The following is a 72089-nucleotide window of genomic DNA, read 5'->3' on the forward strand; positions in this document are numbered from 1 at the left end:
GTTCAAATACTCTACTGTACACACTCAGAACATATATTTAGTACCTATCATGTAGCAGGCATTGTGCTAGGTGTTGGTGATACAATAACAAATAAAACCTTTCCCTCCTCAAGGTGTTCCCAGTCTAGTGGGGAAACATACATGTACATAAGCACTTCACAATAACACACATTGGTCAGTTTGTTTTTTCTTTCTTTCTTTCTCTCCCTTTTTCTTTCTTTCTCTCCCTTTTTCTTTCTTTCTTTCTTTCTTTCTTTCTTTCTTTCTTTCTTTCTTTCTTTCTTCTTTCTTTCTTTTTCTCTCTTTCCTTTCCTTCCCTTCCTTCCTTTCCTTCCTTCCTTCCTTCCTTCCTTCTTTCCTTCCTTCTTTCCTCTTTCTCTCTTTCTTTTTTCTTTCTTTCTTTTCTTTCTTTCTGTCTGTGTCTCTCTGTCACCCAGGCTGGAGTGCAGTGGTGCAATGATGGCTTACTACAGCCTCCAAGTCCTGGGCTTCCTAACTCAGCCTCCCAAGTACCTGGGATTACAGCCATGCATGATCATGGCCAGCTGTTTTTTGTAATTTTTTTTTGTTGCCCAGGCTTCAAGCAATGCTCCCACCTCAACCTCCCAAAGCACTGGGATTACAGGCGTGAGCCACCATGCCTGGCCAATACTTTCAAATTGGTTTACAATATGCTGTAGAAGTACATGAAGGATCATTGAATTATTTCCACAGGGCTGGAGGCGGGTCAAGGAAGAGTGATGTTATGGAAGACCTAGTGGAGCCATGCTTATTTTTTCATTTATGCAATAAATGAAAAAGAAGAGTGAAAGGTAGTTTAATCTGAACATCTATTGAGTGCTGGGCAGTGCATATAAAGAGATGCACAGTTCTTGGTCTTGAGAAGTGTGTTACCCTTTTTGGGTCTGAAATCTATTTGGTTTCCTATAAACACTATTCATTAGGGAAATACATACTTCTCATGTGTTGATAAGTATCCAGATGTTTAACTTAGGGACTTCAAGAGAAAATAATTTGCCCCGTCTGGGAAGGGAGGATGTGACCCCAAATACTCAAGGAGTAATTGATGGAGTAGGGACCCAGGTTTGTTCTGAGTAGCTCAGGAAGGCAGAGATAGGGCTGATGGGTGGAATTCACAAGAAAGCCGGTGGAAGCTCATTTTAATGAAGGCATTTTTTGATATCTAGGATTCCCAAACCTATAACTAACTGTCTTGTGCTTTGTTTCCTTCAAGTAAAGCAATGATGAAAGGATATTCAGGTGTTATGAAGGGTTGGACCAGATTCATTCAACAACAACTCTCTACCATGTGCTCAGCATCTGCTGGGTGCTGGGCATTTATTAACGAGTAAGTCATAGATCCTGCCCTCAAGGCAACAGGCAGGTACACAGGCAAGCACATACGGTATGACATGTGGCAGGAGAATTAATGGGCTAGGGTGGAGTATGGAAGGCTTCACAGAGGAGGTTACTTCTAAGCTGAGAGCCAAAGGAAAAGAATACAGCCTGGCCAAAGTGGTGGCAGGGGAAAAGTGGGAGTGCCCAGAGACCGCGTCTAAGTCTAATAGTCCATGCAAAGTAATGGCAAAACGGAGATTACTTTTGCACCAATCTAATACTAACAAAAATCTATATTTCACTTTTTATTCAGAGCAGAAGACAAATAAGATCATATTTGTTAGGCATCCTGTAAAAATTGCCATTAGCTTAATCATGTGGCCTAGTAGCTAGAATACCCTTGGAAGATACAGGTGCAGCCACCTCAAGGAAAGAGGTGGCCCACCTGGATGGCACTGCTGGCCCTGACTGCCCTCAGGCATCAGAGGGAGACTTAGAAAATTTTGATGAAGGCAGCTGGGCATGGTGGCTCATGCCTGTAATCCCAGCACTTTGGGAGGCTGAGGCGGGAGGATCACCTGAGGTCAGGAGTTCGAGACCGCTGGCCAACATGGCAAAACCCCATCTCTACTAAAAGTACAAAAATTAGCCGGGTGTGGTGGCGGGCATCTATAATCCCAGCTACTCAGGAGGCTGAGACAGGAGAATTGCTTGAACCCAGGAGGCAGAGGTTGCAGTGAGCCGAGATCGCGCCACTGCACTCCAGCCTGGGTGACAAGAGCGAGACTCCATCTAAAAAAAAAAAAAAGAAAATTTTGATGAAGGCACTCCAAGGTACAGGGCCCTCTATTAGGCACAGGTCTAAGGACAGTGCTGCCCACAACAACCTCCTTGGTTTTATCCATATAGGGGTACGCAATTGACACAGCAAGCCATTGGCACTGTCTGAGATCTTGGCAAATCCTCACATACGGGATCCCACTAATGGTCAGAAGGCTGCCTGAGGGTGGGCTGGGACCACAGTGCAGGGATTCTGGAAGTGAACTCTGAGGCAGAGATTTGCATGCAGGAGATATACTGGGGAGTGGTCTCGATATCGGCAAGTGTGGTGGCTGAGGGCGGTGGTAAGTGAAGCAAGTTTGGGCAGAGAGAGAAGCTGAACCAAGGTGCAGTGTAACAAAGGCCACAGCTGATTCCAAGGGGAGCTCTGGAGCTGGAGGACCTTTCAGATTTATCCCAAATTGAGGCAAAGTGGGTAAACCGTAACCCACCCCTTTACCACACATCATTCCAGACTTGCGTGGGATTGCCTCAGGGAGGGTGTATGACCTTGGCTGAGACCATTCTCTTCAGCCAAGGACAGTTTCTGGTGAGAGACTCAGCTGAGAGCTGTCAACAGCCAACATTCCCAGGCACTATGGGAAGGAGTGCTTCCTCCTGGGGTGGGGGATGGAGGAGGTGGTTTAATCATCACAGGCAAACTGTGAAATAGGGATTCTTTGTCATGAATGATGAGCCATGACTATTAGGATAGTTCACAGTCAAACCCGTGGATGATACATCTAAGAAACCCCAAGTTTGTCTTGTTGAATTAAATAGTAAGAATTTGATGCCTTGGAGGAGTGCGTGTGGGTGCTTGTGTGTGTGTGTGTATGTGTGTGTGTGTATGTGTGTGTGTGTATTAGTCAGGGTTCTCCAGGGAAACAGAACCAATGGAATGTGTGTGGGTGCCTGTGTGTGTGTGTAAAGAGAGAGAGGAGAGAGATTAAGGCATTGTCTCAAGCAACGGTGAAGATTGGCAGGTTGAGAATCTGCAGAGTGGGTGGGCAGGCTGGAGACCTAGGGAAGAGTCACAGTCCAGAGGCCATGTGCTGGCAGAATTCCTGCTTGTTCTTGGGGAGGTCAGACTTTGTTCTGTTAATGCCTCCAATGATTGGATGAGGCCCACCCACACCCACACTAGGAAGCATAATCTGCTTGATATGGTTTGGCTCTGTGGCCCCACTCAAATCTTATCTCAAATTGTAATCCCCACATGTTGAGGGAGGGAGATGATTGGATCATGGAGGCAGTTTCCCCCATGCAGTTCTCATGATAGTGGCTGAGTTCTCATGTGATCTGATAATTTTATAAGGGCTTTTCCCCCTTTGCTCACTCTCTCTCCTGTCACCTTGTAAATAAGGTGCTTGCTTGCCCTTCGCCTTCTGCCATTATCGTAAGTTTCCTGAGGCCACCCCAGCCATGTGGAACTGTGAGTCAATTAAACCTCTTTCCTTTAATATAATGTGAATTCCTGGGTAATTTATATTATCCAGTCTCTGGTAGTATCTTTATATTAGGTTGGTGCAAAAGTAATCGCGTTTTTTGCCATTAAAATTAATAATTAAAGGTAATTATTTTTTATGCTAACCTAATAGCAGTGTGAAAATAGACTGATACACTGCTTTACTCAAAGTCTGTTGATTCAAATGTTAATATCATCTGAAAAGTACCTTCACAGATACATCTAGAATAATGTTTGACCAAATATCTGGGTACCATGGCCTAGCCAAGTTGATACATAAAATTAACCATCAATAATTATATTAGAGAGGGGTGGGGGGAGTTGGGTTGGGGGAGAATAGGAGGAAGCAGTTTCATTGTCACTCTTCTTTCTCCTATTTTGTGACCAAACATGTTACTGTCACATGTACCATGCCCCTGCTGGGACTGGGCAACTGGTTCCAGGGGCATGGAGTTCTCAGTAAGAGTAGAGTATGGCTCCATCAGGCCTCTGCACAGTGCCAAGCAACTTAGGCAATTGAGTGGACACTTATTTGCCTGTCTTTTTCAGGTCCCATTGTCACTGTTCCTGGAGGTCTCCTCAGTTTATCCAGGGTTACACCTGGCTGGGGCAACTCAGTGATGAAGAGAAGCCCAAAGAGTGATTTAAGCATCTCAGATATAATCTTCCACCTCCCTTCCCCTTCCTCAACTAATGACCTATACACAAACCCCTTTCAAAATCCATACGCATAGCATGTTCGTATTTTCCTTTTCTATCCTGTGGAAGCTTCAAATCTCCTGGTTGAACACTTATTTGGGACAAAAGCAAGACCTAGTAGTACATTCATTTTTCAACAAAAAGGTAACTTTTCTTAGTAGAATAATCCAGTTTACTTTTATGTTTCACCTATCTTCCAGTTTAATCACACTCTCCATATCCTATGAACACACAGAAGCTTCCAGGTAAACATGTGCATTTCTTATCCACAGAAAAATGCTTAGAGACCTTTTCAGCTAGAGCAATTGTGTATGTGGTTTAATTATTATTTTACAATATCTCAGAGCCATTTCTTGTTTGAATACTTTCTATTTATCAAGTCCAGCCTGGACTGGAGAAGAGAAAATAGTTCAGTGAAAAATTAGTAGCATTTCCCCTCTTGCATTGGGAAAAAGTGTACTGTTTGTGTGAGAATCAGTGTTGGGGGATTGTCTGCCACTGTCACTTATCTTTGTGTTATTAAATTCCTTTGTTCCCTCTTAATGCATTGCAAAGCTTTTTTAATCTAAAGAAATTGATTTCTGCCTCTCCTATTCTATTTCTCTGATTACATAAAGCATTTGAATTTAAAGGAATTCCAGGGAGGGTATTTTTAATGTTTCTGTAGATTATATTGTTATAGATTGAATGTGTCTCCCCAAATTCGTACATTGAAATCCTAACTGCCAAGGTGATGGTATGAGGAAGCGAGGTCTTTGGGCATTGATTAGATCACAAGGGCAGAAGAATCCTCTTGGGTGGGATTAGCACCCTCATAAAAGACCCAGACAGAGACCACTCACTCCTTCCACCACGTGAGAACACAGAAACAGGGCCTCACTAAGCACCAAATCTGCTGATGCCTTGATCTTGGACTTCCCAGTCTCCAGAACTGTGAGAAATAAATGTCTGTTGCCTATAAGCCACCCATTTAATGATACTTTGTTACAGCAACCCCAATGGACTAAGACATACATAATAACAAAGTAAGCTCTTCAAACTCTGCTTCCCATTTCTGTTTTGAAACTAAGGTAGATTTTTTTTGAAAAGTCTAGTCTAGGCTGGGCGCGGTGGTTCATGCCTGTAATCCCAGCACTTAGGGAGGCCGAGGCGGGTGGATAACGAGGTCAAGAGATAGAGACCATCCTGGCCAACATGGTGAAAACCTGTCTTTACTAAAAATACAAAAATTAGCTGGGTGTAGTGGTACATGCCTGTAGTCCCAGCTACTTGGGAGGTTGAGGCAGGAGAATCTCTTGAACTTGGGAGGCGGAGGTTGCAGTGAGCCGAGATCGTGCCTCTGCACTCCAGCCTGGTGACAGAGTGAGACTCTGTCTCAAAAACAAAAAAAAAAAAAAAAAAAAAGAAAAATCTAGTCTTTCTTCTGCCTCTGACCTGGTCCCATCCAACCTCTCTCCACATGACAGCAGAGTTTCCTAATACATCCTATTATTCTTATTGAATTAAATGGTAATTGTGTGATGTGTGTGTGTTTGTGTGTGTGTGTGTGTGTAGGGGGTGCCTGTTGCAAAAGTATCACCACCAGGGAATAACTATCGCTACCTTCTCCCTTCCTTTCCTCTCCTCTGCCTCCCATTATGCTACTGGCCACATCTCAAGTGTGCTGCTTGCAGCCTTTCCATACTTTTCCATGGTTGTGCATTGCATAATTGGATGTTTCCTACCTTGACATTCTGAAGGCAGGATTATGTCCCAACTGCTTTGATGAGCCTCGCTGTGGCAGACCCTGCTGGTTGTCTTCCCCCTAATTTTTCCAATCCCCCTTTCCCTCGTCTGTTTTCCACTATGGAAGCTGAAAAGGCCAGATACTCACTTTCCCAGCACCCTCCCTGTTTCATCTACCCTCTGCTAGGATGGCTGTGTGATTTGCTCCTGGTTGATTTGATATAAGGGGAAGTTGGCTGGTGGGAACTTCAGATAAATGTTTTTCTCTCTGATAAAAGTTGAGAGCACACAAGAGGAAACTTTGGTGTTCTTCTTCTTCCTGCCTTTGGATGTGGCATGAGAAGCTTGAGAGGGTGTGATGCGTGGAGCTATTACAGCCATCTTGTGACCATGAGGCATTCAGATAAAAAGCCAACATTCTGAGGTTGGTGAAGGAGAAAGATAGCAAGAGGCTAGCTGGAAACAGCAACATATTCCAGGGACTGCTCCCCTCTGATTTTCTCATTAAATAGACAACTTGTCCTTAGCATTTGAACCACTTTTTTGGGAGTGCAGCTGTTTTCAGTCAAAAGCAATCTTAACAGATGCACAAGCCAGGTGCCTGGCACAATGGGGTTAAATATATATATTTATTGGATAAATGAATAAGAGAATGAATAAATGAAACTCCTACCTTTACTACATCTGCCTACACTCCAGCCATCCCTGAGTGTTAACAGGACCTCATCTGGAAGACTTAAAGGCTGGGCTGGAATCATTTGAGAGGACATTCACTCACTTGGCTGATGCTGGGAAGGGCCAAACCTCCGGAGTATGGAACAGCTGGGGCTCCTTGGGCATCTCTCTCTGTATTTCTGTTGTTTTCCCACATGGTCTTTTTAGCATTACAACTTCAAAGTAGCTAGACTTTTTACAGGGTGGCTGAGGGCTACAAAGGTGTGCACTTCACGTGGCAGAGAGAGAGAGAGAGACAGCAAGCCGGGAGGAATGTGTGTCTTTTATATGACCTAGCCTCAGAAGTCACATAGCATCACTTCCGTTCTACTGTATAGGTCTGAGCAGTCATGAGGCTTTCTAGGTGGAAAAGGAGAAGAAATGGATTCCCATTCTTGATGGAGAGGGAAGCATCTGGAAAGGCATGTGAAACTGGAAATATTGCCATGGCCATTTTTTTTTGTTTGAAAATCCAGTTTGCTACAGTGCCTCATATGCATCTCTATTCTCATATTGACCATCTTGATGTCATTAGTCTCTTTCATGTCTACCCTACTGGCTGAAGGGTGCAAGTACCTGGAGGTTTTAATCTGTGTTTTATTCACTTTAGTATCTCTGGCACCTTTATGAAGATATGTTTAATAAATGCCTTATTCTAACCACTCTGAACCTCATTTGTGTGTGTGGAGGAGGAAGCCTCAAGGGTGATGAGAATTTTGACTTCAGTTGCACTGTCCTTGCAGACTCTAACATTAGGAGTTTGTAGCTCTTTAGGGGGTAAGAGAACCACAGGTAAAGCTGGAGTTGATACTGACCAAAACTTGCTTTCCTACCTGCCATGCTCCATGGCAGTGCTGTCGTAGAGGAGTTTCTGTAATGATGAAACAAATGTTCTGGCCCTGTGCTGTCCAATGTGTCACGTGTGGCTACTGAGCACTTGAAATGTGACTGGTGTGATTGAGAAACTGAATTTTACACTTTATTTCATTTCAAAGGATTATAAATCATGCTGCTATAAAGACACATGCACACATATGTTTACTGCGGCACTATTCACAATAGCAAAGACTTGGAACCCCAAATGTCCATAAATGATAGACTGGATTAAGAAAATGTGGCACATATACACCATGGAATGCTATGCAGCCATAAAAAAGGATGAGTTCATGTCCTTTGTAGGGACATGGATGAAGCTGGAAACCATCATTCTGAGCAAACTTTTGCAAGGACAGAAAACCAAACACTGCATGTTCTCATTCACAGGTGGGATTTGAACAATGAGAACACTTGGACACAGGGTGGGGGACATCACACATGGGGGCCTGTCATGGGGTTGGAGGAGGAGGGGGTGATAGCATTAGGAGATATACATAATGTAAATGACGAGTTAATGGGTGCAGCACACCAACATGGCACATGTATACATATGTAACAAACCTTCAAGTTGTGCACATGTACCCTACAACTTAAAGTATAAAAAAAATTATTTCCGTTTAATCTTCATTCACATATGTGGCTAGTGCTACCTTGTTAAACAGCTCAGCCCTTGAAATGCAGGTTTGACAATTCTTTCCCTCCTTCGCAAGACCAACCACTATTGGCCTTTCATCCCTCGGCAAAAGAAACAAAGCCACAAAGATTTTTTTGTGTCCCTTCCCGCTCCATGCCTCCCACCAAAACACTCCTTTAAATTCCTGAGACAGCTCTTAATTGCTGGTTTCAGCAACGTTCCCCTTCTATTCACATTCTGTTCTCATTTCACTGTTTTTGTACCCAGTTGGTCTTGACATATAAGGCTTTTTGTTCTCGTTTTGTCTTCTACCTGGAAAAATAGTTCCTGATGTCTATTCTGTATCTCATACACTAATGTCATTATCTGTGTTGAAAGGCAGTAGATATTACTGAAGTCAGTTACCATTTTCATGCACTTTAATGCAACCCTCCCTTAAACATTCCTGTTGTTGATTGTGCTCACTGAGAATCTTTAATCTGTCCTCTCCAGCCCCCTTGCTTAATCCCAGTTGTCATTCTCTGTATGCTTCCTGTTTGGCATGTCCTGTTTTTTATTAAACTGTCAGTGGAATGTTTTTGCTTTTATGTGGCTTTTGGAGAGTAATGAGTTTTGTCTTTTTCATAGTTTGGAAAGGGGGGTGGTGGTAATCTTAACTTTATTGACAAAAGTGTGTATAGCTTTGTAACCTTGTTAGACCAATATGAAAGTAAAAATAAATCTGTTTTCTTCCCTAAACCCAGAGGTACTGCAGTGCAGAGAGTTCAGGAAGTCTGACTGGGGCCCTGGAGCATTTACATTTGAAAGGCAAACTTTATTTTCATAAAAACAAATGGGAAATTAGAATATGCAGTGCACTAGGGATCTAGGTTTTGTAGCAAGGGCATTTAGGCTGCTCTGGAAAGAAGCCACGGATTGCCCGGGGCATTTGTAGGAAATGATATTTGCAGGTCGGAACAATGTGATAGCATCATAGCTGGACTTAACCCAGTGAATGGCAACTATATGCATGGAGGGAGAGAGAGAGAGAGAATAAATGAATGAATGAATTTGTAGAAGACAGAGCATTTGATATGTTTTATTCATTCTTATGCTGCCAGCACTCATCAGTTCATTCACCAACTATTCAATACCAACCAACCAACCAGAAAAGCTGCTCCCAAATTCTTTTCTCACAGAAATGATGAGATAATAAATGTGTACTGTTGAGCTGTATTGTATCTCCTCATAACACTTCTGACCTCAAAGGTATGGAGGTTTTCCACACCAATAACCTATTTTCTGATTCTCTGGACACCAGCTGGGCGTTCAATTCAATTCTTATTATGAGTCAGGCACTGTATCAATGAATAAAATAGATTGAGATTCCTGCCATTGTGGAGCAGAAATTCTGGCATGGAGTTGGGTGGGGGAAGAAAGACAACAAAAGGCAATAGAGAAGTAAATCATAGTATGTAGTAAAACATAACACATGTTATGAAACAAGAAAATGTAGAGCAGAATAAGGGCTTGGGAAGACTGCAATCAAAATTGCAATTTAAAATATGGCAGTCAGGCTACGCTTTCTTGAAATGATGATATTTGAGCAAAAACCCGAAGTGAGCATAGATTAACACCTAGAACAGTGCCTGGCACAAAGTAGGTGCTTGGAAAATATGTGTTAAATGAACAAACAAGCAAACTCTATCCATCCTTCCGCTCAATTCATGTACCCTTCAGGTGAGCCTGAGATGAGCTGTAGGAATCCGCTGCCCCTCAGCGAGATCTCACTCCTTGATGATCTCTCCACAACAAACGTCTCCAGTGTTCAGGATTTTCATACATCTCAACTTCTGTTTGTAAGCCATTTTCATCAGGTGTTCAACTGAGATTCAGTGACATGTTTTAAAGCTACAGGAAAAATTGGCCTTATCGAGTTTACTGAAACATGCATGTATACACAATTATTATCTCCAACTGGTACTTTTTCAAGGCATGTGGAAGCAAATCCTGCAAAATACGTGCCTCTGTACATTAAACTGAATATTGCATGTGTAGGGTCGGGGAGCAGGGGTGGGGGAAATTGGGGAGATTTGTGGAGATGGGTTAGAAAAAGCAAGCTACTTTGGCTTCATGATTTTGCGTGGGGCTAGTCCTGTGGGAAGGTTTCATTAATGAACATTCTCCATGGCACTAAAATTATTTAATTTCAAGGTGATCTTACAGCTCTTGTTTTAAGACTTGAGGCACAATGAAAGTAGATCACTTGTCAGAGGTCTTCCAGAGTGAAAATGCTAAAGCCAGTAAAAAGTTGCATGTCGTCAAAAGCCTAAACTCTCATGTTAGATCCAAATGGACTGAATACAGAGGACTTGGAGTTGATTAAATATTTTGTTTATTTATTTGAAAAGTGTATGTGAGCCCTGTGGGTTGGCAGCCTCCAAGATGGCCCTTGAAGAGCCTCACCTCCTGGTCTTCGTGTTCTTGTTAATTCCCTTCTGTAATCAGTTGGGCTGACTTGGGTAACCAATAGGACACTGTTAAAATGACAGGCTGTGACTTAGGAGGCCAGGAATAAAACACATTACAGCTTTTACTTTGCTCTCTTGGGCACTTGCTGGGAGGGAAGCCGGCTGTCATGGACTGAGCAGCGCCCTGGAGAGGCCCAACCGGTGAAATGAGGCCTCCTGCCTACACCTGTAACCACCAGACAGTCATATGAGTGAGTCACTTTGGACGTAAATCTTCCAGGCCCAGTCAAACCTTCAGATGACTGCAGCCCAGGACAACGTCTTGATTACAACCTCTTGGCAAGACTCCAATCCAGAACCAACCAGATAAGCTGCTCCCAAATTCCTTTCTCACAGAAATGATGAGATAATAAATGTTTATTGTTGAGCTGTATCTCCTCACAACACTTCTGACCCAAAAGGTATGGGGGTTTTCCACACCAACAACCTATTTTCTGATTCTCTGGACACCAGCTGAGCGTTCAATTCCAACCAATTCCGACTCTACCTGTGCAGGCCCTACAGGTGAAGGACTCAGTCCCTCCTATTTCAGATGCTGGTCTTCAGTCCCAGGCCTCCTGTGCTTTTGACCAACCAGCCACATATCCGCTACCTCCTCAGGTTTGATAATTTGCTAGAATGGCTCACAGAACTCAGGAACACACATTACCACTTTTACTGGTTTATTCTAATAGCCAAACGAAAGAGATGCATAGGGCAAGGTATAGGGACAGGGAGGGGTACACGGAGCTTCCATTCCTTTTTCTAGCATGCCACCCTCCCAGTACCTGGAAGCTTCCTGAACCCTGTTGTTGGGGGATGTTTATGAAGGCGTGATTAATTAAATCATTAGCTGTTGGTCCTGAAGGTGGAGGTGGGCTAAAAGTTCCAACCCTCTAATCATGCCTTGGTCTTTTGGGTGACCAGCCTCCATCCTGAAGGTATCCGGGGCCCTGCAGCCACCAGTCATCTCCATTAACATATCAGAAACACTCGTATCACTCCGGGGATTCCAAGGGTTTCAGAACTGTTGGTCACTAATTGGGGATAAAGACCAAATATATATTTCCCATTATACTGTATTTATTTTAAGGCATTAACTCTGAAGTAATATTTCACTCAGTAATTGATAACTAATCTAGAGGTAGGTACCTGGAGGAGTCAATGGAAGCCTGAAAGTGTGGATGTGGCTTTGGAATGGGGTGGTAGGCAGGACTTTGGAAAGAGTGTTAGTGAAAAACTAAAGAATACTGGTGAGACTGAAGTCAAGCTCCGTGGACCCTGGGCTGTAGCTACATTTTAAGAGAAAATTTTCCACTGAACCCCAGATGGCCACTCCTTTCTCAATGACTCCTGCAGGACAGTTCTCCAGGTGGCCTTGGACTGACCCAGTTCTCACTACTTTCTTACTTGTAATTCTTAAGAATAACTGTAGAATGTGCTGGGAGTGCAATGTCATGAGATAGTAGGGGACTGGCCAGAACAGCCTGGGCTCTGTTCCAGCCCACCCTAGAAATAGGATGTCCTTCAATGCTTTGGCCCAGAATCTCATTGCCCCTGGGCATAAAGCCCAGGGTAGACTGTATTTCCAGGTCCCTCAGATGCAGTGCAAGAGGGGCATATGCCTCGGAGACTCTATGTTCCCCAAGCAGCTTTGTGAGCCTTGGGAGACCAGCTCAGGATGAAGCCTTGTCTTCTGTTATCCATTGCTGCCTATCTGTAAGTGATAAACCTGCTTCATGTAACTTGCATGTGGGTGTTCTGTCTCACTGTACTCAGGTAAACTGGTAATCAGTGCACAGTGAACCTGCTCCACTCCCACTTGTTTATATGGAAAAAACTTTCTTTGGTAATTTCTAGAAGTGTTCTTAAGATGAATGACCCCTAAGCAATAGGAATGGGATGAAGCCAAAAGTCACCTTCATCCTCCTCTTGTGTATTCATTTATTCAACAAATACATACTAAGCATGTACCATATGCCAGCAACTAGACATATAGTAGTGAACAAAGATGAAGTCTCTGCTCTCATGGAACATACTTTCCAGTGGGAGGAGATAGAGAATAAACAAAAACTCACAGGCAAGATACTTCCACGGGGTGATATAAGTGTTCTGGAGAATTAAAGTCTAGGAGAAGAGTAAGCCTTATAAATAGCCCTTTTGACCCCTGATCTCCCATTTATCTCACATCGTTCCAATTTTGAAACTCCAATAATTCTGCCTATGCTCCTCTTTTCATCCTACAATGTTTTTGTCGACAGGCCATAAATGAGAACTTTGACATTGCAATCTGGGGATGGTACTCTTAAATTTGCTGTGTCTTACACAAGTGGTACACACCCAAATTCAGATTAAAAACTTGGTGCTAAGTCATGAAGTAGATGGATGGGCAGGCACCAGGCACAAGTCACCAAAATGATTTTGCCTTAGCTTATTGGGTTAAATCCCGTGGTTATTCCAAAGTTTTTCATTTAAAGAAATTAAAATGTATTGGTTTCCTCCCTTTTTCTACCTTAACTTGGAAAAAAAGTTAATATACTTTGTGGTTTAGTATATCTTAACTTTTCATTCACACCCCTTCCCCACACTTGAATACCTGTCAGGTATAAGGCACTCATGTTTAGTGTGATTGCAAGATAAAAGGATTCTATGGAGTGAAATAGATACTTTAAAATGTAGCTGTATCTTGAATGGTGTGTACTAAGAAACAGTGGCTATGGTGTCAGTCATGTAGATTAAAAACAACAAAAAAGTGAGAGGGCTCTATTGCATACCAGGCATGCCTTGCACAGCGAATTTAATTCATGCTGGGTGATGGCTACTTCCTGGGATTAGTCTGTGCATGCATGGATGGAGAATTGCTTTTATTCTGCTTGGAACTCTAAGCAGGTAATTTTAATAAATGTAAAAGTCCCGTCCCCTGCATGTTGACCCACTAAATGTTGACAGTCTCCATGATATATTGATAAGTAGACAAACACATATGCAGAACAGTATGTATAGCAAGTTACCATGTATATAAAATGGGAGAAAAAATTTACACATAGCTGTTCCTTCTTTATCAATATTGCTAGGTGCTCAGGATATAGAAGTAAACAAAAGATGAAATCACTACCCTCAGGGAGCTTTTACACTACGGGTATAAAAAAATGGATTTATTTTAGATACTGAGTAGGGTGTGTAATTAGTGAGAACTAAATTGAGGAAATTCATTAAATTGGGCAAATGGGGAAAAGATAGTTTAGATTCAACGAAATGAAAGGTAATGATATAACTTTTATGAGTGTACAGGACTCAAACTAAGTGAATAGAGAAAACAACTCAAGCTCTCTTAACCACCACTAACAGCTAGTAACAGGGAGTTGGGGGTGGGATTCAATGGATTTCTCCCAAAATTCCAGGAGGAATTGAACAGCTAATCCTGAGGAGGGTAGGTGTGGACCCTAGTTGTGACATTCATGAGACACAGCTCTCAACTCCTAGCTTTGTGTCTCTACATTTAAATTTTTCAGAGAGAGAAATCATCACACTATGAATCACACCAAGACTAGCCTGAATGCTCAGGAGCTGGGCTCCCCCATTTCCTCATGCGACAGTAAGACCCGCTTCCTTCCAGTAAGGAAGCAAGGATAAGGCAAGATCTGTTGAGTCGCTTCTTTTAACAGCCTGAATCCTTTCATTTCCTGCCCCCTTTTTATTTTACCCAAAGCAGCCCAGAATTGCCCTCCTATTTGCCCATCCTCTTCCTGGTTCCCTGGCAGAGCCCGAGGTGGTTAAGGGCAGTGCTAGAGGTGGGGGCTCAAAGACTTGCAGACCCCGTGGGTCCTTTTGCTTTTTCCTGATACTCACCCTGCTGCCCCACGCCAATGACCGACACCAGTCCCTTCCAACAGTTACTGTCATGCATAACCAACACCACCAAAGAATTGTGCAGTCCTTGGAAAGTGTGGAGTGGCGAATTAGCCTTTCCTAAATTCTGGGAAGATATTTTTATGTAAGAGAAGTCACATAGTTTAGTGATTACCAGCTCAGGTGCTGAAGCCAAATAGCAGTGGGTTCAAACTCCAGCTCTGCCAATGACTCACTGTGTAATACTGGTGGGTTTTGTGACCTGTATATTTTGGTTTCCTCAGGTGTAAATCTGAGACAGTAATAACAATACATATGGGGTTGCACAGCAGAGTCACTCAAACTAGACAGCCTGTGGGACTCCACCAACTGCCAACTTGGTAACTGCTATGGTTTGGCTGTGTCCTCACCCAAATCTCATCTTGAATCATAGTTCACACAATTCCCACATGTCTTGGGAGGGACCTGGTGGGAGGTAATTGAATCATGGAAGCAGGTCTTTCCTGTGCTGTTCTCATGATAGTGAATAAGTTTCAAAAGATCTGATGGTTTCATAAAGGAGAGTTTCCCTGCACAAGTTTTCTGTCTTGCTGCCGCCATGTAAGAAGTGCCTTTTGCCTTCTGCCATGATTGTGAGGCCTCCCTAGCCACATGGAACTGTGAGTTCGTTAAACCTCTTTTTCATTATAAATTACCCAGTCTCAGGTATGTCTTTATCAGCTGCATGAAAACCGACTAATACAGTGACCTTGGCCAGTCATTTACTTTCTCTGTGTCCCAGGTGCCCTCTTCTGCAAATGGGATAAATTATCCAGGAAGATGCCTTGAAGGGCTGTTGGAAAGATAAATGAGTTAATATGTGTGTTATGGGTTGAATTGTGTCCCCCTCAAAACAAACTGGAGTCCTAACCTCCAAGACCTCAGAAGGTGACCTTATTTGAAAACAGGGTCTTCACAGAAGTAATCAACTTAAAATAAAGTTATTAGTGTGTGCCCTAATCCAGCATGACCAGTGCCCTTTTGAAAAGGAGAGATTTGGATACAGACATACAAAGGGAAAATGCCATGTGAAGGCAAAGGCAGAGACTAGGGTGTTGCATCTACAAGCCAAGGAATACCAAAGATTGCCAGCAAACCCCCAGAAGCTGGGAGAGGGGTGTGGAACAGAGTCTCCTTCATAGCTTCAGAAGAAACCAAAACTGCTGACACCTAGATCTTGGATGCCTGGCCTCCAGAACTGTGGAAAAATACAATTTCTGTTGTTGAAGCCACCCAGTCTGTGGTACTTTGTTATGGTGAACCTAGGACTTTAATACAGTATACAAAGCACTTAGGATAGTTTGGAGGGACTATTACTGTTATTATTATTATTGGACAGAATCTCTCTATGTTGCCCAGGCTGGATTGCAATGGCACAATCTCAGCTCACTGCAACCTCTGCCTCCTGGGTTCAAGCGACTGTCCTGCCTCAGCCTCCTGAATAGCTGGGACTACATGTGTGAGCCACCATAACTGGTTAATTTATTTTTATTTATTATTATTATTATTATTATTTTTTGAGATGGAGTTTTGCTCTTGTTGCCCAGGCTGGAGTGCAGTGGTGTGATCTCAACTCACTGCAACTTCTGCCTCCCAGGTTCAAGCAATTCTTGTGCCTCAACCTCCCGAGTAGCTGGGATTACAGGCGCTTGCCACAAAGCCCAGCTAATTTTGTATTTTTAGTAGAGACAGGGTTTCGCCATGTTGGCCAGGCTGGTCTTGAACTCTTGACCTCAAGTGATCCGCCCACCTCAGGCTCCTAAAGTGCTGGGATTACAGGCGTGAGCCACCACAACCGGCTATGGAAGGACTATTATGCAGAGCTTTAAATGAGTTACTATAGGGACCCGGCAGTAAGTGATCAATGACTGTCAATCACTATTTTTGGAACAAAGGACTCAGTGGTTCAGGATGACAGTATCCTTATCACAGATACTTCCATAGAAGGAGGAATCCATCAACAAAGGCAAAACTTGGTTTCTTTTTTAGGGTGGTTGCTTATTTCACTTGAACGTATGAGGCAAGGTCAAGGTCTGCCTGCCGCTCTGCTCAGTGTTTAGTGAGAAACCCTCGACTTCAGATTGTGGGGCAGCCAGGAAGACAGCAGGCTGGGGTAGGAGATTAGGGTGTGAACAGACCTTGTCCCTGCAACTCTGTGCCAGGCTACACTACCAGAACTCAGAACGCAGAATTTCAAAGCTGCTGAGGAGAACAGGCTGTGAAACACCCACTACCCCAAAATGACGGGAGCCCTCATTTTTAGGAGCGTGGAGGCATGGATGGGTGCACCCACTCCTTGCTGGTGCCCAGTTGGGCTCAACTTTGTCCTTCTTCTTGATGTTGTGCTTGAAACTGCCATCCTCTCCTGAGCATGCAAAACGACTCAAAATCCTGAGTGCTGTTTTTCTTTTTTGGCTGTTGTTTTCAAGAAAGAGCAATCTAGCTGATGCTCTCTATTTTATCCTCAGTTAACACACTGTGATTACAGCCTGACTCCCCCACCACGTCCTGTAAAAACGAAGGGTGGGTATGTGAAAATTGCCTCTGGTGTTTTTAGCACTAAGGAAAAAACTATTCATTTGTTCTCCGCAGGCATGCTGATATCTTATAAAATCCTCCTGGGCCACAGATTGTGAGGTCACTCTAGGCGAGAACAGGACAGCCTCTTCCATCAAACTCCCTTTGGCATTCACTTGACTGGTCCACTTCAGTTCATTGTTTAAGAATAATAATGATGCAATAATCATGCATCCTTCTGCAGCTTATCTGAGGAGAGGAGATGGGGTGAAAAGTATATATTTTTTTCAAACAGGAAGCTCTTTTTGGTAAAATATATCAGCCCCTTATATTCTGTTGGTATAAGACATCTCCCCAGAATGCCCTGGGTGAGCTCAAATGTCTGTGCAGCTTGTCCTGAGGGCTCCACAAGGTTCTGTACTAACCTGTTTTTCAATTCTGCACCATCCAACACAGTAGCCACTGGCTGCATGTGGCTACTAAGCACTTGAGACATGGCTTGTCCAAATTGAGATGTGCTATAACTGTACAATACTCACCAGATCTCAAAGATTTAGTGCGGAAAAAGAATGCAAAAGATCTTATTCACAGGTGTCTTTACTGACTACATGGTGAAATAATAGTATATTTGATATGTAGGTTAAATATTACTGAAGTATTACTTAACCTATTTTTAAAATTTCACCTTTTCTCTTTACCTTTTTATAAAATAATTGTTTTCCATTAAAAGTTTACTCCAGCTTTCCAGAAATTGATAAGCAACCTTTCCTTCAGATCTTTTTTCTCTCCTTGATAGCTTTTTATGCTTGGTTCCAATGACTTCGCAATCTGGTACCAAATGTTAGAATATGTATTTGAGTCTCTGCCTTGGTCGATCTATTCATCTTTAAAACAGAGGGCTGGATGTGACAGGACTCCAGAGGCTCCTCCTGGCTCTAGCATTTTATGATTCTGTTTTAAAATTTGAGACCTGAAAAGGAGAAAACTCTAGATTAATTTCTGAAAGTCTTGACATTTGAGGGGTGATAAGGTTTTCCAAAGATAAAATCTTTTTAATGGATCCTCTTCCTGCTGAGCTGGAAGCCTGGAATCAGTCCGGCGAGTCGTAGGGCAAGGAGGGGCAATGCTGCCTCCTACTGGGCTAAAGGGGAGCAGCAGGTCTAGAGGGGAAGTGTCCCCGTGCAGCCACTAAGTGCTGGCCAAATCTGAGACAGTGAGGGCAATAACGGCTCTGGCAGCAGATGCAAAGTGTTAGTGTGGGGGACCCCAACAACTCCTTTAGTGGGCTTGCTCGGTCTGCCCCACATCTCTTGCCAAAAGTTCAACATTTGATTCAAATAGGAGCTGACTGTCCCCTTCTGGTCATAGCAATTGCTCTGAGTGTCTGTCATCTGGGCAGGTGAAGCTGCGAGGATGTGAACACAGGATCTGTGCTCTCAGGATTCAGCCTCAAGGAGACAGCAGGCCTGTGAGAAGGTGCCTGACAAGCCAGGAGGAGGAGACTCAGGAGGAGGGGCTGGGTGTGTTGGAACAGGCCTGTGGTCCAAGCTGCTCTTGGGGGAGGCTGAGGTGGGAGGATCGCTTGAGTCTAGGACTTGGAGGTTGTAGTGAGCTGTGATTGCACCATTGCACTCCGGCCTGGAGACCCTGTCTCAAAGACAGAGAGGGAGAGAGAGAGAGAGAGAGAGAGGGAAAGAGAGAGAGAGAGAGAGAGAGAGAGAGAGAGAGAGAAGACAGACAGAGAGGAGAGAGAGGGGAGTGTTTGTTAGCTTAGGCTAGTCCAAATTGAGTTTTTTCCCCGTTTGACCAAGAGTCCTGACCAGTACACTCTATAAAGCATTCGTTGTTGTTGTTGTTGTTGTTTTAAGATGGGGTTCTTCTAGAGTCGCCCAGGCTGGGGTGCAGTGGTGCGATCATAGCTCACAGTAGTCTCAACCTTTGAGGCTCAAGTAATCATCTGCCTCAGCCTCCTGAGTAGCTGAGAGTACAGGCATGCACCACCACACATGGCTAATTTTTGTATTTTTTTGTAGAAACGGGGTCCCACTATGTTGCCTAGGCTGATCTTGAACTCCTGGGCTCAAGCAAACCTTCTGCCTCAGCCTTGAACAGTACTGGGATTACAAGGATGAGCCACCACTCCAGGCCTATAACACATTCTTTAGAGGAAGATGAGATGACTTTCTGAATAAACATAACAATAGATTAGGAATGTCCATAGAAGAGACGTGTACCCTTTTCTCTTGATATGCAGTATATTTAAGAGATAGGGAAACTGCTGGACACAGGAAGCCACAGACCAGTGCCAGACATATGTGAAGAAGCCCAAATGAGTTTGCTCACTCCTATTACTCCCATTCCCAGACTTCCCTACCTTATCACCCCCCTGTTCTCCCAAACTTATCAAGGTGATTCTGTCCTCTGCGTTTGGCCTCTCATCTCATCCTCCCAGCATACAACACACTAGACAAACACATACATCCACACTGTACAAATAACACACCCCACTGCTTGGTAGCAAGGAATACACTTACCTGTGTTACTTCGAGTAAAAGTAGGGGACAGTTTGCTAGCATATTTGTGGGACTAAGGAAAACAGGAATCTCAAGCTTGTTGCCAGGCCTCCTGGGAATCGAGGGAAAGCCACATAACAGCCAAAGAAAAGTAAGACCCACAGAAAAGCAGAGCATCAGAGAGCCCGGAATAAATCATCCCATGCAGAAGGTCATTCAGTGTCCAGTTAAATGTCCTGGACACTGATAATCTTGTTGCTGGCCCTCTCTCCTGTCTCCCTGCTTATACCAGAAGCTGGAATTTGTTGATCTTCAAGAGGTATAGCATTATGGGGCCTACCTCCTTTTTGCCTTTATCTTGAACCTGCTCTAAACATCTCCCTCGTGCTCTATTTAACGTATATTTGGACTTCTGCCTCCTCACAACTTCTGCTTACTCTAATTTAATAATTTCTGCTTTCTCTTGACCTTTCATTATTCTTTTGAATCTTGCCTGCCTTTTCTCTGTTTTTTTTTCTTTCTCTCTTGCTAACGAAGATGGATTCTCTCCCTCTATCTCTTCTTCGTATTCCTGAGAATTTCCCCATATTTTCATTTTATATCATATTTTTATTTCATCTTCATTTTCTATTCCAGAGAAAGATAATTTGATGCCTTTATCATCATTATTTGTGTATAACAGAGATTTCTTACCAGGCTATCTCACAGGCTATTGGGCAATTCTAAATTGGCTGCCTTTGGGTTGGGTGTCCACCTCTGGTTCAGTTAGTTATAGCCTGGGGTGGGATCACATGGTGCAGGGCATGGCTGTTTACGCTTATGGAGCAGAAGCTTGGTGAAGTGCTTTGAGTATAACCCCTTGTGAGGGGTCAATGAGGGTTGTAGATTTCAAGGCTTTTTCTGTCCCACATACATACTACCTCCAACTCCCACCTGCAATGCCATTCTCTTGTCCATTGCTCATCTTCTTGCTCATGTGGTCCAAGATTGCATTTTGTAGGTTGCTGCTTGCCTTACTTGATAGTCTTGCTTTTCTCTTTAACGGAGAGTGAAAGATGAGTTTGGGAAGAGCTGGTATGATTTTGCTTCTTTAATCAAAAAAGACCTTGAGAAACAAGGAAATGTTTTCTGGTGATGTATAACAACACACACCTCTCTTAATGGCCTCAGTGGTAAATTCAATATACCGTGACTCCTCCCTTGAGAATAATGTTTTGGGGAATGAGAAGTGGGGTGAGGTGGAAGGAATTTGGAATGTAACCTCAGGCATCTGTCCAAATACTATCCTTTTCTAGTCACTACTGCCGGTTCTCCAACTGTCCAGGCCTCACACCCCCGGAGAGCACCAGCTCTGGGGCCATAAGTGTCCTTTAGGATTATTATTCAGCCCTTTAGGTCAAACCTAAGATCTTTTTCCCACCTATGCAGTCTCAATCTTCTATTCTCTTTAAATAGCTGCCAGTGATTGTGCTATTCGGAGGTTTCTTCTCAGAATGTAATTGCTCTCTGCATACTTAAATGCCCTGGTTTCTATTGTCTCTGAATGAAATAACTTCAGATAATTCTGAGTCTGGATGATCAGACTGATGAAATCTGAGGAGAACTGAAATTGGGAAAAAATATCTTATATTTCCTCTCCTGGTGGCATCCTCATGTTTCAGAAATGTAGACAACTAAACTCTTCTGCAGAGTTCCAGAGTCTGTCTCCTGCATGTCAATGATTACTCTTAGTCTGTGTAAACACCAGGCTCTGATTTCTAGTAAAATCTAGAGTTTCCACAGACATAAATTCTTATTGTGTACCAGGCACTGCTATGGGAATGATAGGTTCATGATGATTGAGACAGATGTATTTGTTAAGGTAATCCTAGAACTTGTAACAAACAAACTAAAGAATGTGTAATGGCTCAGATGTGATAGAAGTTTGTTTTTCCTCACATAAAGTTCACAACGGGCATTGCTGATGAGTGGATGCCTCACCCAAGTAATATGTGAGGACCCAGATTTCTTTCGCCTGTGGCTCTCATGTCTTCAGCATGTGGCTTCCAAAGTCCCTGTAGAGCACAGAGGGCTGCCTGTGGCGGGACTTTATCAGCAAGACCAGGAAGGGTGCACATCACTTCCACGCCAATGGCATTGGCTAATGCATGTCACGTGGCCTAACTGCAAAGGAAGCTGGGAGACAAGGTTAGGTGTGTGCCCAGGCAGAAGGGGAAATGGGTTTGATGCATATGTGGCAGTTTCTGTGAAAGTAAACAAGATGCCACTTTTCCCAGAAGCATTCATCTGTGATTTTGAGGAGTGGAGGATACTTCAGAGTAAGACAGCCTGAGACTGGCCCATTAGGAGGACTCAGTGAGCCAACAGACATCCTGGCTTTTAATCTTATTTGCCAAGATGGTTACCAAGCAAACAGCAACTAATGATTTGGCTTCCACAGATTGCCTAAAGAGAAATAACACATTGCCTAAGAGCAGCAGAACTCTAGTTCAGCCTTCAGGAAGCACATTGGGGATGGGGACCAGGTGTCCACAACTTTAGCTCATCTCCTGGCCCAGATGATAACCATGGCTGATATATATATATACACACACACATATATAATTTGTATATATATAATTTACATATATAATTTATTATATATAATTATATATAAAATATATAATTATATATGTGTGTATATATACATATATACACATATGTTTACACATATATACACATAAATTCCAACTTATATTTTAAGTTCAGGGATACATGTGCAGGATGTGCAGGTTTGTTACATAGGTAAACGTGTGCCATGGTGATTTGCTGCACAGATCATACCATCACCTAGGTATTAAGCCCAGTATCCATTAGCTATTCTTCCTTATCCTCTCCCTCCTCTCACTCCTACCCTCCAACAGGCCCCAATGTGTGTTGTTCCCCTCATGTGTCCATGTATTCTCATCATTTAGCTCCCACTTACAAGTGAAAACATGTGGTATTTGGTTTTCTGTTACTACATGAGTTTGTTGAGGATAATGGCCTCCAGCTCCATCCATTTTCCTGCAAAGGACATGATCTGATTCCTTTTTATGGCTGCATAGTATTCCATGGTGTATATGTACCACATTTTCTTTATCTAGTCTATCATTGATGGGCATTTAGGTTGATTCCATGTCTTTGCTGTTGTGAATAGTGCTGCATTGAATATATGTGTGCATCTGTCTTTGCAATAGAATGATTTATATTCCTTTGGGTATATACCCAGTAATGGGATTGCTAGGCTGAATGGTAGTTCTGTTTTTAGATATCTGAGGAATCACCACACTCTCTTCCACAATGATTGAATTAATTTACACTCCCATCAACAGCACATAAGTGTTTCTGTTTCTCCACAACCTCACCACCATCTATTATTTTTTGACTTTTTAATAATAGCCATTCTCACTGGTGTGAGATGGTGTATCATTGTGATTTTGATTTGCATATCTCTAATGATCAGTGATGTTGAGCTTTTTTTCATGTTTGTTGCCTGCATGTATCTATGTCTTCTTTTGGGAAGTGTCTGTTCATGTCCTTTGCCCACGTTTTAATGGGGTTGTTTTTTTGTTGTAAATTTGTTTAAGTCCCTTATAGATGCTAGATATTAGACCTTTGTCAGATGCATAGATTGCAACATTTTTTTCCCATTCTGTGGGTTGCCTGTTCACTCTGTTGATAGTTTCTTTTGCTGTGCAGAAGCTCTTTAGTTTAATTAGATTCCATTTGTCAATTTTTGTTTTGTTTCAGTTGCTTTTCCTGTCTTTGTCATGAAATCTTTGCCCGTGCCTATGTCCTAAATGTTGTTGCCTAGGTTTTCTTGCAGGGTTTTTATAGTTTTGGGTTTTACATTTAAATCTTTAATCCATCTTGAGTTGATTTTTGTATATGGTGTAAGGAAGGGGTCCAGTTTCAATTTTCTGCATATGGCTAGCCAGTTCTTCAAGCACCATTTATTAAATAGGGAATCCTTTTCCCATTGCTTGTTTTTGTCAGGTTTGTTGAAGATCAGATGGTTGTAGGTGTGTCATCTTCTTTCTGGGTTCTCTATTCTGTTCCATTGGTGTATGTGTCTGTTTTTGTACCAGTACCACGCTGTTTTGGTTACTGTAGCCCTGTAGTATAGTATAAAGTTGGGTAGCATGATGCCTCCAGCTTTGTTCTTTTTGCTTAGGATTGCCTTGGCTATTCAGGCTCTATTTTGGTTCCATATAAATTTTAAGATAGTTTTCTCTAATTCTGTGAAGAATGTCAGTGGTAATTTTATGGGAATAGCATTGAATCTATAAATTGCTTTGGGCAGTATGGTCATTTTCACCATATTGATTCTTCTGATCCATGAACATGGAATGTTTTTCCATTTGTTTGTGTCATCTCTGATTTCTCTGAGCAGTGGTTTGTAGTTCTCCTTGAAGAGGTCCTTCACTTCTCTTGTTAGCTGTATTCCTAGGTATTTTATTCTTTTTGTGGCAGTCATGAATGGGAGTTCATATGTGATTCGGCTCTCAGCTTGTATGGCTGATATTTCTAGATCTCTTCTTATGTTCTATGTGCTAATCTAAGGATCTTATATATACAAAGAGAATAGAGGATTGAGACTCTATAGATTGGAGAGAAAATCTTAGGTTTGCGCTAAAGGGCTAAATAAAAAATCTGACTGAGTCCTGTGGCCCCAGTCACGCTTGCTGTTGACTCCAGAGCTGGCATTCTTAATCTTGTGCTGCATTTCCTTGTTAAATGAGTGAATCAGTTATAAAACAAGGGACATTGTACTTTCTGCACTGCTCTTTTATGAATTTAGTTAGGATGAAGGCTGATATCATAAGCTTCATTGTTCCATGATCACTGATAATGCTGAATTTTAGAGTGTGCAAAGGAGAAAAACAGATTCCCTCTTAGCACTGGAAAGGCTTTCCCCTTCTAGTGAGGCAGGAACTTCCCTCAAGTATCTCCTTCTGTGATAAACTCCACGGTCAATCTTCCAAGCTCTGGTTCCTTCAAAGACTTCTTACTTACCTTAATAAAAAGTCTAGTTTGAAACTCAAAGTTATAGGTGGAATCTGCCTTCTATTCCTGGGGCCTAGACTTAATGTTCGAAGGGAAAAAAGAGATCAAAATAAAGACAAAATAAAAAACCCTGAATTCTCAACAAGGGAAAATACTTTGATACAAACAACAACATCAACAAAAAAACTGGTTGGGTGTGGTGGCTCACACCTGTAATTCCAGCACTTTGGGAGGCTGAGGCGGGAGGATCACCTGAGGTCGGGAGTTCGAGACCAGCCTGACCAACATGGAGAAACCCTGTCTCTACTAAACATACAAAATTAGTCGGGCGTGGTGGCACATGCCTGTAATCCCAACTACTCCGGAGGCTGAGGCAGGAAAATTGCTTGCACCCAAGAGGTGGAGGTTGCAGAGAGCCCAGATCGTGCATTTGCACTTCAGCCTGGGCAACAAGAGCAAAACTTCATCTGAAAACAAAACAAAACAAAACCTATGCTACCATTTTGCGATTTCAAGAAAAGTGTCAATTTTCTTAGTTTCTAATGGGAAGCATGAAAAGTCAATTATTAGACTGTTTTCTACTGGTTAGCAAGCTTTGACTATGTGTAGGCCTGATACCAGATTCTGGGTGTAAAAAGATGCCAATGATGTAGGCTAAACAGAGAAAGGCAGATGAATTACCAAACATGTTAAAGGCTAAAGCAAATGTGTAATGAAGATGTAGTGGGGCCCCAGAAGACAGAGCAACTAATTCTATCAGGGTGGTAGTTAAATAATATGGTAAAAACTAAAAAACAGAACCATGTTAAATAATAATAACATCACCGGGTATTTGTTTTTATTGTTTCTTGAACTTAATGTTTATGCCGCCAATATTTCACTGTGAAAGGTATGTTAAGATGTTCACTTTTCCTGACATTCAGAGTATCTTTGTAGTCCTTGGCATGTATTCAAGATGATGAATTGGGTAGGGGACTAGAGGATGAATGGATATGGGAGACTTGGTGTGTGATGGCTAACAGGCCACAAATAGAAGTCTATTTCCTTTGTCTAGTTTGTGATAAGGAAGACCAGAACCAAGGCAGTGGCAGGGTGGAGGGATTGGGACGGCATTGGAGCCAGGAGACATTTTTTAATCCCAGGGCTTGGCGAGTGGGCATGAGCGGTTGTGAATGTCTTCACAGTTTCTACCCTGGGAGACCCCATTAAGTGTGCTTGAGAAGACAGGAAATGAAATGGGTTAGAGGAGGATGATGGTGGGTTCTGTTTGGGCGACTATAGGGTATCTAAGGTGACACAATAAATAAATAATTGGAAATGCAAATCTAGAGCTTGGATAAAAGATCAGGGTTGGACAGAGAGCTCTGGGTGCTGTCACCCAGAGTTTTGTGCATAGTATGTGGGTGTCAGTGAAAGTCCTGAGACTGGGTGAGGTCCCCTTGGGCAGGTGTGCAAAGTAGGGGAGAAAAGGAACTCTAACATAAAGGGTGCAGGTAGAGAAGGGGGAACCAGGCAGTGAAACTAACAGAGGTGTTGCAGGGTCTGGATAGAAACTAAGAGAGTACAGAAATAGTTAACATTTTATTGAGTGTTTACTATATGCCTGCTACTGTGCTAAATACTTTTTCATGCATCGTATGATTTGATGCTCATGACAATGAAATTGTCATGAATTGTTATGAAATTGATATTAGGCTCTTTGTATGGATACGGAAATAGAAGTTTAGAGAGAGTAAGTAACTCAGCAAAGGTCATGTTGTTAGCTTATAGCAGACTCAGGACTTGGACCCAGATTTGTTGTACTTCAGAGTCTTTGTTCTCACCCCAAGTTAGCTTGCTTTCTTGGCATCTGAGAAACCAAATAAAGATGGAGTTTAAGAAGTAAGGGGGTGGGTGTTGGAGGCCCTGGTTGGGGAACAGATTTGCCTGTCCAATTCTGTCTTGTTCAAGTTAATATCAACAAGAATGTGCAGACCCCTGGCTCAGGGTGGTTGAGTGAGAGGATACAGACCCCTAATGTGAAAAGATCCCAAGAGACATCTCAGTTTGGGAAGGAACTTGAGGGCAATAGAATCCCTGAATATTCAAGCACAAAAAGAGACTGGAGACAGGTGGAAGGTTAAATACACCACAGCCTCTGACAGTTGAACAGTTGAAACCTAATGATTTCCAGATTCTACCATTTGAATGCATCATAACCACAGCCAAATCTTCCAATAGCTGTGAATTTAGATTTCTCTTTTTATTAATTTCCTATTTCAGAAAGACCATAGTCCACATCCAGTTCTCAACATAAAAGTGTTAAAAGGTATAAAACATCAACTCCGTTAAACACCCTGAAATTTAAACTTTCTGAAATGATTCTTTAGCTCTAGGTCAATAATAACAATTAATAATTATTGAATCTTTATTTTGTACTAGGAACCACTTTTAGCACTTTATATGTATAATCATTTTTAAGACACATTAACCCTAAAAAACAAGAGTGATTTTCAGGTCCGTTATATGAAGCCCTTGGATCTTCAGAATTAAGGTTATGTGCACTGAGTATTCTGCAAGCTTAGGAATCCTCATTTGATGGGTTAATGTTGATCTAAGCATATTTAGGGAAGAATTGTCCATAACAATCATAATCTACACGCATCAGAAGACTGAGTTTTGTTCTCGGTTCTTTCATGGACCTTGGACTTGAGCCAATTCACAGATTTCTTTGTCTTAAAATTCTTAACAATTTTTTTTATTTTTCAAATGTTATTGTAAAACATGCTTTTTATACTAGAGTATATGAAGCATTTCTGTACAATGTAAAGAATAATAGTACAATATATGGTATTGCGTTATTGTATTATCCACCACCAGGGTGACAGAGTGAGATCTTGTTTCAAAAACAAATACAAAAACAAGAACATTGCATCAAACCCCAAATCTGCATTAAATTGAGAAGCCCATCACAGCCTGCTGCCTGGAAACCAGAATATTCAGTGTGCTCATTTCTCATGGCTGCTGTTACAAATTGCCACAAATTTAATGACTTAAAACAATACAGGTCTGAAGTCTAAAATCAAGGTGTCAGTGGGGCTCTGTCCTTTCCAGAGGCTTCAGGAAAGAATCTGTTTCCTTGCCTTTCTCAGCCTGTGGAAGCTGCTAGCATTCTGTGGCTCATAGCACCTTCTTTGCATCATTCCTACTTTTTGCTTCTGTCATCACATTTCCTACTACTCACTCTGATTCCTCTGTTTTACTCTTACAAGGACCCTTGTTATTACATTGGGCCTCCCTGGAGAATCCAGGACAATCTGCCTGTCTCAGGATCCTTAATTCAGTCACATCTGCAAGGTCCTGTGGACCATATTCACAGGTTCCAAGCAGTAGGATGTGGACATCTCTGGTGGTGGGTGGGGGTGGGGGCTGTTTTTCTGCCTACCACCCTTATCAAACTGCCCATTTCCTCAGGCCTGGCAGATAAGGGGCTGATCCCATGTGTGGCTGCCCCAAGCTTCATGTATAAGTCTGCCTGTCAGCTACAGGAAAGAAGACCAGAGAATGAATTAAAATTCATACAGCAGCCCAACAAGGGCTTCCTCTACCCTTGATTTATAAAAAGTTATTCATATGAAGGTATGAAAATGGCACTTTTAGCTGTGCATTAAATAATTTTATTAAACATAATAAAAATGATGTGCAACGGAAGCTCTCCTGGAAAATGTCAGCATATTTGTGGAGTAAAGTTTATGCATGAAAAAAGCTCCTCTTGCTTCAGGGTTTCTTTTTTCTCCTGTATTTCACTGCTAGGGCTGCCATAGCAAATACTACAGAATGGTGGCTTAAACAATGGCAATTTATTTTCTCACACTTCTGGAGGCTGGAAGTCTAAGATCGAGGTATCAGCAGGGTTGGTTCCTTCCGAAGCCTCTTTCCTCAGCTTGTGCATGGCCACAATTCTTGCTGCTTTGTCCTCACATGGCCTCTGTGCACACACACCTATGGTATCTGTTTATCTTACAAGGACACCAGTCCTGTCGGATTAGGGCCCTACACTAAAGATCATTTTAACAGAATCACCTTTTTAAAGACCTCATCTCCAAATATGGTTACATTCTGAGGTCTTGGGGGTTAGGGTTTTAATGTATAAATTTTGGTGGGGTTAGGGAGGACACAGTTTAGCCCATCACACTCTTTCTAACCCCAGCTCCCACCGATTCCTTAATAATCTTTTTCAGCAGGTTCCTATTTTAACTAGGTGTAGACATTAGGTAAACCCAGGGAATGTTGTCATATTAAGAGTCAAGGTTTACTAATCTGAGTAATGAATGCATATCTATTTCCTTCCTTCCTTCCTTCCTCTTCTCTCTCTTTCTTTCCTTCCTTCCTTCCTTCTTTCTTTCTCTTTCTTTCTTCTTTCTCTTTTCTTTCTTTCTTTCTTTCTTTCTTTCTTTCTTTCTTTCTTTCTTTCATCTTTCCTTCTTTCCCTCTTTCTTTCTTTCTCTCTCTCTTTCTTTCTTTCTTTCTTTCTTTCTTTCTTTCTTTCTTTCTTTCTTTCTTTCTTTCTTTCTTTCTTTCTTTCTTTCTTTCTTTCTTTCTTTCTTTCTTTCTCAGACTTTAAGTTCCAGGGTACATGGTTTGATACATAGGTATACATTTGCCATGTTGGTTTGCTGCCCCCATCAACTCATCACTTATATTAGGTATTTCTCCTAATGCTATCCTTCCCCTAGCCCCCCACTCCTCAACAGGCCCCGGTGTGTGATGTTCCCCGCCCTGTGACCAAGTGATCTCATTGTTCAATTCCCACCTATGAGTGAGAACATGTGGTGTTTGGTTTTCTGTCCTTGTGATAGTTTGCTCAGAATGATAGTTTCCAGCTTCATCCACATCCCTGCAAAAAACATGAACTCATCCTTTTTTATGGCTGCATAGTATTCCATGGTGTATATGTGCCACATTTTCTTAATCCAATTTATCATTGATGGACATTTGGGTTGGTTCCAAGTCTTTGCTATTGTGAATAGTGCCACAATAAACATACGTGTGCATGTGTCTTTATAGTAGCATGATTTATAATCCTTTGGGTATATACCCAGTAATGGGATTGCTGGGTCAAATGGTAATTCTAGTTCTAGATCCCTGAGGAATTGCCACACTGTCTTCCACAATGGTTGAACTAGTTTACACTCCCACCAAAAGTGTAAAAGCATTCCTATGTCTCCACATCCTCTCCAGCATCTGTTGTTTCCTGACTTTTTAATGATTGCCATTCTAACTGGCATGAGATGGTATCTCATTGTGGTTTTGATTTGCATTTCTCTGATAGCCAGTGATGATAAGCATTTTTTCATGTGTCTGTTGGCCACATAGATGTCTTCTTTTGAGAAGTGTCTGTTCATGTCCTTTGCTCATGTTTTGATGGAGTTGTTTGATTTTTTTCTTGTAAATTTGTTTGAGTTCTTTGTAGATTCTGGATATCAGCCCTTTGTAAGATGGGTGGATTGCAAAATTTTTTTTCCCATTCCGTAGGTTGCCTGTTCATGCTGATAATAGTTTCTTTTGCTGTGCAGAAGCTCTTTAGTTTAATTAGATCCCATTTGTCAATTTTGGCTTTTGTTGCCGTTACTTTTGGTGTTTTAATCATGAAGTCCTTGCCCATGCCTATTTCCTGAATGGTATTGCCTAGGTTTTCTTTTAGGGTTTTTATGGTTTTAGGTCTAACATTTATATGTTTAATCTATCTTGAATTAATTTTTGTATAAGGTGTAAGGAAGGGATCCAGTTTCAGCTTTCTACATATGGCTAGCCTGTTTCCCCAGCACCATTTATTAAACAGGGAATCCTTTCCCCATTGCTTGTTTTTGTCAGGTTTGTCAAAGATCAGATGGTTGTAGATGTGTGGTGTTATTTCTGAGGCCTCTGTTCTGTTCCATTGGTCTATATATCTGTTTTGGTACTAATACCATGCTGTTTTGGTTACTATAGCCTTATAGTATAGTTTGAAGTCAGGTGGCGTGATGCTTCCAGCTTTGTTCTTTTTGCTTAGGATTGTCTTGGCACTGCAGGCTCTTTTTTGGTTCCATATGAACTTTAAAGTAGTTTTTTCCAATTCTGTGAAGAAAGTCATTGGTAGCTTGATGAGGATGGCATTGAATCTGTAAATTACTTTGGACAGTATGGCCATTTTCATGATATTGATTCTTCCTATCCATGAACGTGGAATATTCTTCCATTTGTTTGTGTCCTCTTTTACTTCTTTGAGCAGTGGTTTATAGTTCTCATTGAAGAGGTCCCTCACATCCCTTGTAAGTTGGATTCCTAGGTATTTTATCCTCTTTGTAGCATTTGTGAATGGGGATTCACTCATGATTTGGCTCTCTCTTTGTCTGTTAACAGCATATAAGAATGCCTGAGACTTTGCTGAAGTTGCTTATCAGCTTAAGGAGATTTTGGGCTGAGATGATGGGGTTTTCTAAATATACAGTCATGTCATCTGCAAACAGGGACAATTTGACTTCCTCTTTTCCTAATTGAATACCTTTTATTTCTTTCTCTTGCCTGATCACCCTGGCCAGAACTTCCAAACACTATGTTGAATAGGAGTGGTGAGAGAGGGCATCCCTGTCTTGTGCCAGTTTTCAAAGGGAATGCTTCCAGTTTTTGCCTATTAAGTATAATATTGGCTATGGGTTTGCCATAAATAGCTCTTATTAGTTTGAGATACGTTGCATCAATACCTAGTCTTTAGCATGAAGCGTTGTTGAATTTTGTCGAAGGCCTTTTCTGCATCTATTGAGATAATCATGTGGTTTTTGTCACAGTTCTGTTTATATGATGGATTACGTTTATTGATTTGCATATGTTGAACCAGGTTGCATCCCAGGGATGAAGCCAATTTGATCGTGGTGGATAAGCTTTTTGATGTGCTGCTGGATTTGGTTTGCCAGTATTTTAGTGAGGATTTTTGCATCAATGTTCATCAAGGATATTGGTCTAAAATTCCCTTTTTTTGTTGTGTCTCTGCCAGGCTTTGGTATCAGGATGATGCTGGCCTCATAAAATGAGTTAGGGAGGATTCCCTCTTTTTCTATTCATTGGAATAGTTTCAGAAGGAATGGTACCACCTCCTCTTTGTACTTCTGATAGAATTCATCTGTGAATCCATCTGGTCCTGGACTTTTTTTGGTTGGTAAGCTATTAATTATTGCTTCAATTTCAGAGCCTGTTACTGGTCTATTCAGAGATTCAGCTTCCTAGTTTAGTCTTGGGAGGGTGTATGTGTCCAGGAATTTATCCATTTCTTCTGGATTTTCTAGTTTATTTGCGTAGAGGTGTTTATAGTATTTGCTGATGGTAGTTTGTATTTCTGTGTGATCGGTGGTGATATCTCCTTTATCATTTTTTATTGTGTCTATTTGATTCTTCTCTCTTTTCTTCTTTATCAGTTTTACTAGCAGTCTATCAATTTTGTTGATATTTTCAAAAAAACCAGCTCCTGGGTTCATTGATTTTTTTGAAGGGTTTTTTGTCTCTATTTCTTTCAGTTCTGCTCTGATTTTAGTTATTTCTTGCCTTCTGCTAGCTTTTGAATTTGTTTGCTCTTGTTTCTCTAGTTCTTTTAATTGTGATGTTTGGGTGTCAATTTTAGATCTTCCCTGCTTTCTCTTGTGGTCATTTAGTGCTATAAATTTCCCTCTACACACTGCTTTAAATGTGTCCTAGAGATTCTGGTATGTTGTGTCTTTGTTCTCGTTGGTTTCAAAGAACATGTTTATTTCTGCCTTCATTTCGTCATTTACCCAGTAGTCATTCAGGAGCAAGTTGTTAAGTTTCCATGTAGTTGTGCGTTTTGAGTGAGTTTCTTAATCCTGAGTTCTAATTTGATTGCAATGTAGTCTGAGAGACTGTTGTGATTTCTTTTCTTTTACATTTGCTGAGGAGTGCTTTACTTCCAACTATGTGGTCAATTTTGGAATAAGTGTGATGTGGTGCTGAGAAGAATGTATATTCTGTTGATTTGGGGTGGAGTTCTGTAGATGTCTATTATGTCTGCTTGTTGCAGAGCTGTGTTCAGGTCCTGGATATTCTTGTTAACCTTCTGTCTCATTGATCTGTCTAATATTGACAGTGGGGCATTAAAGTCTTCCATTATTATTGTGTGGGAGTCTAAGTCTCTTTGTAGGTCTCTAAGGACTTGCTTTATGAATCTGGGTGCTCCTGTATTGGGTGCATATATATTTAGGATAGTTGGCTCTTCTTTTAAATTGATCCCTTTACCATTATGTAATGGCCTTCTTTGTCTCTTTTGATCTTTGTTGGTTTAAAGTCTGTTTTTCAGAGACTAGGATTGCAACCCCTGCTTTTTTTTTTTGCTTTCCATTTGCTTGGTAGATCTTCCTCTATCCCTTTATTTTGAGCCTATATGTGTCTTTTCACGTGAGATGGGTCTCCTGAATACAGCACACTGATGGGTCTTGAATCTTTATCCAATTTGCCAGTCTATGTCTTTTAATTGAGACATTTAGCCCGTTTACATTTAAGGTTAATATTATTATATGTGAATTTGATCCTGTCATTATGATGTTCACTGGTTATTTTACCTGTTAATTGATGCAGTTTCTTTTCTTTTCTTCTCTTTTTTTTTTTTTTTTTTTTTTTGAGGGAGTCTCACTCTGTTGCCCAGGCTGGAGTGCAGTGGCTTGATTTTGGCTCACTGCAAGTTCCGCCTCCCAGGTTCATGCCATTCTCCTGCCTCAGCCTCCTGAGTAGCTGGGACTACAGGCACCTGCCACCACACCCCACTGATTTTTTGTATTTTTAGTAGAGATGGGGTTTCATCGTGTTAGCCTGCATTGTCTCAATCTCCTGACCTTATGATCCACCTGCCTCAGCCTCCCAAAGTGCCGGGATTACAGGCATGAGCCACTGCGCCTGGCCGATGCAGTTTCTTAATAGCGGTGATGGTCTTTACAATTTTGCCTGTTTTTGCAGTAGCTGGTACTGGTTGTTTCTTTCCATGTTTAGTGCTTCCTTCAGGAGCTCTTGTAAGGCAGGCCTGCTGGTGACAAAATCTCTCAGCATTTGCTTCTCTGTAAAGGATTTTTTTCTCCTTCACTTATAAAGCTTAGTTTGGCTAAATATGAAATTCTGGGTTAAAAATTCTTTTCTTTAAGAATGTTGAATATTGGCCCCCACTCTCTTCTGGCTTGTAGGGTTTCTGCTGAGAGATCTGCTGTTAGTCTGAAGAGCTTCCCTTTGTGAGTAACTCGGCCTTTCTCTCTGGCTGCCCTTAACACTTTTTCCTTAATTTCAACCTTGGTGAATCTGACAATTATGTGTCTTGTGGTTGCTCTTCTTGAGGAGTATCTTTGTGGTGTTCTCTGTATTTCCTGAATTTGAATGTTGGCCTGCCTTGCTAGGTTGGGGAAGTTCTCCTGGATAATATAAAATAAAACACTCCTGAAGAGTGTTTTCCAACTTGGTTCCATTCTCCCCATCATTTTCAGGTACACCAATCAAACGTAGATTTGGTCTTTTCACACAGTCCCATATTTCTTGGAGGCTTTGTTCATTTCTTTTTACTCTTTTTTCTCTAATCTTGTTTTCTCGCTTTATTTCATTAATTTGATCTTCAATCACTGATACACTTTCTTCCACTTGACTGAATCAGCTATTGAAGCTTGTGCATGCATCACGAAGTTCTCGTGCCACAGTTTTCAGCTCCATCAGGTCATTTAAGGTCTTCTCTACACTGGTTATTCTAGTTAGTCATTCTTCTAACCTTTTTCAAGGTTTTTAGCTCCCTCGTGATGGGTTCAAACATCCTCCTCTAGCTCAGAGAAGTTTGTTATTACTGACCTTCTGAAGTCTTTTTCTATCAACTTGTGAAAGTCATTCTCCATCCAGGTTTGTTCCATTGCTGGTGAGGAGCTATGATCCTTTGGAGGAGAAGATTTTTAGAATTTTCAGCTTTTCTGCTCTGGTTTCTCCCCATCTTTGTGGTTTTATCTGCCTTTGGTCTTTGATTTTGGTGACCTACAGATGGGGTTTTGGTGTAGATGACCTTTTTCTTGTTGTTGATGCTATTCCTTTCTGTTTGTTAGTTTTCCTTCTAACAGTCAGGTCCCTCAGCTGCAGGTCTGTTGGAGTTTGCTGGAGTTCCACTGCAGACGCTGTTTGCCTGGTCATCACCAGCGGAGGCTGCAGAACAGCAAATATTGCAGAATAGCAAATATTGCTGCCTGATCCTTCCTCCAGAAGCTTCATCCCAGAGGGGCAGCCACCTATATGAGGTGTCTGTCGGCCCCTACTGGGAGGTGTCTCCCAGTTAGGCTACATGGTGGTCAGAGACCCACTTGAGGCGGCAGTCTGTCTGTTCTCAGAGCTCAAACGCCAAGCTGGGAAAACCACTGCTCTCTTCAGAGCTGTCAGACAGGGATGTTTAAGTCTGCACAAGTTTCTGCTGCTTTTTGTTCAGCTATGCCCTGCCCACAGAGGTGGAGTCTACAGGCAGTAGGCCTTGTTGAGCTGCGGTTGGCACTGCCTAGTTTGAGCTTCCCAGCCACTTTGTTTACCTACTCAAGCCTCAGCAATGGCGGATGCCCCTCCCCCAGCCAGGCTGTCATCTCACAGATCGATCTCAGACTGCTGTGCTAGCAGTGAGCAAGGCTCCATGGGCTTGGCAGCCACCGAGCCAGGCATGGGAGAGAATCACCTTGTCTGCTGGTTGCTAAGACCTTGGGAAACACACAGTATTTGAGCAGGAGTGTCCCGTTTTTCCAGGTAGTCTGTCACGGCTTCCCTTGGCTAGGAAAGGGAAATCCCCCAACCCCTTTTGCCTCCTGGGTGAGGTGACGCCCTGCCCTTCTTTGGCTCATCCTTTGTGGGCTGCACCCACTGTCCAACCAGTCCCAATGAGATGAACCAGGTACCTCAGTTGGAAATGCGGAAATCACCCATCTTCTGCATAGATCATGCTGGGAGCTGCAGACCGGAGCTGTTCCTATTTGGCCATCTTGGAACTTACTTTCTTTCTTTCATCGTTCCTTCTTTTCTTTTCTTTTTTGTTTTTTCAAGGTCTCTCTCTGTCACCCAGTCTGGAGTACAGTGGTGCAATCATAGCTCACTGCAACCTCAAACTCCTGAGCTCAAGGGGTCCTCCTGCCTCAGACTTCTGAGTAGCTGAGACTACAGGTGCATACCACCATGCCTGGATATTTTATTTTATTTTATTTTATTTTAGAGATAGGGCCTCACTTTTTTGCCCAGGCTTGTCTGGAACTCCAGCCTGGGCTCAAGCAATCCTCCTGCCTCAGCCTCCTAAAGTGCTGGGATTACATGCTCTATACATATTTTCTACCAAAAAAAAAAAAAAAATAGAGTGCACTAAAACACCTGGGGTAGTGAAACAAAAAATAACATAAATTGTCTTAGCTAACACTGAACAAATATCGATTATGTGCTGGCACATTATCTGATTTAATTCTCTTAACTCCTCCTTGAGACAGGTCTATTGTGCAGATGAGGAAACTGAAGCCCTGTTGCAAGGTGATGGCTCTGTTGAATTCTAGAGACTGCAAAGATGAAGAAACTAAGAAACTGTGGCACAAATTATTAACTATACTGCCCAAGGTCATACACTGGAAATGGGTGGTGAAGGTAGGACATGAAACCAAACTTACAACCTCCAAACTCTAATCACTGTTTTTAGAATACTACGAGCACCTGAAAATGCAGTCTCAAGTCAATGACCAAAATATTACAGATGCAGGATTGTTGATCAGAGGATGTCTTGGTTAATAGAATGCCAGAGACTAGATCCATTAGTTATGAGATAGATGCAGAATCCAGAATGAATCTGAAAGACTCTATACCCTTCCTACTCAGTGTGGACTGTGGCTTGGCAGCCCCAGCAGCACCATGAGCTGGTCAGAGCTGCAGGAGGTTGTGACGTGCCCTAGACCCTCTGAATCAGAATCTGCATTTTGACAAGATTCTCAGGTGAGGGGGTCTTGCCAATTTCAAATCCTTCAATTTCTCATAGGTTATGTATTTTTATAAGGAGTCCTGGCTGGGCTCAGTGACTCATACCTGTAGTAGCACTGGGCACATGAAAAGCACTTAATAACAATTATACCCTGTATTACAGGACTGAAGCTGTGGTCATTTCAACTTGTTTTCTAGAGGGGTCTATTTTTGTTTGTTTTTAGTTTCTGTTGAAATTGAACAGTCAACCCTCAATTTTGCTCAGGCCAGTGAGCCTGTATAAATGGTTCTCAATGTAGACATCCTTGTCAGGCTGCTGAGCCAGAGCTTTGCTCCCAGTGGAGCTGGTGCATGTCCCAGGGCTCAAGGAAGGGAGCTGAGGCTTTGATGATTGCCTACATCCATTTCTCTGTCTCTGTGAATAGACAAAAAACAATTGTTCTTTTAGTAACATTCTATTTGGAGCTCCTGAGATGGCACAGGAGGGTGGTTGGTATTCTGAATTGAGCCTGATGTTAATAGAGGAACTGGCATTTGGAAGAGTCGTACACAGAGAGAAAAAAAGTACCAAAATGAAATCAGCTCAGAGGAGGTGCTCAGAGGGGTAAAATGTCACATTGGTGGAAGCAGACCCCTCTAAGCACCAACTTTCCTTTTTGAAGCATATTTGATGAAAATCTTTTTAAAACTTTATCACATCCTTTCCAGATTCTTTAAATAGAGAATATGAAACACAACTTAGTGTTAGGACAGGGAGGCCTGATAGAAATAATCAGACTCAATCCCTTCATTTCACAAATGAGGAATCTGTGACCCAGAAAACTTGGATGGGGGGCGGGTCACACAAAGCCACATAACCCACTTATGGAAGAACAAGGTCTTCAAATAAATTTTTGGATAGTTCTTTCTATTCCATCACACCATATTTTTTTTCTTTTTAAAGTCTATTTTCTTGTCTAATACCATCTTTTCTAAAAAAGAAAATTATGGCTGAGGAAATGCATGCAGACTTTTTCACTTGGGTGCAAATCTAATTTTCCAGGAGGTCAGCAGGAGGGCACTAAGGATGAAGACAAGCTGTCAGATGAAGACAAGCTGTCATTCAAACACAGTGACAGAAGGAGCAGTGCCTCCTTCTGCTCAAGTGTGTCTCTACTTTTCTGCACGTTGCTTCCAGACAAAAGCTTGAGTTTCCTAGACTTTATCTCAAGGTGTACAACACCCTTCCTCCCACTTCAGTCCCATGCTGGTGGCTGCTCCTGCTACCTCTTTTGCGTGGAGCAGAGTTCTGCTCAAGATTCGTCCTCCCAAGGTCAACTTCTTGTTTCTTGTTTTCCTAACAAACAGGAGGCCAAGTGTGGAAAGTACTTGTGTTAAGGTTGCATTTCCCACCAGAGAAGGAACATGGCTAAATAGCATTAATTCCATTTGATTCTTTCTTTACAGAAATCCATTTGGTCTTTTACAGATTTGAGAAGTTAAAAACTGTTTCCCTGCATCACTTTTCCGAAACTAACAGAGACTTCAAGCATGGTTTAAGGGCAGAGATGGCGCTGCGTGTTTGATTGTTAAAGTGAAAATGCAGACTGTGAGGAAAATCAAGACTCCCAGAGCATTTAAAATGAAATGGTATTTTTCATTTCCATATGAGAAAATATACGGATTTATTAAAAAATTATTTGTAAAAATCCTAATAATGAGATGTCATGGATATTTTATTTTGTTTTATTATATATATTTTTTAAATTAAAAAAAACGTAGGTAGAGGCACGTCTTGCTATGTTGCTCAGGCTGGTTTTGAACTCCTGGGCTCAAGTGATCTTCCTGCCTTGGCCTCTCAAAGTGCTGGGATTACAGGCCTGAGCCACTGCACCCAACCTGCCATGGCTATTTTAGAGATTATTAATTACTCTGTCAGTACTACTAATTTCTACTCCTTTATTTCATATGGCTTTAAATATAGTCTAGAAAAGACAAAAAATGAGAAGGATCATTGCTTCTGCCCATTTAGTCTCTTTCTTAGAATCTACTTATTTATTTACTTAGTTTTCTATTTAGGTGCAAAATTGAAGTGCACATTGAAGCATACAAAATATAAGTATATATAGCTCAATACATTTTTATGTATGTATATACTCATGTAGCTACCATCTAGATCAAGATAAAAAAGTCTGTAGCACCTGAGAAAGCTCCCTCACTCTCCTTCCCTGTCCATCCCTGGCCTTTGCCAGAATTAACCACTATTCTGATTTTTAGCATAATCCCTTAGCTTTTTCTCTTTGTGGACTTCCTACCAATAGAATCACACAGTATTTCTCTTTTGTGTTTAGCTTCTTTCACTGCACATGTCTATGAGATTCATTCATGTCGTTGCTTCTATCAGTAGACTTTAAAAATTTGTAGATAGCATTCCATTATCAGAGTATATCAGAATTTATCCAGTTTCTAGTTCATGGGTATCCAGATTGTTTTCAGTATTGACTTATACATAAAACTGTTAAGAATATGTATGTTGGCCAGGTGTAGTGGCTCATGCCTGTAATCCCAGCACTTTGGAAGACCAAGGTGGGTGGATCACTTGAGGTCAGGAGTTCGAGACCAGCCTGACTGAACCTCATCTCTACTAAAAATACAAAAATTAGCCAGGCGTGATGGTGCACACTTGTAATCCCAGCTACTTGGGAGGCTGAGGCAGGAGAATCACTGCAGGAGAATCACTTGAATCCTGAAGGTGAAGGTTGCAGTGAGCCCAGAATGCACTACTGCACTCCAACCTGGGTGATGGAGTGAGACTGTGTCTCAAAAACAAAAACAAAAGCACCCCAACCCACCCGACCCAAAAAAAACAGAAAACCAAAAAACTTTGGCATATGTCTTTTAATTGGCAGAAGCACTAATTTCTCTTTAGTGTATGCCCAGAAGTGGAATTGATGGATCATAAGATATGTTTAATTTTAGTGGTTATTGTCAAACTGTTTTCTAAAATGGCTGAACTCTCAGCAATAATGTACATAAAAGAGCTACAGTTGCTCTCTATCCTGACCAATACTTTGTAGCTCAGTCTTTTTAATTTTACCCATTCTGGTGGCTGTGTGGTGGTATCTCACTGTGGTTTGAACTTGCATTTCCCTGGTCAAAGATGATGTTGACCAACTTTTCATATGCTTATAGGCCAATTGGATACTTTGTAACGTGAAGTTCCTAACCTTTGCCCATTTTAATTTTTGTTGTCTTTTTCTTATTGATTTGTAGAAGTTCTTTATGTCTTCTTTTTTAAAAATTTAATTTTGTTTAAAAATTATTATTTATTTGTCATTGAGACATAATAGATGTACATATTTTCAGAGTACCTGTGATAATTTAATACATCTGTATAATTTGCAAAGATCAAATCAGTGTAATTGGGATAGCCATCATCTTAAATATTTGTCATTTTTTATACTAGGAATATTCAAATTATTCTCTTTCAGCTATTTCGAAATATGCAATAGATTATTGTAAACTACAGTCACCCTAATCACCCTGTTGATCTATTAAACACTGTCTTAAATATATTCTTGATATGAATCCTTTTTTGTACTATGTATTACCAAATTTTCTCACATTCTGTGGCTTTTTTGTTTACTATCTTTATAGTGAAGAACAGAAATTAATTTTATTGAGACTCAATTTATTAAAAATTTTATTGACCCTCAATTTATTAAAAACTTTTTATTTTGCTATTATAGGGTTTTTTGTGCACTGTTGAAGAAATCTTTGCCTACCCATAGGTCAAGAATATATTCTCCTACATATCTTTTATAAGCCTTCTTATTTTACCTTTTACATTCCTATCTATACTGCATCTCAAATTAACTTTTGAGTGTGATATGAGGTAGGGGTCAAGGTTTACTTTTCCTCCCATAAGGAGATCCAATTGCTTCAGCACTATTTATGAAAAGGCTATACTTTCTCACTTCAGTATTACTTTTGTTGTTAATCAATTGACTGCACATATGTGGGTCTATTTCTGGATGGAGAAACTTCATTTTTAGCATATTCATTGTAAATATTCTAGTGGATACAGCATTGGATTAAGCATCAGAAGCTCTGGCATCTTGGGCTGGTTTTACCAGGGAGAGCTGGGAGACTTGGGAGTGGAGGACATAGCAGTCTGTTTGTTGTCTCTCACAACACTCCCTCCTAACATTGTGTGCCCTAAACTAGGGAGCTAGCATGTGACCCCCTTCCTCCTTCAGTTGCTCTGATTAGATCTTGGTGGACACGTGGCCCACACCTATAAAGCTACTGGATGGAAAGTGACCAGTCAGATTTTCCCTCTTGGGAATCTGACCCAATGGTTACAGAGACAAGATTTGCATTGAAAGGTCATATAGAATAAGTGTGTGGCGGCCAGGCATGGTGACTCATGCCTGTAATCCCAGCACTTCGGGAGGCTGAGGTGGGTGGATCACGAGGTCAGGAGTTCAAGACCAGCCTGACCAACATGGTGAAACCCCATCTCTACTAAAAAAAACAAAAATTAGCCAGGAGTGGTGGTACGTGCCTGTAATCCCAACTACTCAGGAGGCTGAGGTAGGAGAATTGCTTGAACCCGGGAGGCGGAGGTTGCAGTGAGCTGAGATTGTGCACTCCAGCCTCAAAAAAAAAAAAAAAAAAAAGAATAAGTGTGTGGCTTAATAAAGGGATGAAGCTGTGGATCAAGTTAAACTTAAGAGAGAAGGTGCAGAAATAAAGTTGAGAAAGGCAGCTGACCAAGCAAGCAAAGGATAAGAATGGAAGAGCAGCAAAAAGAGAAGAGGAGATGAAAGACTGGATGAGGCAGTGTCACGGATAGAAAGGTTGCCTGGGAGAGCTCTGAAAGAGACTCTTATTAACCCATCTTCCAACAATTGTTGGAGAAAGAGCAGGAAAGGTGAAAAGAAAGGGCCTATGTAATTAAAATCACTGTGTCACCCAGAGGCAGTACAGAATACTTTTTATAATTAAAAAAAAAAGTCACATTGTATTAGTCTGTTCTCACACTGCAAATAAAGACATATCAAAGACTGGGTAATTTATATCTAGAAAACCCCATTGTATCAGCCCAAAATCTCCTTAAGCTGATAAGCAACTTCAGCAAAGGCTCAGGATACAAAATTAATGTACAAAAATCACAAGCATTCTTATACACCAATAACAGACAAACAGAGAGCCAAATCATGAGTGAACTCCCATTCACAATTGCTTCAAAGAGAATAAAATACCTAGGAATCCACCTTACAAGGGACGTGAAGGACCTCTTCAAGGAGAACTACAAATCACTGCTCGATGAAATAAAAGAGGACACAAACAAATGGAAGAACATTCCATGCTCATGGCTAGGAAGAATCAATATCGTGAAAATGGCCATACTGCCCAAGGTAATTTATAGATTCAATGCCATCCCCATCAAGCTATCAATGACTTTCTTCACAGAATTGGAAAAAACTACTTTAAAATTCATATGGAACCAAAAAAGAGCCCGCATCACCAAGTCAATCCTAAGCCAAAAGAACAAAGCTGGCGGCATCCCACTACCTGACTTCAAACTATACTACAAGGCTACAGTAACCAAAACAGCATGGTACTGGTGCCAAAACAGAGATATAGATCAATGGAACAGAACAGAGCCCTCAGAAATAATGCTGCATATCTACAACTATCTGATCTTTGACAAACCTGAGAAAAACAAGCAATGGGGAAAGGATTCCCTATTTAATAAGTGGTGCTGGGAAAACTGGCTAGCCATATGTAGCTGAAACTGGATCCCTTCCTTACACGTTATACAAAAATCAATTCAAGATGGATTAAAGACTTAAACATTAGACCTAAAACCATAAAAACCCTAGAAGAAAACCTAGGCATTACCATTCAGGACAGAGGCATGGGCAAGGACTTCATGTCTAAAACACCAAAAGCAATGGCAACAAAAGTCAAAATTGACAAATGGGATCTAATTAAACTAAAGAGCTTCTGCACAGCAAAAGAAACTACCATCAGAGTGAACAGGCAACCCACAAAATGGGTGAAAATTTTCACAACCTACTCATCTGACAAGGGCTAATAGCCAGAATCTACAATGAACTCAAACAAATTTACAAGAAAAAAACAAACAACCCCATCAAAAAGTGGGCAAAGGACATGAACAGACACTTCTCAAAAGAAGACATTTATGCAGCCAAAAAACACATGAAAAAATGCTCATCATCACTGGCCATCAGAGAAATGCAAATCAAAACCACAATGAGATATAATCTCACACCAGTTAGAATAGCAATCATTAAAAAGTCAGGAAAAAACAGGTGCTGGAGAGGATGTGGAGAAATAGGGACACTTTTGCACTGTTGGTGGCACTGTAAACTAGTTCAACCATTGTGGAAGACAGTGTGGCGATTCCTCAGGGATCTAGAACTGGAAATACCATTTGACCCAGCCATCCCATTACTGGGTATATACCCAAAGGACTATAAATCATGCTGCTATAAAGACACATGTACATGTATGTTTATTGCAGCACTATTCACAATAGCAAAGACTTGGAACCAACCCAAATGTCCAACAATGATAGACTGGATTAAGAAAATGTGGCACATATACACCATGGAATACTATGCAGCCATAAAAAATGGTGAGTTCATGTCCTTTGTAGGGACATGGATGAAATTGGAAATCATCATTCTCAGTAAACTATCGCAAGAACAAAAAACCAAACACTGCATATTCTCACTCATAGGTGGGAATTGAACAATGAGAACATATGGGCACAGGAAGGGGAACATCACACTCTGGGGACTATTGTGGGGTGGGGGGATGGGGGAGGGATAGCATTGGGAGATATACCTAATGCTAGATGACGAGTTAGTGGGTGCAGCGCACCAGCATGGCACATGTATACATATGTAACTAACCTGCACATTGTGCACATGTACCCTAAAACTTAAAGTATAATAATAAAAAAAGAAAAAAAAAGAATGATCAAAAGAAAAAAAAAAAGACTGGGCAATTTATAAAGGAAAGAAGTTTAATTGACTCACAGTTCCATGTGGCTGGGGAGGCCTCATGATCATGGCGGAAGGCAAATGAGGAGCAAAGTCACATCTTACATGGAGGTGGGCAGGAAAGCATGTGCAAGGGAACTACCCTTTAGAAAACCGTCAGATCTCCTGAGACTTATTCACTATCACAAGAACAGCATGGGGAAGACTCGCCCCCACGATTCAGTTCCCTCCCACTGGATCCCTCTCATGACATGTGGGAATTATGGGAGCTACATGCAATTCAGGATGAGATTTGGGTAGGGAGACAGCCAAACCATATCACACATAAAGATATATTTCAATAATTTTCTTTCCTCCTTAGGCCTCCAAGCAAATTTGAAGGTTGTTTTATACGCGATCTTGTGAGTGGCATTTCTAGGAAAGCCCCAGTCATTCTTATAAGCTCCCCCTCTTCTCACCCTGCATACTAGAGCCAAACTTGAGGGAAGCTGCTTTGCCTGGGTGAGGTTTGGGTTTAGTGCCTTCAATTTCCATAAGATGTGTATTCTTATAAGAAGTTCTGGCTGGATGCAGTGGCTCACACCTGTAATCACAACACTTTGGGAGGCCAAGGTGGGAGGATCTCTTGAAGCTAGGAGTTCAAGACCTGCCTACACAACATAGCAAGGCCTTGGCTCTACAAAAAACTTTTTTTTTTTTTTTTTGAGACGAAGTCTTGCTCTGTCGCCAGGCTGGAGTGCAGTGGCACAATCTTGGCTCACTGCAACCTCCGCCTCCCGGGTTCAAGTGACTCCCACTACCTCAGCCTCCCGAGTACCTGGCACTACAGGCTCATGCCACCACGCCCAGCTAATTTTTTGCATTTTAGTACAGACGAGGTTTCACGATGTTGGCCAGGATATTCTCAATCTCCTGATCTCGTGATCTGCCCGCCTCGGCCTCCCAAAGTGCTGGGATTACAGGCGTGAGCCACCATGCCCAGCCTACAAAAAAAGTTAAAAAAAATTAGCTGTGTGATGCCATGTACCTGTAGTCCCAGATGCTCAGGAGGCTGAGGCGGGAGGATGGCTTGAGCCCAGAAGATCAAAGTTGCCATGTGCCATGATGGCGCCACTTCACTCCAGCCTGGGCAACTGAACAAGACCCTGTACCCCTGCAACCCATCCCCCGCCACAAGAAATTCCTACTTTCATTCAAACTAATTTGTGCATTTCTTGCAACCAAACAAACTTTCACTAGAATTACTTGGATATTCTGTTACTCCCATGTGAAACAGAAATTATAAACTGTGCCCTGGTATTCAAGAGGGATGTTTGGATGTGATAAGTACAACTTGCCACAGAAACTGAGCACACACATATGTGGGCAGGACACAGTTAAAGAGCAGCAAGGGGCAGCCAGGGAATTGCTGAGGGAGGTAAATAAAGAACGCTAGTGCCTAGAATAGATATTTTTTTCCTGCTGGAAACCAGGTGTAATTGTCCATTCATGAGATCACAGCAATGTGCTTTCCAAAACCTGGAGGAAAGGCTGCTCTCAGTGCTTAGTAAAATCCACATACAATGGGTATGATTGATGTCTCCCAGAGTAAAGCAAGAAACTGCCTGTAAATGAGGACTTGAAGAATTTGTGAACAGCTAAAATGCCAACCTGAATGCAATTTGTCATTAGAAAGAGGAAATCAAATCCTTCCTTTTCCAAATCAAATTGACACAAGTCAAACTGTGTCCTTTTTGGATAAACAGTAGTTAAACAGAAAAACCAGGGTCACCTTGGAGCATTCAAAGTTGGTAGTGCCAACCTGGCACTGTCTGGATGAGAGATGCTACTCTGGAAAGCACCAGCTTTCTATGCCTGGAGAGTGGCTCTGCTGAGACAGGGATAGTGACCTGGATGAACACCTCTTACAACTGTCCACCAACCTCCTTTGCTCTAATGCTACACTCCCATCCCTTTTTTTTTTTAAGACAGGGTCTTGCTCTGTTGCCCAGGCTGGGGTGCAGTGGTGTGATCATGGCTCATTGAAGCCTCGACCTCCTGGGCTTAAGCGATCCTTCCACCTCAGCCTCCAGAGTAGCTGAGACCACAGGCACATGCCACCATGTCCGGCTAACTTTCTGATTTTTTGTAGAGATGGGGTTTCACCATGTTGCCCAGGCTGGTCTCTAATTTCTAGCCCCAAGTGATCCACCCGCCTCGGCCTCCCAAAGTGCTGGGATTACAGGCGTGAGCCACTGTCCCTGGCCAATTTGATAATATATCTTCTTCAGTATTTTGCTCGTTAGAAGACAATGTCTCAGAAAGGAGTAGGGGTATTTTAGCCACTAGAAAGAAATATCCTTTACTGAAAAGTAACATATTTTCTGTCTGGTTTGTACATTTCAATGAGCTTGAATGGCAAAAGTTCAGCATTCTTGTTTTCAGCCAACTCTGGTGCACTAATAAAGCTAAGTTTAAGATCCTGGCTGGTAGCCTACCACAAATCAACTTCACGGTTGCTCCTAAGTCATCTATATTACCATAGAAGTTATTTTAAAAACCATCTCTCCATTGCCATAGGAATAATCTTGGGGGCCATAATTTCTAAAGGCATTTACACAAACTTTGCAGAAGGTACTTAAGAAATGTGTTTACATTGGAAGCATTCATATCTTCAGAATTTCCAGCATTTCACTTGTGATAGAGCACACAGGAACAGAAATAGAACGTGAGAAATAAGGTTGTGTATTAGGTTGCTAGGGTGCCATCACAAAATACCACAGCCTCAGTGGCTTAAACAACAGGCATTTATTTTCTCACAGTTTTGGTTGCAGGAAGGTCTTGAATTCAGAGGTTTCCAAACTTTTGGCTTTCCTGGGCCACATTGGAAGAAGAAGAATTATCTTGGGCCACACATAAAATACACTAACGATAGCTGATGAGCTAAAAAAAAAAATCGCAAAAAAATGTCCTAATGTTTTAAGAAAGTTTATCAATTTGTGTATGGCCACATTCAAAGCCATCCTGGGCCACATGCAGCCAGTGGGCTGTGGGTTGGACAAGCTTGTTGTAGATCAAGGTGCCAGCAGGGTTGGCTTCCTCTGAGGCTTCTATCCTGGATTCTGTAGATGGCTACCCTTGATTTACAGATGGCTCGCCTCTTGCTGCCTTTTCACATGGTCTTCCCTCTGTGCATGCAGGACTCTTCTTCTTCTAAGGATGCCAGTCATATTGGGTTTCCCCCCCTTCCTATTTAAAAAACAGATTTACGGGGTACAAGTGCAATTTTGTTACATGGATATACTGTGGAGTGGTGAAGTCTGGGCTTTTAGTGTAACCATCACCTGAATAGTGTACATTGTATCCATTAGGTAACTTCTCATTCCTCACCTCTCTCCCACTTTCCCGCTTTTGGAGTCTCCAGTGTTTGTTATTCCACTCTGTAGGTCCATGTGGACCCATTGTTTAGCTCCTGCTTATAAATGACAACATGTAGTATTTGATTCTCCGTTTCTAAGTTCTTTCACTTAAGATAGTGGCCTCCATTTCCATCCATTTTGCTGTAAAAGACATGATTTCATTCTTTTTTATGGCTGAGTCATATTCATATAAATATATATACACACACCACATTTTCTTTATCCAGTCATCCATTAATAGACACTTAGGCTAATTCCATATCTTTGCTATTATAAATGGTGCTATCATAAACACATGAGTGCAGATATCTTTTTAAACTTTTAAAAATTTTTTAATTTTCTTCATGTCAGACAGGTAATATTCCAACATCGCCACAAGGTTCGAGGGTGACACATCTCACACATGTACATGAACAACCAATCATCATGCTCATGAACTACAAAAAGATCAGGTATCTTTTTTATATAATTATTTCTTCTCCTTAGGTTAGATACCTAGTAGTGGGATTGCTGGATCAAATAGTAGTTCTAGTTTTAGTTCTTTGATAAATCTCCATACTGTTTTCCATAGAGGTTATACTAATTTACATTCCCACCAACGGTGTATAAGCATTCCCTTTTCTCTGCATCCTTGCCATCATTTATTGATTTTGACTTTTTAATAATAGCCATTCTGACTGGTGTAAGATGATATCTCATTGTGGTGTTAATTTGCATTTGCCTGATGATTAGTGATGTTGAGCATTTTTTCATATGTTTGTTAACTGTTGGTATATCTTCTTTTGGAAAACGTTCATGTCCTTTGCCCATTAAATTTTTTTAAAAAAAATTTCGAGTTCTGTGGGTACATAAGTGTATATATTTATGGAGTACATGAGATGTTTTGATACAGGCATGTAATGTGTAATAATCACATCATAGAGAATGTGGTGTCCATCCCCTCAAACATTTATCCTTTGTGTTACAGACAATCCAATTATGCTCTTTTGATTATTTTAAATGTATAATTAAATTATTATTGATTATAGTCATCCTGTTGTGTTATCAAGTACTAGGTCTTATTCATTCTTTTTTGTTTGTTCGTTTTGAGACAGGGTCTCACTCTGTTGCCCAGGCTGGAGTGCAGTGGGCTGGATCACAGCTTACTGCAGCTTTGACTTCCCTGGGTTCTGGTGATTCTTCCACCTCAGCCTCCTGAGTAGCTGGGACCACAGGCATAAGCCACCACACCCAGTTAGTTTTTGTATTTTTTGTAAAGATGGGGTCTCGCTATGTTGCCCAGGCTCTTCACAAGCCTTGCCCAAGCTAGGTTCAAGTGATCCTCCTGCCTCAGCCTCCCAAAGGGCTAGGATTATAGGCACAAGCCACTGCGCCTGGCCTTATTCATTCTTCTAACTATTTTTTTTTTCTTATCCATTAACTATCCCCACCTCTACCCCTCCCTCCCACTATCCTTCCCTTTGCTCACTTTTTAATGGGATTGTTTGTTTTTCCTTGCTGAGCTGTTTGAATTCCGTGTAGATTCTCGCTATTAGTCCTTTGTCAGGTGCACAGTTTGCAAATATTTTCACCCATTCTGTAGGTTGTCTGTTTACTCTGTTGATTATTTCTTTTGAGGTACAGAAGCTTTTTAGTTTCATTTTGTCCCATTTGTCTATTTTTGTTTTTGTTGCATTTGCTTTGTCATAAATTCTTAGTCATAAATTCTTTGCCAAGGCCAATGTTCAGAAGAGCTTTTCCTAGGTATTTCTTCTAGGATTTTTATAGTTTCAGGTCTTACATTTAAGTCTTTAATTCATCTTGAGTTAATTTTTGTATATAGTGAGAGATATGGATTCAGGTTCATTCTTCCGCATGTGGATATCTGATTTTCCCAACATAGGGTCCCACTCTATTGTTTTCATTCAATGTAATTACCTCTTTAAAGGCCCTGTTTCCAAATAATATCATATTCTCATGTATTGGAGGTTAGGATGTCAACATATGAATTTGGGTAGAGGACAAAATTCAGCCTAAAATAAGTGATGAAATCTATCCTGTCAAGGCAGTAAGACTTCCTCTAATCTATCTGTTGTTTTGGTGAGTTAGAGGAAAGAAGATTTTCTGGGCTTTGGGTTTTTTTTAATCCAACATTAGCATCTGGACTGGGCAAGCAAGGTTAGCTTCTGCACTGTAGAATGTCTCCAAACAAAGACTGTTCTTACAGAAAGCATTATGAAAATGCCACTTAATTATTAGGTTGTATGGACAGAGGCACAGCACAATCCAAGATACACTATTGTTTTAATCTCCAAACCAACAGATAGGTAATGAACATAAATATCCCAAGCAATGCAGGGGTATTGGACTGGTATTTGCGTTATGATGGTGATTGTTTACAAAGAAGGGCTTTTCTGTGGGGAATGGCTAATCAGCAGGCCCAGCAAAGGAGAATTAGTGCTTCCTGTGCTGAGGCATCCCAGAATTCTGGGGATTCTGCCAGAGTCCTGCTGGTTCTCAGACAAGGTCATTGGACTTCTTAGGGGAACTTACCAAAGGCCCCTGTAACTCTAACTGCAGTGCAGCCTGAGCCAATTTGTTCTCTGCCAATCTCTGCAGCAAATTTATGAATGATGAGAGGAAACAGTTGAGGAACCAGTAAACTGGCTAAAACATAATCTTTGTTGCCCTAGCAATGCCTCTGGGGCTTCTGATGGTGGACTGTGCATTTCCTGGCACAGTTTACTTCTCATGCCACAGTCAACTGCCTGAATAGGACTGGGGTTAAGAGGCTTGCTCCAAACATTACAGTAATAAAGGGAGGTTTGTAAAGAGCAAGGTCTTCAAATCAGAGTTAGAATGACCAATGCATTTATTTGTTTACTGAGCACCTACTATAGGGTAAGGCACCCTTGGTGGAGCCAGAGATACACTTCAGAAAAAATAGACAAAAGTCCCTGGTCCCATAGAGCTTTCATTCTACCAGGCAGAGACAGACAATAAATAAAGCCATTAAGTGAAATATATCTTTTGTCATATGGTGACATAGATTATGGAGAAAAATAAGGCAGAGAAGGGAATTTAGGAAGTGCCCCAGATGGTGGGCAGCTTTGCAGTTGTCTGGGGTGGTCAGGAAAGATGTCACTGAGAAAGTGACATTTGGGTAGAGTCTTGAAGAAAGTGAGGAAGCAAGCCATGAAGGTATTTGGGGGAAGAGTGTTCTAGGCAGTGAGCTTCCTAGTGCAAATGTCCTGAGGTACATGCAGAAGCAAGTTGCTGGTATGGCAGAAGCAGAAAACAGCGGCGAGACAATAGCAGTGGGATGAGGTGAGACAGCAGGCAGTGGTGGGGTAGGCTACCATGTCAGTCTTTGTAGGCCATCATAAGGACTGGACTTTGTGAGTGAAATGAGAGGTCATTGAGGGTTTTAGCCGAGAAGCCACTTGACCTGATAATAATGTCAAGAATAATTCAAAGTGGGGAAAGAGTGGAAGCCCAGCCAAGAAGCTACTGCCATAATCCAGGTAAGAGATGATGGCTTGGACTGGGATGGTAGCAGTGGATGGGTAAGAAGTGGTTGGATTCCAGCTAGGTCTTGAAGTAGAATCATTAGGATCTACTGACAGCTTGGAAGTAGAGGAGGAAAGGATGACCTTAAGATTTTAGGCCCATAATAACTAGAAATCTCATGCTAAAGTGGCTAGAAATATTATCAAAAGGCATTTTTAGTCAAATAGACAGACTTTAGAGTCTCTGACACTCAAACATCATTCCCGTAATCTATTCTATAAGTACTGAAGAATGTACCATGCTAAAATCCTCCAGTCTAGCTTCACAGTACCGGATGCCTTCCACCCATTCATTCATTCATTCATTCATTTGTTCATTTATTCACTCATTCATCCATTGTCTTATTCATTCCACCCATCAACTCTAGCTCAGCTGTCAGCCAGCAACTCCCTGTTCCTTGCGATATAGAGGAGATTTATTTGAACAGCCCCTTTCCATGGTATGTGAAAGTCCAGCATCTCCCAAGCACTTCCTCCAAATTCCAGCGGACATAGGTTCTTCTGGCCTCCTTTGTATCCTGGACCCCAGCTTCATCCATTCTGTCATGGTGCCTTTATACCAAATATTCTTTGTGTCCTGGACTCTGCTGATGATTTGGGATAGAGCCTTCATTTCTTCACTTTTCTCCTCCATCTTTTCTAGGAGAAAAAATTCCTTGTTGTCTTCTTCATAGCAATTTAGGGACACATTTTTTGGCTTAAGCTTGGTATCCACCCCCGAGACCTTATCACAGAGAAACCATGTTCTTCTTAGAGCAATCTAAGAGGGTCTAGCCAAAGTGTGTTTGAACGTTTTTTGAAGACTCCTTTAGCTGCTGGTTGTAGAATGGATTGAAGATGAGTAAAGTGTATAGACACACATACCCCTCCACTGTCTCTCACTATGTGGTTGTCTGGATTTCCTTTGTGCCACACTCTGTTAGAGGTGTCTTATAGTAGTGCTGTTTGTGCTCCAATTGTGCAGTTTAGTTGAATAGCTATTACAGCTTTTACTTTGTTCTTTTTAAATGATCAAGTCATAGCACTGTTGGTTTGTGGACAATGTGGAGAATCTGATGTGTGTTGCTGGTTAGAGTACACTGAGACCAGCAAAAGTTTGTCAGACTTCCTTGCCACAGTGTCAGGTAGAGGCTTTTTAAAAAAAAGGTGGGGGGAAAAAGTACTGTGAAAGTTACTAAAGGAAAAAGCTTTCTCCATTAAAAATATTTTATTACCTATAAAATGTAATATTTTATTACCTATAAAAAGAATAGGAATGATACATGAAAAACAATATAAACTTGCAAATTGCATAAATGGTGTCATTTTTATGTAATGCAACACATAGTAGTAATTAATATAAAATCTTTCTTGAGCATAAGATTTTTCTGGGTCACTTTCCTGCAAATTAATTTATTAGTTCATCAAAAAGTATACATTTAATAACTTCATTTTCAATTGATATAATTGAAAATGATGTCAATTACTCTTGGCAAATGCAAGATTGTAAATAATTTTGGAACATTTTTAATTTTGCAAAGTATCTTTCTGTTGACACACTCTTTCTAGAGCTGTTAAGATTATTTTATGATTTGTGACAATACTAGGATACATATTAATAAGTCATTTCAAAATATAAACCTTAGTATACCTAGAACTGATGATAGTTTCAGAAAAATTTTTCTAAAAAGATTTAACCCTTCATACAAATCAGTTTCACCTAAGTTTGAATTAAATTTTAACTGGAAATGTATACAGTAACATTTTAATGTTTCATCTGACAGTTCCTGCTCCAAATTCTTGTGGAGGCAGTTTAAGATACAGAATTTAAAACCCCCATTTATGCACTCTATGATGTATCTTCAACACAGGAAAAAAATATTTTATAATTATCTTCTTCATTAATAATTGGTTCATCCAAAGCTTTGGATGAAAATAGTGCTCTTTTCTATCAAATGTGATAATGTTTAAATTTAATTTTGGTTTTGGGGGGGCAGCCAAGATGGCCGAATAGGAACAGCTCCGGTCTACAGCTCCCAGCGTGAGTGATGCAGAAGATGGGTGATTTCTGCATTTCCATCTGAGCTTTGAAGAGAGCAGTGGTTCTCCCAGCATGCAGCTGGAGATCTGAGAACAGGCAGACTGCCTCCTTAAGTGGGTCCCTGACCCCTGACCCCCAAGCAGCCTAACTGGGAGGCACCCCCTAGAAGGGGCAGACTGACACCTCACATGGCCGGGTAATCATCTGAGACAAAACTTCCAGAAGAAGAATCAGACAGCAGCATTCACAGTTCATGAAAATCCGCTGTTCTGCAGCCTCCACTGCTGATACCCTGGCAAACAGGGTCTGGAGTGGACCTCTAGCAAACTCCAACAGACCTGCAGCTGAGGGTCCTGTCTGTTAGAAGGAAAACTAACAAACAGAAAGGACATCCACACCAAAAACCCATCTGTACATCACCATCATCAAAGACCAAAAGTAGATAAAACCACAAAGATGTGGAAAAAACAGAGCAGAAAAACTGGAAACTAAAAAAGCAGAGCGCCTCTCCTCCTCCAAAGGAATGCAGTTCCTCCCCAGCAATGGAACAAACCTGGACGCAGAATGACTTTGACAAGTTGAGAGAAGAAGGCTTCAGATGATCAAACTACTCCGAGCTACAGGAGGAAATTCAAACCAAAGGCAAAGAAGTTGAAAACTTTGAAAAAAATTTAGACGAATGTATAACTAGAATAACCAATACAGAGAAGTGCTTAAAGGAGCTGATGGAGCTGAAAGCCAAGGCTTGAGAACTACGTGAAGAATGCAGAAGCTTCAGGAGCCGACGCGATCAACTGGAAGGAAGGGTATCAGTGATGGAAGATGAAATGAATGAAATTAAATGAGAAGGGAAGTTTAGAGAAAAAAGAATAAAAAGAAATGAACAAAGCCTCCAAGAAATATGGGACTATGTGAAAAGACCAAATCTACATCTGATTGGTGTACCTGAAAGTGACAGGGAGAATGGAACTAAGTTGGAAAACACTTTGCAGGATATTATCCAGGAGAACTTCCCCAATCTAGCAAGGCAGGCCAACATTCAGATTCAGGAAATACAGAGAATGCCACAAAGATACTCCTCGAGAAGAGCAACTCCAAGACACATAATTGTCAGATTCACCAAAGTTGAAATGAAGGAAAAAATGTTAAGGGCAGCCAGAGAGAAAGGACAGGTTACTCACAAAGGGAAGCCCATCAGACTCACAGCAGATCTCTCGGCAGAAACTCTACAAGCCAGAAGGGAGTGGGGGCCGATATTCAACATTCTTAAAGAAAAGAATTTTCAATCCAGAATTTCATATCCAGCCAAACTAAGCTTCATAAGTGATGGAGAAATAAAATCCTTTACAGACAAGCAAAGGCTGAGAGATTTTATCACCACCAGCCTGCCCTAAAAGAGCTCCTGAAGGAAGCACTAATCATGGAAAGGAACAACCAGTACCAGCCACTGCAAAATCATGCCAAAATGTAAAGACCATTGAGACTAGGAAGAAACTGCATCAACTAACAAGCAAAATAACCAGCTAACATCATAATGACAGGATCAAATTCACACATAACAATATTAACTTTAAATGTAAATAGACTAAATGCTCCAATTAAAAGACACAGACTGGCAAATTGGATAAAGAGTCAAGACCCATCAGTGTGCTGTATTCAGGAAACCCATCTCACGTGCAGAGACACACATAGGCTCAAAATAAAAGGATGGATGAAGATCTACCAAGCAAATGGAAAACAAAAAAAGGCAGAGGTTGCAATCCTAGTCTCGGATAAAACAGACTTTCAACCAACAAAGATCAAAAGAGACAAAGAAGGCCATTACATAATGGTTAAGGGATCAATTCAACAAGAAGAGCTAACTATCCTAAATATATATGCACCCAATACAGGAGCACACAGATTTATAAAGGAAGTCCTGAGTGACCTACTAAGAGACTTAGACTCCCACACAATAATAATGGGAGACTTTAACACCCCACTGTCAACATGAGACAGATCAACGAGACAGAAAGATAACAAGGATATCCAAGAATTGAACTCAGCTCTGCACCAAGTGGACCTAATAGACATCTACCGAACTCTCCACCCCAAATCAACAGAATATACATTTTTTTCAGCACCACACCACACCTATTCCAAAATTGACCACATAGTTGGAAGTAAAGCTGTCCTCAGCAAATGTAAAAGAACAGAAATTATAACAAACTGTCTCTGAGACCACAGTGCAATCAAACTAGAACTCAGGATTAAGAAACTCAGTGAAAACTGCTCAACTACATGGAAACTGAACAACCTGCTCCTGAATGACTACTGGGTACATAAAAAAATGAAGGCAGAAATAAAGATGTTCTTTGAAACCAACGAGAAAAAAGACACAACATACCAGAATCTCTGGAACACATTCAAAACAGTGTGTAGAGGGAAATTTATAGCACTAAATGCCCATAAGAGAAAGCAGGAAAGATCCAAAATTGACACCCTAACATCACAATTAAAAGAACTAGAAAAGCAAGAGCAAACACATTCAAAAGCTAGCAGAAGGCAAGAAATAACTAAGATCAGAGCAGAACTGAAGGAAATAGAGACATAAAAAATCCTTCAAACAATCAATGAATCCAGGAGCTGGTTTTTTGAAAGGATCAACAAAATTGATAGACCGCTAGCAAGACTAATAAAGAAGAAAAGAGAGAAGAATCAAGTAGACGCAATAAAAAATGATAAAGGGGATATCACCATCAATCCCACAGAAATACAAACTACTATCAGCGAATACTACAAACACCTCTACGCAAATAAACTAGAAAATCTAGAAGAAATGGATAAATTCCTGGACACATACATCCTCCCAAGACTAAACCAGGAAGAAGTTGACTCTCTCAATAGACCAATAACAGGCTCTGAAATTGTGGCAATAATCAATAGCTCAACAACCAAAAAGAGTCCAGGACCAGATGGATTCACAGACGAATTCTACAAGAGGTACAAGGAGGAACTGGTACCATTTCTTCTGAAACTATTCCAATCAATAGAAAAAGAGGGAATCCTCCCTAACTCATTTTATGAGGCCAGCATCATCCTGATACCAAAGCCGGGCAGAGACACAACGAAAAAAGAGAATTTTAGGCAAATATCCTTGATGAACATTGATGAAAAATCCTCAATAAAATACTGGCAAACCGAATCCAGCAGCACATCAAAATCTTATGCACCATGATCAAGTGGGCTTCATCCCTGGGATGCAAGGCTGGTTCAATATACACAAATCAATAAATGTAATCCAGCATATAAACAGAAGCAAAGACAAAACCCACATGATTATCTCAATAGATTCAGAAAACGACTTTGACAAAATTCAACAACCCCTCATCCTAAAAACTCTCAATAAATTAGGTATTGATGTGACGTATCTCAAAATAATAAGAGCTATGACAAACCCACAGCCAATATCATACTGAACGGGCAAAAACTGGAAGCATTCCCTTTGAAAACTGGCACAAGACAGGGATGCCCTCTCTCACCACTCCTATTCAACACAGTGTTGGAAGTTCTGGCCAGGGCAATTAGGCAGGAGAAGGAAATAAAGGGTATTCAATTAGGAAAAGAGGAAATCAAATTGTCCCTGTTTGCAGATGACATGACTGTATATCTAGAAAATCCCATAGTCTCAGCCCAAAATCTCCTTAAGCTGATAAGCAACTTCAGCAAAGTCTCAGGACACAAAATCAATGTACAAAAATCACAGGCATTCTTATACACCAATAACAGACAAACAGAGAGCCAAATCATGAGTGAACTCCCATTCACAATTGCTTCAAAGAGAATAAAATACCTAGGAATCCAACTTACAAGGGATGTGAAGGACCTCTTCAAGGAGAACTACAAACCACTGCTCAATGAAATAAAAGAGGACACAAACAAGTGGAAGAACATTCCATGCTCATGGGTAGGAAGAATCAATATCGTGAAAATGGCCATACTGCCCAAGGTAATTTATAGATTCAATGCCATCCCCATCAAGCTATCAATGACTTTCTTCACAGAATTGGAAAAAACTACTTTAAAATTCATATGGAACCAAAAAAGAGCCCACATCAGCAAATCAATCCCAAGCCAAAAGAACAAAGCTGGAGGCATCATGCTACCTGACTTCAAACTATACTACAAGGCTACAGTAACCAAAACAGCATGGTACTGGTACCAAAACAGAGATGTAGATCAATGGAACAGAACAGAGCCCTCAGAAATAATGCCGCATATCTATAACTATCTGATCTTTGACAAATCTGAGAAAAACAAGAAATGGGGAAAGGATTCCCTATTTAATAAATGGTGCTGGGAAAACTGGCTAGCCATATGTAGAAAGCTGAAACTGGATCCTTTCCTTACACCTTATACAAAAATTAATTCAAGATGGATTAAAGACTTAAACGTCAGACCTAAAACCGTAAAAACCCTGGAAGAAAACCGAGGCATTACCATTCAGGACATAGGCATGAGCAAGGACTTCATATCTAAAACACCAAAAGCAATGGCAACAAAAGTCAAAATTGACAAATGGGATCTAATTAAACTAAAGAGCTTCTGCACAGCCAAAGAAACTACCATCAGAGTGAGCAGGCAACCTACAAAATGGGAGAAAATTTTCACAACCTACTCATCTGACAAAGGGCTAATATCCAGAATCTACAATGAACTCAAACAAATTTTTAAGAAAAAAACAAACAACCCCATCAAAAAGTGGGTGAAGGATATGAACAGACACTTCTCAAAAGAAGACATTTATGCAGCCAAAAAACACATGAAAAAATGCTCACCATCACTGGCTATCAGAGAAATGCAAATCAAAACCACATGAGATACCATCTCACACCAGTTAGAATGGCAATCATTAAAAAGTCAGGAAACAACAGGTGCTAGAGAGGATGTGGACAAATAGGAACACTTTTACACTGTTGGTGTTACTGTAAACTAGTTCAACCATTGTGGAAGTCAGTGTGGCGATTCCTCAGGGATCTAGAACTAGAAATACCATTTGATCCAGCCATCCCATTACTGGGTATATACCCAAAGGACTATAAATCATGCTGCTATAAAGACACATGCACACGCATATTTATTGCGGCACTATTCACAATAGCAAAGACTTGGAACCAACCCAAATGTCCAACAATGATAGACTGGATTAAGAAAATGTGGCAGATATACACCATGGAATACTATGCAGCCATAAAAAATTAATGAGTTCATGTCCTTTGTAGAGACGTGGATGAAGCTGGAAACCATCATTCTCAGCAAACTATCGCAAGGACAAAAAACCAAACACTGCATGTCCTCACTCATAGGTGGGAATTGAACAATGAGAACGCTTGGACACAGGAAGGGGAACATCGCACACCATGGCCTGTTGTGGCGTGGGGGGAGGGAGGAGGGATAGCATTAGGAGATATACCTAATATAAATGATGAGTTAATGGGTGCAGCACACCATCATGGCACATGTATACAATTTAACAAACCTGCACATTGTGCACATGTACCCTAGAACTTAAAGTATAATAAAAATATATATTAAAAAAAAGAAAAAGCCATTAATGGCTACTATGTGAACACCATATCATCAGAGAGCTCTGATGGTGTCTGTAGCCTTGCTTTTACAGGCACTGCCAGACCTGGGTTGGGGCTTTGTGTCCTTCAGTATACAGCAATATACAGTACACATGAGTCACACAGTCATGAAAAAATTACATTGGGTATCTTACTGTGTGTATGAAAGCTATTATATTAATTTTTACCATATTAGAATGTTTTTGTCACAAACCATATATGGTGGAAAATTTTCACACAGAATTCCTTTAAAAATATCCCAAATTGGCACAGTTTTTGCATGTCTAATTCCACTTGGCACCTGTTCCTTTGAGGACAAGAACAGAAAAATCATCCAACATTTAATGTGGTCAATTTTATCCTTTGAAGCACAATCCTGTTGAAAATCTGTAAAACTTACACCTATACTTTTGTGAATTAAACTTTAGTATTTATTAATTAAAAAATACTCATTAGATGAATGAGATAGGACTCTTAAGTGTGGCTGGTCTTATTAAGGGCACATTCTGATCTCTTGCGATTAGATAACTTCTCAGGATAACTTTGGGCAAACATGAAGTGTTGTGCTTTCAGGCTAGGACCATGGTCCCTGAAGTATGGCCCATGCACCAAGAGGTGCCAAAGACCCTTTTCCACTGTGTTGACATTTGACCTGATAGTTCACCTACGATGGTGGGTAAACTGCTGATGACATAGCAGAAATGAAAGCACTGGCATCACACTGAACTATGAGGCATTGTGCCCAATGCCTAGTTCACCATGCACTCATATAAAAAACTTACTGGTTTCAGTTCAGAATGTTCTTGATGTAAAAATTAACTATATTAAATCTCAACCCTTGAATCAATAACTTTAATATTTGGTGTTATGAAATGGTAAGTATGCATAAAACACATTTGCTCTATATCAAAGTATAATGATTGTTTTGAAGGAAAGCTCTCGTGAGACTGAACTGCAAGCTGAACTAGTCACTTTCTTTAGGGAAAACCATTTTTTGTTTTTAGAGTGACTATCTTGGTCTGTTGAGACTGCTATAACAAGATACCATAAACTGGGTAGTTTATAAACAATGGAAATCTATTTCTTTTGGTTCTGAAGGCAGGGAAGTCCAGATCGAGGGGCCGGCACTTTCAATGTCTGGGGAGGGCCCATTTGCTGGCTCCTAGAATGGTGCATCCTTGCTGCTTCCTTACACGGTGAAAGGGTACAAGGCAGCTCTCTGGGCCTTTTTTTTTATAAGGGCACTAGTTCTATTCATGAAGGCTTTTCTCTCATGATCTAATCACCTCCCAAAGGCCCCACCTGCTAATATTATCACATTGGTGATTGGGTGTCAACATATGAATTTTGGAGGGACGCAAACATTCAGGCCATAGCACTGACGTAGAAATTGTGTTTTTTTAGATTTGAATATTTGGCAGACTTTTCTAGAAAATGAATAAAGTGAAGCTGTCATTTCAAGCAAAATATCTGCCAGTATTTGTTGCCAATTATAAAATTTGAATTTTCAAGTGACAATTAGAATTTTGGTAAACTTGTGTTCACCACGGTAAGTTTGATAGTTTTCCAATACTTGATGACTTTTTGAAGTAATATCAGTGGTATATTATTTACATGCATATTGTGTGTGTGTACATATGTAAACTTGTATACATGTACAACATTATGTACCAACATTTGGAAGATCTATGTAACTCAGCAAACCAATATTTGCCAAATGACCACGCTATTATAATACTATACATGGAAAAAGATCCATTCCAATTATACAATGGACCAATGGATTTTAACATAAGAGAGTACGAAAAGTTTGTTAATTTGGTTTTAGATTCCATACTGCAACTAAACTTTAGGACACTACCACTTGTCAAGCTCTGATGTGATATCAAAGAAGAATATCCACAATTATCTCAAAAAGCTATTAAAACATCTGTCCCTTTCCCACTACATATTTGTGTGAAGATGGATTTTCTTTATATACTTAAACTAAAACAACGTAATGCAACATTTTGAATGCAGCAAGCAGATATGAGAATCCAGCTGCCTTGTATTAAGTAAGACATAAACCAGATGTGCAAAAATGTCAAGCAATGACACTTTTCTCATTAAGTTGTTTTGGAAAACATAGATATTTCTTTAAATGGCTTTAATAAGGTATAATTAAAATACAGTAAATGACACATACTTAAGATACACAATTTAATATATTTTGACATGTGAATATGTCTACAAAACCATCACCTCAATCAAGATAATGAACATAGCCACCACCCCCAAAAGTGTCCTTGTGCCCCTTTTCATTCCTACATCTCTCCGCTTCCTGACTCCTTGATTTCTAGGAAATCACGATCTTCTGTCAGTCTGTTTTAGTTTTCATTTTCTAGGATTTTATATGAATGGAATCACAGTCTATGTATACTTTTTGTCTGGCTTTCCTCACGGCATAATTATTTTGAGATTCACCCATGGTTTTGCCTGTATCAAAAGCTCATTCATTTTTATTGCTGAGTACTCTTCTATTGTATGGTTATAGTATAATTTATTTATCCATTAACCTGATGATGGACATTTGGATTGTTTTCTGGTTTTGGTTATTATAATTAAAGTGGCTATGAACATTGTGGCTATGAACGTTGGTGTATAAGACTTTGTATGGGTATATTCTTTCCTTTCTCTGGGTAAATACCTAGGAGAGAAATGCCTGGGCCATATGCTAGGCATATGTTTGACATTTTAAGAAACTGCAAACAGGCTTCCAAAGTAGTACAATTTTACATTCCAACCAGCAGTATATGAAGGTTCAAGTTCCTCCACATCGTCAAAAACACTTGGCCATTCCAAAAGGTGTATATTGACATCTTTTTTTTGTTCTTTTCATTCAGTCTGTTTATTGAGCACACACATAAAACAGTATACCTCCAAGCCTCCTTGGTGCACATTGATCTTGCCCTTCTCTGAACCTCTCCCTTGAGATTGTATTGACATCTTATTAACATTTAATTGAATTACTAATGTTCTATAAAAGGGCCACATACGCAAAGCGGCCCCCAAATGCAGGAGCCAAAGAACAATGCAGACAAATCCAGTTTGTTGGTAAAGCGTGATTTATTAGGGAACTTATAGGCAGAAGCCTGGTCTTGCGTGGCTGCAAGACAGGTGGATCTCCACACCACAACCCTCCAGACCCAGCACTTCTATATTAGGGAGTATTATTCCAGAATCCATGTGCTCTGGAAATAATGGTGAATTGAAAGAATGCTGTGGGCATCACAGCCTATGATGCATGCAACAATATCAAGAGTTGTTTTGGAGGAAAGGTGAAACTCCAGTAACTAGGTGTTTCTATGTAAGAAGTAATATATCAACTAGACATTTTGGAGGCATTCCTGGACTTGGGGTTAGTCAGGAGTCACAAGGTGGATTGGCATCTAAAATGAGTGATACTTGTCCCCACAACTAATCATGTTGAGCATATTTTCATGGGTTTATTTGCTCTCTGTGTATATTTTGTTGAAGTGTCTGTTCAAATATTTTGCCCATTTTAAATTGGGATTTTTAAAAATTGATACATAATATTTTACATATTTATGGAGCACACATTATGTTTTGTTACATGCATAGAATATGTAATGATCAAGTCAAGGCATTTGAGGTGTCCATCACTTTAAGTATTTATTATTTCTAGGTGTTGGGAATTCAAGTTCTCTCTTCTAGCTACTTCGAAATATACAATACATTGTTGTTAACTCTGCTGTTGAACAACAGAACTTATAACTTTTATGTAACTATATGTTTGTACCTCTGAACTTATCTCTCTTCATTCCCCTTCCCATGCACCCAACCTTCCCAGCTTCCAGTATCTATCATTCTGCTCTTCTACCTTTATGAGATCAAGTTTTTAGCTCCCACATATTAGTGAGAACATGTGATATTTGCCTGTTGGTGCATGGGTTATTTCACTTAACATGACCTCCAGTTCCATTCATATTGCTGATAATGACATAATTTCATTCTTTTTTTATGGCCAAATAGCACTGCATTGTATACATACATATATCTCACTTTCTTCATTCATTCATCAGCTGATGGACACTTAGGTTGATTCCATATCTTTGCTATTGTGAATAGTGCTGTGATAAACATGCGAGTGGGGGTATCCTTTTCATACACTGTTTTCTTTTCCTTTGGGTAGATACCAAGTAGTGAGATTGCTGAATCAAGTAGTAGTTTTATTTTTAGTTTTTTGAGAAATCTCCATACCGTTTTACATCGTGGTTGTACTAATTTACATTCCCACCAAATTGTATGAGTTCCCTTTTCTCCAAATCCTCATCAGCCTCCCTTCTATAATTTTTAGAACAATACCCATTTTAACTGGAGTAATATGATATCTCATTGTGGTTGTTTTCTGGAAAATATAGAGTGCTTCATGAATTTGCATGTCATCCTTGTGCAGGGGCCATGCTAATCTCTGTATCATTCCAATTTTAGTATACATGATGCTGAAGGAAGCACTTACTGTGGTTTTGACATGTATTTCTCTGATGACTAGTGATGTTGAACATTTTTTAATATACTGTTTGCCATTTGTATGTCTTCTTTTGAGACTTGTCTATTTGTGTCTTTTGTCCACTTTTTAATGTGATTTTTTCTATTGTTGAATTGTTTGGGTTCCTTGTATATTCTGGATATTAGTCCCTTGTTGAATGGATAGTTTGCAAATATTTTCTCCACTCAACACATTGTCTCTTCCCTCTGTTGATTGTTTGCTTTGCTGTGCAGAAGCTTTTTAGCTTAATATTTTCTCTATATTAGTCTGTTTTCACACTGCTGATAAAGACATACCCAAGACTGGGCAATTTACAAAAGAAAGATATTTAATATGGACTTACAGTTTCACGTGGCTGGGGAAGCCTCACAATCATGGCAAAAGGCAAGGAGGAACAAGTCACATCTTACATGGATGGCAGCAGGCAAAGAAGAAAAAGCTTGTGCAGGGAAACTCTTCCTTATAATACCATCAGATATTGTGAGACCCACCCACCATCACAAGAATACCAGGGGAAATACCTGCCCCCATGATCCAGTTACCTCCCACCTGGTTCCTCCCACAAAATGTGGGAATTCAAGATGAGAATTGGGTGGGGACACAGCCAAACTGTATCAATCTCATTTCTCTATTTTTATTTTAGTTTTCCATGCTTTTGAGAGCTTAGCCATAAAATACTTGCCTAGACCAATATCCTTTTCCCCATTTTCTCCTGGTAGTTTTCTAGTTTCCTATTTTACATTTAAATCTATTTTGAGTTGATTTTTGTATGTGGTGAGAAATAGGGATCCAGTTTCATTCTTCTCCATGTGAATATCTAGTTTTCCCAACACCATTTATTGAAAAGGATGTTTTTTCCCCATCTTTGTCAAAAATCAGGTGGCCGTTTATAGTTGGGTTTATTTCTGGGTTCCCTATTTTGCTCCATTGGTCAATGTGTCTATTTTTATACCAATATTATGCTGTTTTGATTACTATAGCCTCATAATATATTTTGAAATCAGGTAGTCTTATGCCTTCAGCTTTATTCTTTTTGCTCAAGATTGCATTGGCTATTCTGGCTCTTCTTTGGTTCTATGAGATGGGGTTTCACTGTTGTTGCCCAGGCTGGAGTGGAGTGGCACAATCTTGGCTCACTGCAACCTCTGCCTCCCAGGTTCAAGTGATTCTCCTGCCTCAGCCTCCCGAGTAGCTGGGATTACAGGTGCCCACCACCACACCCAGCTAATATTTTTGTATTTTTAGTAGAGACAGAGTTTCGCCATGTTGGCCAGGCTGGTACCTGCCTCGGCCTCCCAAAGTGCTGGGATTGCAAGCATGAGCCACTGCGCCTGGCTTGTTTTTACTTTGTCTGTGAAAATAACATTGGTATTTTGATAATGATTGCATTGAATCTGTATATTGTTTTGGGCAGTATGATCATTTCAATATTAATTTTTCTGATCCATGAGTATGGGATGTCTTTCCATTTGTTTGTATCATCTTTAATTTCTCTCATCAGGGTTTTGTAGTTTTTCCTGTAGGGATCTTTTACCTCCTGGGTTAAATTTATTCCTATTTTATTTTTTTTCTGTGGCTATTGTAAATGGGATTGCCTGCTTGATTTGCTACTTAGCTAGATCATTATTGTTGTATAGAAACACTACCGACTTTTTTATGTAGATTTTGTATTCTACAACTTTACTGAATTTGTTTGTGAGTTCTGAGAGATATTTGGTGGAGTCTTTGGCTTTTCTTTCTAAATATAAGATCATGTCATCTGCAAAGGGACAATTTGACTCCCTATTTTCCAATTTGGGAGCCTTTTATTTCTTTCTCTTGCCTGATTGCTCTGGCTAGGATTTCCAGTACTATGTTGAATAGGAGTCCTGAAAATGGGCATCCTTGTCTTATTCTAGTTCTTAGAGGAAAGGATTTCAACTTTTCCCCATTCAGTATGATGTTAGCTATGGGTTTGTCATATATGGCCTTTATTATTTTGTGGCATGTTTCTTCTATGCTTAGTTCGTTGAGAGTTTTTTTTTCTTTTATCATGAAGGGATGTTGAATTGTATAAAATGCTTTTTCTGCATCTATTGAGATGATAATATGGTTTTGCCCTTCATTCTGTTGATGTGGTGTATCATGTTTATTGATTTGTGTATTTGAATGATACTTGTGTCCCTGGTATAAATCCCACTTGATGATGGTGTATTATCTTTTTGATGTGCTCTTGAATTCTGTTTGCTGGTATTCTGTTGAGGAGTTTTGAGTTCACATTTATCAGGGATATTGGTCTGTAAGTTTCTTTATTTGTCCTGTCCTTGTCTGGTTTTGGTATCTGGGTAATTCTGGCCCTGTAGAATGAGTTGGAGAACTCCTGCCTCTTCAGTTTTTTTGGAAGAGTTTAAAAAGGATTAATTCTTTATTAGTTCTTCATTATAAGTTTGGAAAACTTTGGTGGTGAATCCATCCAGTCCTGGGCTTTCCCTTTGTTGGAAGAGTTTTTATTACTGATTCAATCTTGCAGCTTGTTATTGGTCTGTTTAGGTTTTTTATTTCTTCCTGATTCAGTCTCTGTAGGTTACCAGGCGTTTATTCATTTCCTCTAGGCTTTCCAATTTGTTAGTGTATCGTTGCTCATAAAAGTCTCTGATGATATTTTGTATTTCTGTGGTATGAGTTGTAATGTCTCCTTTTTCATTTCTGATTTTGGGTATTTGGGTCTTCTTTTTTTTGGTTAGTCTAGATAGAAGGTTTATAAATTTTGTTTATCTTTTTGAAGAACCATTTTTTTTTTTTGCTTCATTGATCCACTGTATTTTTTTTAGTCTCTATTTTATTTCATTCTCTTTCTGATCTTGTTCTGATCTTTATTATTTCTTTGTTTCTTCTGCAGTTTGAGGTTTGGTTTGTTCTTACTTTTCTAGTTCCTTGAGGTGCATTGTTAGATCATTTATTTTAAATCTACTTTTTTGATGTAGGCTTGTTGCTATAAACTTCTTTTTTAGTACTGCTTTTACTGTATCTCATGGGTTTTAGTATGTTGTGTTTTCATTTTCACTTGTTTCAAGAATTTTTGATTTTCATCTTAATTTCTTCACTGACCCAGAGATTGTACAGGAACTTATTGTTTCATATCCACGTATTTAGTAGTTTCCAAAGTTCCTCTTGGTATTGACTTTTATTTTATTCCATTGTAGCCTGAGAAGATACTTGATATAATTTCAATTTTTAAAATTTGTTGAGATTTGTTTTGTGGCCTAACATATGGCCTATCTTGGAGAATGTTCCATGTGTTAATAAGAAGAATGTGTATTCTGCAGTGTTGGATAAAATGCTCTGTAAATAGCTGTTAGGTCCATTTGGTCTAAAGTCCAGTTTAAATCCAGGGTTTCTTTGCTGATTTTCTGTCTAGATGACCTGTCTAATGCTGAGTTGAAGTCTCCCACTACTATTGTATTGGAGTCTGTCTCTTCAGATCTAGTAACATTTGCTTTAGGAATCTGGGTGCTCCAGTGTTGGGTGCATATGTATTTAGAATTATTTTCTTTTGCTGGATTGATCCTTTCATCAATAGATAATGACTTTCTTTGCCTTTTAAAACTCTTTTTGGTTTAAAGTCTGTTTTATCTGATATAAATATAGCTATTCCTTCTTGCTTTTGATTTTTGTTTATGTGGCGTATCTTTTTTCATCTCTTTAAGTTTATATTGGGTTTTTACAGGTAAAGTGTGTTTCTTTTAGGCAACATTGGATCAAGTTTTTTTAATCCACTTAGCCAGTTTATATCTTTTAAGTGGAGAACTTAATAATATATTTATACACAAGGTTAATATTAATATATTAGGTTTTGTTTCTGTCATATTGTTAATTGTTTTCTGGTTGTTTTATATATTTTTTGTTCCTTTCTTTTTCTCTTATTGTTTGTTACTCTGGTTTGGCAGTTCTCTGTTGTGTTACCATTTCAGTTCTTATTCTCCCCCGTCTTCAGTTCTTCCCTTCCTCCCTCCCTCCTTCCCTCCTCCCCTCCCTGCCTTCCTGCCTTCCTCCCTCATTCCCTCCCTCCCTTCCTTCCTTCCCTCCCTCCCGTCCTTCCTTCTTTCCTTCCTTCCTTCCTCTTTCATTCTTTTTTTTTTTTTTTTTTTGAGATGGAGTCTCACTCTGTCACCCAGGCTAGAGTGCAGTGGCGCAATCTCAGCTCACTGCCAGCTCCACCTCCTGGGTTCACACCATTCTCCTGCCACAGCCTCCCAAGTAGCTGGGACTACAGGCGCCTGCCACCATGCCCGGCTAATTTTTTGTGTTTTTAGTAGAGACGGGGTTTCACCGTGTTAGCCAGGATGGTCTCGATCTCCTGACCTCGTGAACCGCCCGCCTCAGCCTCCCAAACTGCTGGGATTACAGGTGTGAGCCACCGTGCCTGGCCCCTTCCTTCCTCTTTCTTTCTTTACTTTCTTTTCCTTCCTTCCTTCCTTCCTTCCTTCCTTCCTTCCTTCCTTCCCTTCCTTCCTTTTCTTTCTTTCTTCCTTTCTTCCTCTTTCTTTCTTTCCTCTTTCTTTCTTCCTTTCTTTCCTCTTTCTTTCTTTCTTTCTTCTCTTTCTTCTTTCTCCTTTCTCTTTCATTGTTGCTTGTGTAGTTGTCACTTGTTTGTTTAGTGACTTTTCAAACAAGTTTTGTAAAGTCTGTATTCTTTGTTATATCTGGCCACTGAAATCTCCATTTTGTTAGTTTAGTTGTCAGGTAGACAACTAAATTAAATTTGACAGAAATTTCCTTAAATATCTTAAGTAACAACAATAAAAAAATCTAGCATTTGCAGATGGGCTATGTGTGTGTTTTGGAAGACACCTTCCTTAGCCAGGCAGTTTACAGCTCTGCCTTTGCCTTCATTCACTTCTGGCTTGCACAGGGTGTGAGGGTCAGTCATAGATGAGAGATTAGGTTCTCAGGTCTTTGTTGATACTGCATCATTCCTGGGCATGAGTGTTGCCTTCTAAATTCCCAGAAATATATGCTACCTTTTCAAAGCCCTTATTTCCCAAGGCATCTTATTCCCTGGCTTTTCCTGCCAGAGTAATTAGTGGTTTGCCGAAACTCTTATCTTTTGCCCCAGGAGGCAGCAGCTCATACATTTGCCTCGGAATATTTTCCACTAATGCCCCCTGAGTAGACTTAGCTCTGGGAGAATTTCAGGTTAAGTGAAATAAAGAGAAGCCCTTTGAGCCACTTATTCAGGGAGACATAGGTCAAAACAACTACAATTCTTTAAGAATGAGGCTTGTTCTGCTCCCTTCATACTAAGATCCTATCTTGGTAATGTGGGCTATTGTTTTCTCCCCACATTGCTGGGGAGCCTGCAGAGCTAGAGAGTAGAAGATGGGGCTGCAGTTAATTAAAGCACCACAAAGCTCTCTTTCGTAGAGGCAGGTTTTTTGTTTTTGTTTGTGTGTTTGTTTGTTTGTTTTGATTAGACGTTCATCTGTTTAATGTAAATTTTGTATTAGTATTCAGAGTTCTGACAAAACTAATTCTGACAGTTTTGCCAATTTATTTGTGGCTTTTATGGAGGAACACACTTTTGGAGCTTCCTTTTCCACCCATTTGAACTGGCATCATTTTCCAGTTTCCTGACTTTTGTTCTGATCTTTATTACAGATGTTCCTTCACTTACAATGGAATTACATTCTGATAAGACCATCATAAATTGAAAATATCATAAGTTGAAAATGCATTGAGTACACCCAACCTACTAAAATCCTGGCTTAGCCTAGCCTACCCTAAACATGCTCAGAACACTTACATTAGCCTACAGCTGGGCAAAATCATCTAACACACAGCCTATTTTATAATAAAGTGTTGAATATCTCATGAAATTTATTGAAAATTCTACTGAAAGTGAAAAATAGAATGGCTGTATGAGTACTCCAAGTATGCTTCCTACTAAATGCATATTACTTTTGCACCATTGTAAAATCAAAAAGTTGTTAAATTGAACCATTGTGAGTTAAGAACTGTCTATATTTTCTTTCTTTTGCTGCTTGGTTTAGTTTGTTTTTTTTTCCCCTAAGGTGAAAGTTAAGATTATTTAATTGTTTTTTTCTTCTCAGTGCACAAGTTTCCCTCTAAAGAATGGTTTGGTGGTAACCCCAAAATTTTGATATATGTATATTCATTTTCATTTGGTTCAAAATGTTTTCTTATTTCCCTTTTGATTTCTTCTTTGACCCATGGATTATTTTGAAGCATGTTATTTAGTATCCAAATCTTTAGGAATTTTCTAGATACTTTCATTAATTTCTAATCTAACTTTTTTTTTTTTTGCTGTTGGAGAACATATTTGTATGACATAAGTCATTTAAAACTTAGATAGATTTATGTTATGGCCCAGAATATAATTAATCTTGGTAAATGTTTCATGTATACCTGAAAAGTGTCAGCAGTCTACTGTTGGCTGGAGTGTTCTGTATCAATTAGGCTGTTTCTATTGTGTCTTTATAATTAAAGCAGATTTCTTTTAGACAGCATAGCGTTGGATCTTGTTTATTTGTTTTTTTCTGATCTGAAAACCTCTGCCTTCTGATTGAGGTGTGTTTATTTATACAGAATGTGATCATTGACATGGTTTCATTTAAATCTATCATCTTGTGATTTGCTTTTAATTTTTTCTATTTTTGTTTCCTTTTTTCTTCTTTTTTGACAGTTTTTAGAAGAATTGAGGATTTGTTATGATTTCATTTTATCTCCTTTTCTTTCTCATTAACTATAATTCTTTGTTGCATTATTTAAGTGGTTGCTTTTGAGTTTCATCTTTAACAATATAGTCTACCTTCAATACTACTTGATGTACAGTATAAGAAATTTGCAGCAGGACACCTCCATTTTGATCCTCCAGGCTCCTCTGCTATTGTCATACAATTTACTTCTACAATTTACATAAATCCCACAATATATCAATATTAATTTTGCTTTAAATTTCAATTATCTCTTTAACTTTAAAGAGATTTAAATAATAAGAAAATTACCTATCTAGTTAGAATTTCTGGTACCATTTATTTACTTGGTGAGGATCCAAGTATCCATCTGGTATTATTCTCCTTCTGCTTAAAGGATAATTTCTTAAAATTTCTCATAGTGCAAGTCTGCTAGTGATAAATTATTTCAGCTTTTGTATGTTTGAAAAAGCTTTATTTTGCCTTCTTTATTAAAAGATGTTTTTCTTGGGCAAAGAATTCTAGATTTACTCTTCCTGTACTTTCAAGATGTTGCTCCACTATCTTCTAGGTTGCATTGTCTCTGATGAGACATCTTTATCTAGTTTTTCTATAAATAATGTGTCTTTTTTCCTGGGTGTTTTTAAAAAATGTTTTCTCTTTATCAGTGGCTTTTAGCAGTTTAATTATTATGCCTTGGTGTAGTTTTCTTCATGTTTCTTATGTTTGATGTTCATTGAACTTATTGGATCTGTGGGTTTGTAGTTTTTACATTTGGAAAATATTTAGCGTCCTTTTGTACAAATTCTATCATTCTGTCATTTCTAGGTTAATGTAAATTAATTGTTTTTTCTCATTGTGGATTATATTTTCCTGCTTTGTCTTATTCCAGGTAGTTCTCTATTATATGCCACATAGTGTGAATTTTGCCCTGTAGGGTGTCATGTATTTCTGTATTCCTATAAATATTCTTGGTCTTTATTTTGGAATGCAGTGAAGTTACTTAGCAACAGTTTGATTCTTTGGGGTCTTGCATTTAAGGTTTGTTTAGCTGGATCAGAGCAGCATTTTATCTACCATTAATTTTCCCCACTACTGAGGCAAGGCCCTTCTTAGTGCCCAATCCAGGGCCCCATAAGTTATACAGTTTTCTGCTCTGGTTGTTGAAATGAGACAGTAATCTGGGTCTTATGTGAGCAGTGGGCACTGTTCTCCTCCAGTGCTTTCAAGTTGTTCTTCCCCTAGCCTTGGATGGTCACACACACATGGGCTGCTCAGTATTCATCTGAATACTTGAAGATGCCTCCAGAAGATCTCTGAAGTTAACCTCCCATGCTACTCTGTCCTCTGCAGGGCTCCCCAACCCCTGGGACCCAGACTGGTACCCATCCATGGCCTCTTAGGAACCGGGCTACATAGCAGGAGGTGAGGGAGGGGTGTGCGAGCAAACATTACCACCTGAGCTCTGCCTCCTGTCAGATCAGCGGCAGCATTAGATTCTCCATAGGAGCGTGCATCCTATTGTGAACTGCACATCCAAAACCCATCCCCCACCCCAACCCCCTGTTCATGGGAAAATATTCCTCCACAAAACTGGTTTCCGGTGCCAGAAATGTTGGGACCACTGCTCTACAGTACTTTGCCCTGTGAACCTTGGTTTACCTAAACTCCGAACTCCATCTCCTCAATTCAGAGACACTCTATACTTGAGTTTTTTTGTCCTTACTCTATTACCTAGAATCTTTATGTAGCCCAGAAAGACTAAAATGTATGCCATCTGGCCCTTTACAAAAAAAGTTAGCTGACCCTGATAGTAAGCTGATGCAAGTACAGGGCTCACTTCACTTGTTTCTTTTCTCTTGGGGATTACTGTTTTTTATTGCCTTATGTCTAATGTCTCAAGAGCTGTTGTTTTATATATTTTTTATCTGTCTCTTTTTTCTTAAAAAAAAAAGCTCAGGTGGGATGGTAAATCTGATCTTTGTTAACTCCATCTTGGCTGCAAGTGAATGCCTCCAATATAGTTATATGTAATAAAACACATTTTAATGTTAACATGTAGTGGGTTCATTGATTTGTTAAATGAATTAAAAATAAATATTTTAAAAATTTCTCATTTTAGTTTGTAATTTAGTAAACATCAATAGATCAAACTCATATAAACAAAAGCTCTTTGTAGATCTTCAATAGGCTTTTAAAAAATTGATATAAATTATTATTATTATTATTATTTTTTGTGACAGAGTCTTACTCTGTTGCCTGGCTGGAGTGCAGTGATGTGATCTCGGCTCACTGCAACCTCCGCCTCCCAGGTTCAAGCAATTCTCCTGCCTCAGCCTCCTGATATAAATTATTTTTAAGATCAGTTTTTGGTTTCCAGAAAAATTGTGTAGAAAGTACGGAGACTTCCTATATATTCCTCATCTCCCTCATCCCAGCCTTCCCTGCAATCATCATCTTACATCAGTATGACACATTTGTTACAATCAATGAAACAGCACTGATACATTATCTGACAAAGCACATAATTTACATTAGAGTTTGCTTTTGTGTTGTACATTTTATGGATTTTTACAAACATA

The 72089-nt window shown here is 40.3% G+C and overlaps 1 long non-coding RNA gene and 2 other non-coding genes across 3 annotated transcripts; 1 reads left to right on the forward strand and 2 right to left on the reverse strand.

Annotated features, from left to right (window-relative positions):
* The first annotated feature begins 12290 nt into the window (after positions 1-12290).
* On the forward strand, positions 12291-40229 carry LOC107974322 (uncharacterized). Its single transcript, XR_001716995.2, has 3 exons — positions 12291-12478; positions 36198-36348; positions 38144-40229. It is a non-coding gene; the product is annotated as an uncharacterized LOC107974322 (long non-coding RNA).
* Positions 40230-47437: 7208 nt separating this feature from the next.
* Positions 47438-47541, reverse strand: LOC112209126 (small nucleolar RNA U13). The gene has a single exon (XR_002943793.1). It is a non-coding gene; the product is annotated as a small nucleolar RNA U13 (small nucleolar RNA).
* Positions 47542-62677: 15136 nt separating this feature from the next.
* Positions 62678-62781, reverse strand: LOC112209030 (U6 spliceosomal RNA). Its single transcript, XR_002943718.1, has one exon. It is a non-coding gene; the product is annotated as a U6 spliceosomal RNA (small nuclear RNA).
* Between the last annotated feature and the right edge of the window lie 9308 nt (positions 62782-72089).

Source organism: Pan troglodytes, chromosome 3 (assembly GCF_028858775.2).
Source record: "Pan troglodytes isolate AG18354 chromosome 3, NHGRI_mPanTro3-v2.0_pri, whole genome shotgun sequence".
NCBI classification, from domain to species: Eukaryota; Metazoa; Chordata; class Mammalia; order Primates; family Hominidae; genus Pan; species Pan troglodytes.